The sequence below is a fragment of the Oryzias latipes genome, chromosome 10 (genome assembly GCF_053564925.1).
Source record: "Oryzias latipes strain Hd-rR chromosome 10, Olatipes_Hd-rR_3.1".
In the NCBI taxonomy this organism is placed as follows: Eukaryota; Metazoa; Chordata; class Actinopteri; order Beloniformes; family Adrianichthyidae; genus Oryzias; species Oryzias latipes.
This window is the reverse complement of record NC_136246.1, coordinates 20,604,632-20,676,720: the sequence shown is the minus strand read 5'-3', so window position 1 is coordinate 20,676,720 and position 72,089 is coordinate 20,604,632. Positions and strand designations below refer to the sequence as shown.

The window sequence follows — 72,089 nt, the reverse complement described above, 5'->3', positions numbered from 1 at the left end:
TTCAAGTTGTCTGCAGCACCTGAGGGCCCCCCAGAGGACATGCGACTTGAAGCTCTCACTTCTCACACGATCAGAGTGTCTTGGAAGGTAAAGTTCTAGTGTTCAAATAATCAAAACTATTCAAAGGATAAAATTGATTTGTGGCGATTGCTTTCTCTTGACCAGCCTCCACGAGCGGATCTTATAAACGGGGTTCTGCGGGGTTACAGCGTTAACTACAGAGCGTATGACCCTGTGTGGAAACAGTTTCAAAAGTGGCAGCATGTAAGCGTGCCGCCAACTGTAGAGAGTATCGTCCTTGAGAACCTCAAGCCTTCGACTCAGTATGGCGTGCTGGTGCAGGCCAAGACCAATGCAGGGATGGGACCTGCCTCAAACGCACCCCTCTGCTCCACTCTGGAAGAGGGTAGGAGGGTTACCTGAAGACCCTTACAGCAAGAAATACATTCAATTTTGACAGTAGATAATATTCTCATTTTTTTCTAGTTCCTGAAACGACAACAATCAGTTCATCCTCCCCAAATGTTGTGATACATTGGATTTCTCACACAGATCGCAGACCAGGTATGTGTATGTAAGGATATGAAACCAACATTTTTTCAGTTGATTTTTTGACAAAATAATGTGAAAAAAAAACTTTAAATGACGAGAAATAACTATTTGGCTTTGTGTCATAAAAGTGCAGAAAACTGAGACCACTTCTGCGTCCAATATTTGGAAAGTAACCACAACAACTATCATTCCAGGTAAACTATGGTCATTTCTTATGTTATTAATTCTTAAGACAATGGTGTTTTAGAATAAAAGAACACTTTTACAACAGTGATACTTTTTATTTTATACCTTTTCCACTCACAGAAAAATGTCTGATTATACATATTTGGTGATAATAAAAGGTTTCAATGTTGAAAAGTTAGAAATGTGTCATTTATTAGGGAATCTCTAGCTTTGAGCACCAACATTGTCGGTCTTGCACACATTTTTAACTGACTTTTAGACCAGGCATGTCCAAATGTGGGCCAAAAGGAGCCTGCATTCATATTTTCACTGGTCCAGGGGAAATCAATAGCACTTTTTAAAAACTGAGTGTACGATTTCTCGATTTTGATTGATTGAATGACATGATAAGCTGTTGTAAACTTGTGGCAACAACCTGTAGTTACTTAACCTTGAGAGCCTTAAGGGCGAGAATAAGAAATGAATTTGTTTCTATGACCAAAAACCAAAATGGTTTGTACTTCTGAATTAGATAACTATTTGTGTTCATATTATTTAAATTTAACCCTTGTGCTATCCTATGGGGTCAAGATGACCATTGACATGTTCTCCCTACCATGACAAAGGTGAATAAAGGGGAGGAGGATTTCATATAATCCATGGACACCAGTGAGGATCACAAATCATTGAAGAAAAAAGGTTCAGCGCATCAATATGTGGGGTTTAGATGACCCAACTTCCAATGTCAAAGTGCCTATGATAGCACGAGGGTTAAAAGTTTACAGTAAACATTTAATTTTAATAATATATAATTATAACAATATGTAATATTTTTTCAAGGTTTTTTTCCAGACAGAATTTTCTTCATTTTATTTCTGGTCTTCGAATCAGAAATTCACAGTCATTTAGATGTAATCTGTTTTATGAGAGTAATAAGTATTCCATTGAAAAAACAAAAATTCCATTAATTGTTAATTTATATGTAATGATATACTGGTTGAACGCATTGACGTGCGGTGAGGTTCACGGCTGGTGAGGCTGTGATGTCATCAGTCAGATTTCCAAACATATGAACCCTACAGAGTAGCGTATTCACCATTCGACTGGCAATAGTTAAAGTGTGTTGTTTAAAATTACATTTCTACACTTTTCTTGCGTTTACAAAACATTGTTATTATTGACTTACTTTTACTTAATGAAGTCCCTGCCGCAGCTCCTCCAGAAACACATGGATGACCTGTTTGCAGAAGAGTTCCTTTGCTTTCTTCAGTTTTAAAAGTCTCTGTCTCAATGGAGATCACTGCCGGTGACGTGTCTCCACAAATTCCAGAGTTTAGACGCGTAATTCTCCATTTAGAAAATGATGCTAAACATTATTAAAGAATAACTGAACGGCTGCACTTGACTTGTTACCACTACTTCTGTTATTCTTTAGCTGCGGTGTCACATTCTCTGGAATCACCAGCGCCCTCTGCCTGAAGGCATACGTACTTGCACCTATTTCATTTCTAATGTGCATTTTTAGTGGATGAAAAAGACTAAATGAGTTACAAACTGGCACCAATGTAATCAGACAAATAAGCAAATGAGGACATTAAAAAATAAAGTGTCTTTTTTGATGATAGAAAGACATAATTAGTAAAAGTGCATGTGAAAGCTGCTGCTCAGTCTGGGTGCACGGGAGCCACAGATGCTCAGTGCCTCACCTGCCACTTTCTCGTGTATTTCAACAGGAAATGTAATAAATTTGCAACTATTTTTTTAACCAAAAAAAGTAATCATAGAATAGGCATGTCTAAAAAATAAAATCTAATTTTTTATTTTAGTAAATAAAAATAATATTCATCTTGTTTAATGTATGTATTTTTTAAGCTATATTTTGCATGTGAGGCATAGTCTCGCCTGCCTCCCCTAACTGCACGTCACTGGTTTAAAGAATGCAGCCAAATGGCTGGCCCTCAGACATTTACACCTTACAAATCTGGCTTTCTTTGGAAAAAGTTTGGACACCTCTGTTTTAGACAGTCTGAAATACATAATAATACAAATACAGGTATGAACATAAATACTGTAATGATTTATAAGACTCAAAAATGTATTGCATCTCTGCAGAATGACAATTTTGCACTAAATCTTTGATTTTCTTTTAAGCTCTTCCATCCTCCACAGCTGAGGCTTTTTCATCGTCCAGTTTTTGGGATCAAACCACCTTGACAATAATGTCAGGTACTTTTACGTTTTGTTTTTCTTCACTCTTAGTCAAATGAAAAGCTTTAAAAACAAGATAATAATGATTCACATAATTATTATATTAGTTTTCTGAAAAAACAGTCTGATTTAATGACCCCCCACATGTCATAGTTCACCCAGATCCACCAGTAGTTGAGGTGAAGGAGGTGAAAGACAATACCTTTTCTCTTTCTTGGACTCCTGGTTTGGAAGGTGACAGGCCCATCACTGGCTACTGCTTGGAGTACAAAGCAGCCAACGGTTAGAGACAAATCCAGAGGAACAATGGCATATTTTCTGTAATACATTGTTTGATTTTTGGCAGCTTGATAAAAAATGCATTTTTCCTCTGCAGCTTCTTGGGATTATACGAAGGCTGTTGTAGACTTTGGCCCCAACCAGACAGAAGCCACAATAATTGAGATAAATCCTTCAACCTACAATCTCCGCATGTTTGCAAAGAGCAGCGTGGGCAAGAGCAAAGCCAGCAATGTCCTCACAATCACCACTGGAGAAGCAGGTGCTGCTTTCTGTCTTTTTTACCTGTTATGAGGCAGATGATGGTTTTTCCTTAACATTTCCAGAAAAGTGTGTAAGCCAAAGCATAACAGAATCTTTATCTGCACATAAAAGTGTTTTTTAAGCACCAATCCTCTTCTTTTTTGGTTTCTCTGCAGGTCATCCCTTGGACGCTCTCATAACCTCAACTCAAACTGAGGATTTTGTAAGTTTCAAACTGAGGCAGTTCAAATGTTTTATGCGGATTTATGTAAAATAAACCTAACTTGCAGCAAAATATTTTATATTCTCTCTGGTACATTAAGTTGTGCAGCACAGCAACTAAACCACATGTGCATCGTCTTCAGTTGCCTACTGAGGAGGTTCGTAGTGTTCACCCAGCTGCCATCGTTGTGCCTGTGGTGCTGGTGCTGATCGGTGCCATGGCAACCATTTGGCAGTTGCGCCGTGAGTGTTCCCCACAGCGTTACTTCTTATACACAGATGTGGAAATGTCCTCCTCATTTTTATGATGCTCGCACTCTCTCCCCTCACAGGAATCAGACAGAAGACGGACAGCCTGAACCTGTGAGGGTTTGGTTTAAGTGTTTATACGGAGAACTTCAGTGTGGCTTCACACTGACGTGTTTGCCTCTTGTCTGCAGGTGGCTTACCAATGGAGCGATTCGCTACAGACACGCAGAGCCACTTCAAGAGCTGTGAAACTCCAGGTTTTTCCGATTGACAGACCAGTGAAAAATCGGCAAAACCTTCAAAATGCATTAAATTTCAAGGTTACACTAGAAAAGTCAGAAAAAATATTTTAATGCATTTGTGAAGCAAAGAACAGCTAAAACGGCAAATAAAATAAGCTTTTTTTTACGTGAAGCATTTAGTGTAAAGTTTCAATATACAACAGCATGCTTTCATGTTCATAAATGGAAATCTGTTTGGAAAACTTTCATTTTAATCACCGATTTGTCCTTAAAAGGTTAAAGATTTTCTGAGAAAATATGTGTGGAGTTTGAGCAAATTGATTTGTTTGTTCCTTGGCTTGAAGGTCCCAACACCATACAAAATCAGAAACTTGTAAAACTAATTTTATTTTTTGAAATTTAAAAAAAGCCAAGAAATCTTCCAAAATTCTCTACTGATATCTCAATGCTTTCTTTCTGTAATAGAAATGTACCAATGACATAAAATTGTTAATAATGGCTTTAGAAGTTGCAATATATGAATCAAAATATGAAAGAACATCCTGGAAGTATTCTTAGCTGGCTAATATCTGTTTTAACACCATTTGCCGGTCATAAAAACGACTTTATTAAAAAGACAAGTATGTAAACCACAAAAAATGACTAACCACGTAAACTGTTTTGCACCTTTCACAGAATTATACACTAAGTAGCTATTTTTTAGGCACCTCCAACTGCTTGTTCACACAAGTTTCGAATCAGCCAATCACATGGCAGCAACTCGATGCATTTAGGCATGTAGACGTGGTCAAGATGATCTGCAGTTCAAATCGAGCATAAGAAGGGAGAAGAAAGGTAACTGAAGTGACTCTGAAAGCTGCATGGTTGTTGGTGCCAGACGGGCTGGTCTGAGGATTTCAGAAACTGCTGATCTAGTGGGATTTTCACCCACAACCATTTCTAGGGTTTGCAGAGAATGGTCTGAAACTCACAGCAGCAGAAGACCACACCGGGTGTCCCTCCTGCCAGCTTAGAACAGGAAACTGAGGCTATAATTCACACAGGCTCACCAATAGTGGATTGGAAAAGTCTTGTCTGGTCTGATGAGTCTCCATTTCTGCTGCAACATTCAGATAGTAGGGTCAGAATTTGGCATCAGCAACATGAAAGCATAGATCCATCCTGCCTTGTATCAAAGATTCAGGCTGCTGGTGGTATAATGGTGTGGGGGATATTTTCTTGGCACCCTTAGTACCAATCAAGCATGGTTCCAACACCACAGCCTAACTGAGTTATTGCTGACCAAGTCCATCCCTTTCTGACCACAGTGAACCATCTTCTGATGGCTACTTCCAGCAGGATGTCATAAAGCTGGATTCATCTCAGACTGGTTTTTTGAACATGACAATGAGTTCACTGGACTCAAATGTTCTCCACAGTCACCAGATCTCAACCCAATAGAGAACCTTAGAGATGTGGTGGAACCAGAGATTGGAATCATAGATGTGCAGCCGATAGATATGCAGCAACTGTGTGATGCTGTCATGTCAATGTGGACCAAACTCTCTGAGGAATGTTTCCAGTAACTTGTTGAATCTACGACACAAAGGATCAAGGCAGTTGTGAAGAAAATTAGGAGTATAATGCGGTACTAGTAAGGTGTACCTAATAAAGTGGCCGGTGAGTATATACTCATTTAATGTCAATGATGTCAACATTTTTTTTTAAAAAGAAATCTTTTATATCTATTTATGTAAGAAATTAATTTTTTATTTCACCTACCAAATCAGATTATTTCATGTCAGCAATTGTATTATCAATGAGTTAATCTTAAAACAAAAAATAAAAATAAGGTTATTTTTTTTTGTTTGTTTTTTCTGTCTGGGTGAGCACTGTGGCGATGTTCCTCTGGCTGAGCTGGCTCCTGGAATGAAGAGAGTCCCAAAATACTGTTTCTTCACTGCATAGCCAAGCCTTAAGTTCCATTTAGAATTTATTTTCATAAGCATTTATCGTGCGGGGGGTCATGAATTAAGTGTGTTAATGGAGGGAGGGGGGAGCGTAAAGGGTGGGCTGTGTATTTCTTTTTTTTAATGTATTTATCATTTATTTTTTGTCTGTTTTTGTTCTTAATTGTAAATCCCTTTGAGCTACACAAGCACGAGAAACATTTTTTTCATAAAGTTAGATTTTGATTTGATTATATTTCTTGATTAAAGGCAAAAATAGAACAATGGTTTTACCAAGAAGCTGTTCAGCTGTATGACAAACACATATAAGTTGAGACATTCCCATTTCCACCTCATCCCCGCCACAAACACACACACCTAAATCTGTCACGTTCAGTTTCCACCTCCTCCATCACAAAGACCCTGTGCTTCCACTCTACAGCACAAGAGGGCAGCAGAGTGCTGTCTGTCAGCCAATGTCATCCTCTTCAACCACGCTGATCTTGATCAATGGAGCTGTCCTCTGGGGGACATACTGCAGCCAGATGGATTTCCATCCATCTGTGCTGTAAATCTCTTAATAGTCCTAATTGAAGAAAGGAGAAAGAGAAGGAGATCTGATACCTTGTGGAGCTTTGTGGCAGCCGCCTGTGAAGGAGTCTCCTCACTAATGTTGAATCCAGGCGTCTCAGTGGGGACCGCAAAGCACAGCAGGGATCAGTTTTTATGTGCAAAAGAAAGGCTCACAAATGTGCTAGTGTTGCTAGTTTCCCGCATCTCTCTTTTTACATGCAGAGGCAGGTTGTTGTTCTGGTTCTGATCAGTTGTGACCCAAAAATACCTGACAGAGGAGTATTGTAAGACGACAGCTCCCTCTTTGTAAGTGACAGTTTTTTTGGTTAAACTCGGAGCAATTTGTGTAAATACACAAACATCAAAGTAAGAATTTTGACTAAATTTGAGGGCAGAAATGGTTTTATGCTGAAATTCTGACACATTTTTATGTTCTTTATAATGCAAATTTGCACAAGTTAATTTGGCAAATTTAGTTTCTTTACCATCACTTTTTTACCCATAACTTTTGATCGGTTCTTGCGATACATATAGAAACATTCTTTTCAATCAAGTAATACATAAGTTGTGAAAAATCTGTGACACATGGAAAGTATTAATAAAATTAGACTGCACATTCACAAATAAATAAAAAGAAAATACCAAACATGAAAAGTGGGACAGTTTTAACTAGGAAAAAAACAGTGCTTTTTGGTCAAAGAAATAAGTGTAAAAAAAGAAAACACAGAACAACATGCAAATATTTCCATCAATGGGGAAAAAGATCAAGCAACAACGAAAAATAAAGAAATTTGCACACAAAAAATTAAGTGGTTAAATTTCTGTTTTATAATAATTCTAACCTTTTACAGTGGTATTTCTAAAGGTAAATACATTCTAATTAACTTGTTCAATATATCAGATCATTACACAAATTGGAGAAATAAAATAAGTGTTGGATGTTTTTTATTTGGGACATGGGCAGCCATGGTGCAGAGGTAGAGCGATCAACCTATGAAGATTGGAAGTTCGCAGGTTTGATTCCAGCCCTGCACCCATGTGTCAAAGTGTCAGGAAGGGAGGGCTGGTGATCATAACGGACCCAAAATGCAGAGACGGGAGGCACACGGTCCCAGGGCAAGGGGTTTATTCACAAACAAAAGGCGCTGCTAAGCAGGGAAACTAAAACTCACTGTAGGCTAACCAGGGCAAAAGACGGCCATGGACATGACCATGACAGCCAGGGAAGAGACCTCAATGGACCAGCACAAGAGGAAGGCAGAGACAAGACTTAAATACAGACAGGAGAGACAAGACACAGGTCAACATGATCAGGAGAGATTGGGACCAGGGAGGTGAAACTCAAAAGCATGACCAAACCGGAAACCTTTCAGAATAAAACAGGAAGCAGAACTCAAATCATGACGGTGACACAATGGAAGCAAAAAACTAATAAAAAGAAACCCAAACCATGACACAAAGTGTCCTTAGAAAAGACACTGAAGCCCTCATGGGTCCTGGTGGTTTTAGGTTGGTACCAGTGTTGCCAGAGATTTGGGCCTTTTAAGAAAGTAGTAAAGTACTATTTAAGGTTACTTAATTTAGCCTTTTTGTAGTGTGTTGTTTTTAAGCAACACACTACAAACTTCACTGATTGTTGCTTTTAAAGAATCTCTCAATTCAGTAACCATTCCAGACTAAATGGTAAATGGCGTGTATGTATAGTGCTTTTTCACCTTCTTATGCTACGTTCAAGCTACATACACCCCTCCATGGCAAATGGTGTTTTATATAATTCCAGTAAAAGTGCTGTCATGATTTGGGATGATGTTGCATTGAATTTTCCTGCTAATAAACTTTCTGATTCTGAGCTTGCTGTCTGTCACAAAGTCAAATATCCTGGTCTTATCATCAACTAAAGCTTACAGATGATGATGATATCCACAGACAACGGTGTATTTTATATGATCAGGCAAACACGCTTGCACACAGGTTTTATTTATGCTCGGACAATCTTAAAATTCTTTTATTCAAAACTTACTGCACACCTTTGTATACTGCCCACCTGTGGACAAATTGTAGGGCATCCATCATGAGGAAGCTACAAGTAGCCTATAATGATGCCCTAAGGATTTTATTAAAACAGCCTCTGTGGTGCAGCACAAACAGTTTGTTTGCTGGTGCTAAAGTTAATACTCTCCAAGCTTTATTAAGACATTTTATCTATGGTCTTCTTTATTGTCTTACTGCTTCAAATAATGACATCATTTTAACTCTCACCAATGTAAAAAATAGCACCTTTAGATACCAATCCCCTATTTGGAGGTTTTGGTACGGTTGTCTTTTTTAAACTTTTAAGTTTTTTTTTTTAAGTCAGCAGTTTTAGTATTTTTATTAAGTCTGTGATACCTGGTTATTTTACTGTTATGTCATTGTTTTTACATTTCTATGTCATTGATTTTTATAATTTTATGACATTGTTTTTTTATTTTTATTTATACTTTTCATGTCATTGTTCTTATGCTTGTTTGAGTGTTTTCTTTTTATCCTTAAGTCTTTTATATGTTTTGTGTATTTGTGGCAAATGGACCTTGAGTCTGTAATAAAGCTTATCTTCTTTCAATGAAAAGTCAATGTAAACACGCATAAATGTGCGTTTTGTGTTTTCTGAGCTAAAAACTCTCATATCCGTGCATCGCTAAACAAATTTTTAAGTCTGTTTTAGAGCTCTTTTTACAAAACACATGGCAATTGAACCTGCGCTAAAAATTAAAAACCATGCAAACTTTGACCAAACAGGGATTCAGATTTGGTTGTGATGTAAAATGTAGTGTCTATTTCAAAACATGGAAGTGCCAGCCTTTTGAAAATTGATCTTGAAAGTGAAATTAATAGTTGCATTTTGTGCCAGGCCAAAGATACATGATACCATGTATTTCATAAATCGAAAAAGAGCAGAGAAAAAAAAGACCTGGAGCAAGATTTACACCGCTTCAACATTCCGCACCAAGTCTCTTTCAACTGTGAGCTTGAATTGAATTGCTAGAATTGAGTGGAACAGTCGACTTTGAACACAGTATGCTAAAAGCGGGTTAAAAAAACAGCAGACAATGCGTTCTTAAACGTGCCACACATGCCCGGTGTGGATATACCTTTGTAAAGCGCTTTGGACCTTCCACTCAGTCCCCATGCACACACATATTCCCTTGTCTCGCTGCATAACGGTGGATCAACCAATAACCACCAAGTGCAGTTTGGGGATGAATGGGCAAGGTGGGAACTGAACATGCGAACTTCTGATCAGAAGTTGACCACTCTACCTCTGCACCACAGCTGCCCCAGAATAAAGCCATGTCATGAACATGATGCAGTGCTGCTGTTAAATTATTGGGGCTAAAGTTGACTAAATCCTGAAGGTTTGATATCCATTCTGGAACCACAGATGGCCTTTAAACATGACAAGGAAAAATTAAGACATTACGCCACTTGGCAGAAAAAACTTAACAAGTACATCAGGGATCATGTCTCTTGATCTGGAACGTATTGATCATAAAGACCGGGAAATGAACCACCAGCTAATCACTTGGCAGATGGTTACACTACTTTTTGATCAAACAACTCCAGGCATTAATTCTGAAAGGTGGATACAGGTTTTAGAGCAGCATAGGCTCCCAACCAGGAAAGCACTTTTGAGTAAGGGCTTGCATCTTTTAGCAATATGATGCTGCATATTGCATCAATTACAAAAGTGTGGCTTTGTAGTAGAGGAGTCCAGGTGCTGTGTCGGCCTGCCTGCAGACCAGGCCATTAAACGCACAAACACTACCTTTGAAAGCTTCTGACTTTCAGAGGGGCAGAAGACTCCACAGTTAAACATGTTTGATTTTATAGATGACCAAAATCAGGGAAGGTTCTCCAAAAGCCAGCATCAGGTTTCCTTAAATTTCCAGGATTAGTGACCATTTTTAGTTGATGAGGGCGTTTTCAAAAATGTCCTGACTCCTCTAAGATGTATTATTTTTGTTAAAATTAGATAGGATGTTTGTTATGCGATAAAACGTCTTCCTTTCATGATCAGATGTTTGATCATAAAAGAGAAAAGTATCTATAATATTTGAAAATTTTTGTAAGTTGTTCACATTTGCACTTTGGTTACAAGTTCCAAAGGAAGACCATGTGGTGTGAAGGTTAGTGGTTTGTGGAGGAACCGAATTAAAAAAAACAATAAAAATAGTTTAAAAAAAATATTTTACACCTAAAAAAGGGGGAAAATGAAAGATTGCAGCAAAATAAAGAAGATCTGAAAAAGTGCAACTCAAACCCTGGACAATAAGAGCGATCCGTAAAGAAAAGCACAACTGTGAGTACAAACTATCCAGGTGAGAACAACGCAGAAACTTAAAAAGGCAAACAAAGACAATCTAAATGTAACCTAAATTCATGTGCAGGTGGAAAATAACAAGAAAGAAGTGATCTGAAGGTTTATGTTTAGTGACCCCCCTGAATATGTGAATGAACATATGTGTAAAAAAGGACTTCCGCTTCCTTTTCATCTCAAGTTTCCTAATTAATGTCAGCAACCAAAGCCACATTTTTTTTGTCATTTATTTGCTTGTTTCGGACATGACAAACTACTGCGACACTTCCTGAGAAACAGACTAATCGTCTGCGTTGCTGTAAATATTGCCTGATTGTTAGTTAGCTGTGGTAACCCATCACAAACTTAGACCTGCTGACGCTTAATGTTGCAGTAGAGTGTGTGAGCGTGACCTGTAAACACAGCTACACCACATCCCTTCTATCTGAATGCAACTTCCTCTCATCTCTGGACACGTCTCCTCTTAGGGCCATTGCCATGTCTTGTGCTTTGTGTTCCCTTGGTCTGGGTTTCCTTACACAAACAGCAGTGCTTGTTCCTGTCCTGGTGTTTTCCTCCATCTCCAACTTCTCCATCCTCTTTTTTTTCATTCATCTTCTTCTCTGCTCACGTCCTGCTGATTACACTGCATGGCACTTGCGTAAACATAAGAAAAGAGGCAAGGAAGGTTGTGGGTAGCACTGGCTGAATGACTTTGATGAGGTCCCTTTGATTGGCCACACAGCCAAAAACCAATTATACCCCTCTACTACCCCCACCCTTACCCACTCTGGTTCTCCTGAGAATGACGCTGCCACCGACTGACACAATACGTCAAACTAGAAGTCAATACACAGCAAGATAACTCACAAAGAGAGACAGCTGATCTGCTTGAACTCCTGTCAACAAACAGCATGCATTACTGACCTAACAGATTTGTCACTTCATTCACAGTATTCATAGTTGGTTTTTTCTCCGTCTCCTCTGCGACAAAAGTTCACAAAGTCAGTACCACCCTGTCTTATGTAAGCTGTTCAAAGCTGTGTCAGCTGTTGTAGGGTTCGACGTGAAACTCCAGGTGGGACGCTGCAGATGGAGAAGGGAATATATGGGAATGATAATGGCAATAGTAGTAGTGGGGACAAAGCACTGTAATAAATCATGCACTGTGGTTCCTGCCACATCAAGGCTCCAACATTCAGGAAATAGAGACTTCTAACGGTACACATACACCAAAGGCTGAGCTCCGCAGGAGGGGCTGATCTACAGGCCTTGCTACCCCAGAACGGATGCACGACCCTGGGCCTAAGGAGCAGCCAGATGTTGGCCCCTCTGAAGCGCCTTGTGAAGTTGCAAAGAACAGAGCAGATCAGAGTATTGAGGAGGACTGAAATAAAAGAGACTCAGAGCTGGTGTGGAACAAAAAGAAAGAGTGCTGAGGTATGGCCTGTTTGCTGATGAAAGGGCCCCTAATTGATTCAAGTTTTTAATCGCAGCCCCCTGCACATTGCAGCAGCTCAAAGGGGAACTTTTCATCTTATTAAAGCTTTACCATGCCTTTCAGTGTTGAAATAAAAACAAGATGACAATACACTCCTCAAATAATTACCAAATCTGAAGTGATTAGACGTGTCAAATTATCTTGGAAAACAGTTGCACGGTACTTCATTTTTTACTGGATCTGATGAAGCATTTGTGTGTTTGTGTGCTCTGATTAACCAACCTGAGCCAGATGGAAGCAACGCACATGTCTGAAGGTCAGACATAACGGTTACTATGGAAACATCTCCAGATAGATCAAGCAAACCAACTACAACTGTGTTTTTCATTGCACCTTCAGAGAAAAACACACAGTATGAGCTCAGGTGTGTTTGTGGAAAAAAAGCTTATTTCCAAAAGTTGTATGTTTGGGTTTAAGGTCACATGACTGAGCCAACTTTTTCCACAGAAATTATTAAAAATAAAGTAAATATGAATGGCACTGAAATAATATATTGATTATATTAAAAATGCGTTTACAATTTGTATTTGTAACAGAATGAATCAGGGTCAGTGCACAATACTGAAAGGCGTTTTATTTTTATTTTTGAGTGCTCCCTCCTTCATGTTAATGACAAACATGGAATTTCTAATCATTTTATTCTTGACTTACACAGATTGAATTATTTTGCAGCAGTTTATCTGCATATTTTTTACTGATTTGAACAGGCTGCGCATCTAAATTTAACACATTGTAATGGCATTCATTACATGTTACTACTGAACAGATTTTGAGCTAAATGGCAATTCTGAAAATTCTCATAGGTCCAAGTTTCCATAGAAACACACATGACTTTAGGTTGATGTAGCGAGTTCATCAAAGGCGGGGGGAAAATTGCATTTGGCAGCAATCATTGAGGACAGAAATAGCTATACTGACATGCTTGTTGCAGTTCTTTGCACACCCATAATCCCAAATGCTTCCAGATATTTCCATAAATGTTTGAACATCCAAAACCATATCTTGTGCGATAGATATCACACGTCACCTCTCATTCAGGCGGCATTAAGTGTCAGAGCTTTGAACACAGGCACGGGTCTTAATCTATTTAAATGTGTTGCCTTCACTGCACTAACACCAATGACTTTTGCTTTTTTAGACACCTGCCCAGAGGCGAGTTCTTGCTATAAGAGGCGTCAAATTGGAAGACCTCCATCGTCCTGGCAGCTGAACACAGTGGAAGCCTTGGATCTGTTTAGGGGATTGGACCAGTTGAGTGCTGCCATGGAAGACAAGTGGCTGATGCTGTTGAATGGAAGCAAGAAGGCAGATAGATGGAGGGGAAGAGGAAAGAGTTGGGGGGGGGGGGGGGGGCAGAGAGGGGAAGGTAATCACATCAGAGGATTAGTGACTGTTATTAATGGGAGGATCAGACTTCTTGCTACTCGTACACTCTCACAACCACACAGACTCAAACATTCCACTTTTTTATGATCCTCATCGATCTATCTATCTATCTATCTATCTATCTATCTATCTATCTATCTATCTATCTATCTATCTATCTATCTATCTATCTATCTATCTATCTATCTATCCATCTATCCATCTATCTATCCATCTATCTATCTATCTATCTATCTATCTATCTATCTATCTATCTATCTATCTATCTATCTATCTATCTATCTATCTATCTATCTATCTATCTATCTATCTATCTATCTATCTATCTATCTATCTATCTATCTATCTATCTATCTATCTATCCATCCATCCATCCATCCATCCATCCATCTATCTATCTATCTATCTATCTATCTATCTATCTATCTATCTATCTATCTATCTATCTATCTATCTATCTATCTATCTATCTATCTATCTATCTATCTATCTATCTATCCATCTATCCATCTATCCATCTATCCATCTATCCATCTATCCATCTATCCATCTATCTATCTATCTATCTATCTATCTATCTATCTATCTATCTATCTATCTATCTATCTATCCATCCATCCATCCATCCATCCATCCATCCATCCATCTATCTATCTATCTATCTATCTATCTATCTATCTATCTATCTATCTATCTATCTATCTATCTATCTATCTATCTATCTATCTATCTATCTATCTATCTATCTATCTATCCATCTATCTATCTATCTATCTATCTATCTATCTATCTATCTATCTATCTATCTATCTATCTATCTATCTATCTATCTATCTATCTATCTATCTATCTATCTATCTATCTATCTATCTATCTATCATAAATTACATTGTATCTCCTCTCCACCTGTAATCTGAGCTTGACAGCAATGCATTCTTATTTTCTCATATTCCTGCTACCTACTTTATGAGGGCCAGAAAAATAATGTGTCTGTTTATGTGTGTGTTTTGTGCGCTTGTTCCCGTATGCCACCGTATTGCGAGATGGCCACTCAGTGGTAAACAAACAAGACATTTGTCTAAAGTCTTGCATCACCTCAGGGAAGACTCCATAAAAATGGGTTTTGCCAGGTTAGCACTCGCTGCTATTTTCAGTCTCCCTTTGGCTCACGAGATCTGCAACTTCATAACAAGATTTGTGAGAAAGAATTGACATCTGTCATTTGTGTCAAATGCAATCACAGCCAATTTGATAACACTCTAGTTTTTTTTCTTCATTCCACACCGTAGCCCAGAGTAAAGCCTTGCATTTTACTTACTGTTACAGATAAGATTAATTTGTTATGTAGAGCATAAAAGTTTAACAGAACTGACCGGACCTATACCCAAATTCATTTTCGCTGATCAGAATTCTATGATTGTCTTTAAAGATTATCCATCCATTGTGCTTTACGGTCTGATCAAGAAGCAATTTTTAAAAAGTTTTTCTAAATTTGGCTTTCAACACCAGCTTTAAGCAACAAACAGGTCATTTAGCTTCAGAAAGTTTTTTTTTCCAGAAGTGGTAAACAAGAAGTTTCCTTCCAATATGGACATGTCCTTCTCAGTGCAGACAACTCAACTGGTGTACACAAAATACAGCAATACTGTCATTTGAGATTATGCGAGTTGTTCAAATGATTTGACATAAAACACCCAACATCATGCACACATGCACTGGGAGATGACAGTCACGCTTTTCCCTGAGAAGACCTGGGGACCTGGGCGAAGGAGACACATTTGCAGACTCTTTCATCAGTGGGATTTCGTCTTAGCTTTTCCAAAGACGCCATCATCCCTCCGTGAACTGCAGACACGGCAGCACCGCAGTTTCATCACCTCAATGCAGTTTCACAGCAGTGGCAAGAAGCCAAAGTCCGCAAGATCTGTCACATCACCCATGAACTCAAGACAAGCGGCAAAATGTTGGAAGAATGTTTGTCTTTGATTGCTCTCTGACAGTCTCACAATAGTGAAAGAAAACAACCAAACTTGTTAGCAAACTTCTTCACAGGTTTTGAACAGACATGTACTTTCTTAAATAATTTTCTCTTGTCTCCAAATAAGTAAACAATTCTAAAAGTACAACTGTCTGCTTGTTTTTACATAGCATCAGCTTTTGAAGTTGGTCTCTATGAACAAAAGGAGCTGAAGGCCCCGTGGGGATACACTTACATATCCACAGACATGTGCATGCCAATCTATCTGTCTGTCAGCTCTGTGCTCATAATCACATCCTATCGCCTCGTGTTCCCAGGCACACAACCTCCCTGTTACGCTTCACTGTAGGGGGGGAAAAAAATGAGAGATCCCCCCCCACCCAAACGCTCTCTAAGATAAGGGATTTGCGTTTTACATGTGTTGTCGTCGCTTCCCTTCGTTATCCCCATGCTTTTGTCTCTGCCTCCTCCTCTAATTAGAATCTTGTCTCTTTCATTCCCCCATTTGCCTTTTTCCACCTGTGAGAGCGAGGAGAAGAGGAGCAGGAAAAGGCAAGGAGAAGAGGAGAAGAAGGAGAGAACGAACAGTGGAAAGATGAAAAACGTGCCACACGGAGCGAGTAGCGGAGCATTGTGGAATGCTGTGTCTGAGGGGAGGATGAAGGCACTTGTCATGTCTCATCATGCCAACAGACGCACACAAACACACGTACACACTCACAACCTGGTGCGCCAGAGACGCATAGTCTCACAGAGACGAGCTTTGAAAAGAAGAAAGTGCAAAGAGAATGAAAAAAGGCAAATGAAGAACAAACAGGAGGAAGCCACCGTGTTGGGTTTTTTCATTTTGACCCATATTTGTCCTGACGCATAAATCAAACAGACGCTGAGGAGGCCAGCGTTTCTGTCACAACGGGGTGTTGGAGGAAAAAAATCTAAGCAGATCCACCTGAATGCACACAGACTACAATTAGAATCTGCAAATGATGACAACACAATACAAGGGGAAAAAAACAAAGGTAAGGCAATAGAAAACAAACAGTTTTCCGAAAAATGTGCTCCCTACAAGCTCAAAGTTAAGTATCTTTTCCTTTTTCCCCTTCTTTCTTCTGGTAAAGTTCAGTACAGTCTGTCCCTGAAACCTCTTTGACTTTATGTGTTTATGTGCAAGGTGAGGACAGGCTGGCACTGCGTCTCGGAGTGTGGTTAGGCCATGTTTACATCAGTCTGGCTCCAGAGCCTGGAACCCGGAGCCATTTGGAGGTGAACATTATCCAAAGGATTGCACACTGCGTCCGAGCACTGGACTGATTACTCTACTGCTCACAGTGTGCATGACCCCTTTTCATGCAACTCTTTTCCCACATTTCTATTAATTTCGGTGGTGCTTTTAGTGTATTATTGCCTCAAGTATCACAGTTGCTCACATCCTCTACTCAACAGGGTCTTCAGACCCAGTAGCATAAGCAGCTTTTGCACAAGGTTTAAACTCTCCCTTATTGAATGTCTATCAGTTAGTACTTGGGATTTGCTCATCTAAAATATGTTTAACATGCGCTAATCTGCTAGAGGCAGCAATGAAGGAAGAGAACTGAATAGCACTGGTTGCGGTACACGACAAACAGTGTGATCGGCCTTTTGTTTTTGATAGCTGATGAATATGTATGTGGCCCTGGGAGTGACTTAGTCTGGGGTGGGTTGGGAGGCTCAGAAGAGGATGTTAAACAATAGACTTACATTTCTGACATGCATCCACCGCAAGGCTGGGATTAAACAGAGCAAAAGAAAAACCAGAAAAAAGGAAGAAGGGAAAAGGATAGAGATGGAGAGGGAAGTAATAAAAAAAAGAGATACGCTGCTTATCTGTTGAAGAAATTGGGGCCTCGGGGAGAAGAGGGAAGGAAGGAGATGAAGAGGGAAGTGATGGTGGCAAAAAGAGAGGAGGGACAAGGGGAGGAGGGGATGGAGGAGCGGTTCGTCAATCCAATGTATTTAATTTCTTCTGCTGTTAGTGAATCATCAAGGGGATGATCCAAGAGTGGATCAAAAGAACAAGCAAGGGAACGTGAAAAAGCAGATTAATGCAGCAGAACAATGAAGCATTCACTCCAAGATGATTACAACTTCTTCTTTATCTTCCTCCATCCCTGTTCTTTTTTCTACATTTTTCACTTCATCACTCAGCTTCAATAAATAGTTTAAAGACTTCTACTTGGCGACATAAAAGTTTATTGTGACTTCTTTTTGAACCTCTTGATATTTGCAAACTTGCTCTTGAGAGAAATTTGCATTATCCTCATGTGTTTTCTGCGTTCTGATGTGTGGTTTTAGCAGCTTCCCATGAGGCTCCAAGAAGACTGCATGTTTAGTCTGAGCTGCCCTTTTTGGCCTGGACTTGACCTGTTTTATGAAAAGCCTACAGATTGGTTGATGACCCGGAAGCATGTCCGTTTTTATTTTGAATCTCAGCGCCTACTGAGGCAGTGTGGATGTTTAAAGTCAGGCCTTAATCTGGAGGGGTACACACAGTGAACAGAGCCATAGCTTTTGTTTCTCTTGTATGGCATCTACATTTCTACAATTTTTTTTTAGTTGTTGGGACAGAGATAGTCTTTTAGTCTCTTTGTTAATTAGAGGACAGTGCACAACATCTCAGAAATGCCATCAATGCAGTTTGAAGCAATCAGATTTGGAGGGGTTGAGGTAAAAACCTCAATTTGATTTGAGGTCTTTGTCTGTAAGGTAGATGGGTTAAAGTCTTTAGAGGTCAAATCATGCAGCATCTCTAAAATATAAATAATGAATGCCTTTGAGAAAGCAATACAGGCACAGCTTCCTCGAGGCCATTTGTCCTATCCATTTAAGATGCATTTACACCAAACACAATTTTGCGCTACAGTCATTGCCGAGTCAATATAGAGGTGTGATCAGAGGTCTTGTGGTGCAATTTGAGTATAGGGTGTGGCAGTGCAGCGCAACAACGGTTGAAAACTATGATGCAAGTTCAAATATCTGAACTTTATCAGCCAAATCAGGGACTCAGCTTTGGCCCGTGACATGTTGATGATGTAATCGGCGGGTGGAATCCAACACCAACATGGAGGAGAAACTAATAGTTCTGGTTCTTGAAAATTATGATATTTTTCTGATTTGCATCGAGACAATAATAAAAAGGTCCTCTAATTTTATTGTTTTCTATTTTTATTTTATTCTATTCCCTCGTCGGATTAATTCGGGACAGCAAATCTTCAAACTGGGTCACAGACAGACGGAAGCACCGCTGAAATTAGCCACCAGTCAGACCCAACTCCTGCAGTAGATGGTGATGATCTCATGCACCCTCATGATTACCGACGCTTTTGTAGAGCTCTTCAAAACAAACAAACCTGATCTCTAAACATCATCCACACCTTTGATGCATTATATGAGATATACAGTCAATGCTTCAATGTAGCATTAAGGGGAAAACTTTGGGCAGAAGCTCCTCCCACACGCACTGGGAGTGTCAAGTTTATGAACACATTTTTTTTTAAAAAGGACATAAATTCGCTTCATAAATCACATTCACAAAGAGAATAATTCCTTTATTTCTATTCTTCCTCCTCTTGCTTCTGTCTCTTTGCATAAACTCCTATTATTCCTATTAGGTTCACAATAAAAGTTGCTCAAACAGTTTTTTCCCAGATGGGGAATTGGTGGTATAATGTTTCCTTACAATATCACCAACTGTGAATTTGCACATTACTTTTCCCCTTTATAAACTAGAATGACCTGAGGCTCAAGAAGTCGAGTGGTGTCCAGCCAAGCTAACGGATGGTTGACTGTCAATATTGACCTTGAGCTCAGTGTCTCTCAGTGGAGATGAAGGATTCTCCCTCCCCTCTTTGAGTCACCTTGACTTGCGTACAGAAAGAAGGGAACAAGTTGTGAACAGAGGTTTGACCCCACCCGCTCACCCTGGTTTGAGTGTTTTCTCATCCTCCTGTTGGTTGAGAACAGGTGAGGGAAAGGTGTGAATCTGTTCCCACATCTGCGAGCCAGCAGCGAGTGATAGATGGGAGTGAGATGTTGTCACTGATGCTTCAATGTGAAGATGCATCTTTAGTCTTTGCCAAAACGGCAAAAAAGCTAATTGCCAGGCTTGCATAAAACTCAAAAATATGAATTTTAAGAATTTATCTGGACACAAACAGACATTGGGGTGGAAGATGGTTCCATGCACTGCCTCAGTGTGCCACAGAGTACCTGACTTTGAGTGTTTGTCAGCAGAAACACCAAACTCTGAAGGAGACAGGCTGCCTCTTGACAGTTATTTGCTAGTTTTGGTCTCTGTCTAACTTTCTGTCTATCGTCTTCCCCCTAAATTACCAGGGCTGAGTGAGGGTAAACACAGCTGCCTAGAGAGAGGTTCACTAAACTTGGCACGTTATTGTGAGAAAAAGATGCATGGAATGCATTTCAATTCAACACAATTTTATTATCAGCTGATTCTGAACCATCAAACCACTAAAATGGTTCCCAAGTGCAGTTGCAACTGTTCAGCTCCTTGAAGGGATGGCTCAAAGACCAAATGTCAACACACTCACTTACATGTATCTATAGTAAAAACCTTGTTTAAGCTTCACAGCAGGGAAAAGCTATTATCAAAATCTGCAAATTTGTTGAGCCACAGTGACCATGGGAAAACATTTTGATGTGTGTTATGACCATCTGTCAGGTTACTTGCTCATTTGGAGAGTAAAGTCTATCCTCATAAATCACTTGCCACTTCCACAATTTTCATTAGTCATCATGTAGTTTTAATGATTTTAACAATTTTAGCACCTTAAGTTTATCAGGAGGGATGTTAGAGTAGAGAATGTAGAAGACAAGGTTATATGGAAGAAAGTGAAAAGCTGAAAGGAAAAGCAGAAGAAGCTTATCAGAAAGGCCAAAATACATCAACTTCTATGGTTTGTACCAGGAAATTCACTTTTTTAAGTTAATGGAGAACCAACCTTTCACACCCAATCCAATCACTAACACTGCAGTGCATGTAAATATATTATGGATTACTGGAATGTAAAATACTGACGTACAAACAAAAGACTTCTTCACCTCATTGTTTTCTTTAGTGTCTATTTAAGTAATGTTAAATTAATTGTTTCTAGATTAAATTGCATTTTTGTTTGGCTAAGTGGTGTATTTCCGTCCAATCATCCATTTTCAGAACCCTCTGTGTCCCTTCTGGGGGCATGAGGCCACTGGAGCCAAGCAAGCCACTGTTGGGCGAAGGCAGGAAACATCCTGAACAGGTCACCAGTCCTTCACAGTGAGTGGTGCATTTTAATTTGATAAATCCTCAATTTTGACATATTAAAACTTGGTTTTTTTTGTCAACAAATGTTTGAAAAATGACATTTAATTGGCAAACATAGACATCAGCTGCTACATGTGTAAAAAAAATAAAAAATTATTATTAAAAAAGAAAAAATTATAAATTATCAGCTGTCAGTACAAATTCTTATTGAGAAGCATCTCAGAGTTTGTCTCCAGCACTTCTTTCATATAACATCTCTGTTTGCCATCCATTTGCACATTTTTGTGTTCCCATACTTTTCATGCATTTGTCACACAGAGAGTCACAAGAAGTCTTATATTACACATCGACAAGAGGTCAAAATTCAGAGAGGGAATAGTATATGCTGGGTCATCTTCTCTGTCAGTGCATTATAGAGAAACCCTGTCATTTTGAAATTGAAAACATCGGTCCCCAGTGATCTTGTGAAAGGATGAGCATAGATGTTCAAGCGTGGGAGTTTGATAGTACATGAAATCATGTCAAGTCCCATGAAGTTATCCAGCCGTGATTGGTTGAGTTAAGATGCCACACGTTTGAACACGAAGGTTTTATAGAGAATCACACACCAGGTGATTTATTCATTAAAAAACTCATCTGCAGGCCAGCTCTTTCACTGTCCTCTGAATGAGACCTACCTTTGGAAAGGAGTGATGACCTGATTTGCCTGAATGTGAAACATCCAATTGCTGTCCCTTTAGGTGTCCCTTTAGGTATTACCACAGCAAGTCATCTGCATCCATTACACCCTCTCCTTTGCATGGTCATGCTCACATTTATCACTCTCAAGTCGTCCATGAACCTCCTCTTTTTTCTTAGCCAATCTCTTTTGCTTTACACACTCTTGGACTCCTTCTTTCTAACATAAATTCTCATTACCTGCTTTTCGAAATCACCAAGTACCTTCCTCTGAAGCTACGTTCGCACCGGCCTCCGCAAAGTACCTTCAAACTACCACTTCTAATGAAAAGTCTATGTAAACTTGCATTAATGCATGCTCTGGGCTTCCAGGTTCAAAACTCTCGTGTTCACGCGCAGTTTCGCATATTTTTAAGACTGTGTTTGGGCTCTACGTACAAATCGCGCAGGCATTGAACACATGTTGAAAGTTAAACCTGTTGAACTTTGATCAATCAGGGCCAGTAATATCACACGATAATATCAAAATCTTGCTCCAGGCTTTTTCTTTCACAGCTCTATTCCAATATATGAAAGACTTGGTGTCATATCATTCCCGCCGGGCACCAACTGCATAAAATGTTCACAGAGTGTTCCCTTCCTCTTTCTATCCACACCATGAAAAAAACAGCTTGGAACTGCTTCCAATCTATAAGCCTCGCTTCCTCTCCATCTTGTCTCTTGAACATACAGGATATCCACTTTTCTTCTTTCTATTGTGTTGGCCAGCACTTTAGATTTTCCTGCCAAAACTCCAACATTCAAAGTTCCTACTTTAAGTCCTCTGCTCCTGCCTTTCCTGATTTCTTTCTGCCTGCAAACACACTTGCTTCCTCTCCTTCAACTTACAATAGTCCAATATCCACAGTGCTTGTGGCGGTTGTTGTTAACCTAGGCCATGACCAAACTAGAATAAAACTTCTGTTCATGATTGCATGATTATTTGGCTTTGGTTTAACATTAAATGTCCTTCATGATGCAAGCTTCTGCATTTATCTGGGCTTGGTGCTTGGCACACAAAAGTGTACAAAGTGTAAAAAAATTTTAGGATTGCCTTCAAATTTAAAAAACTGCGTGAAAAGGTTAAACTCCACACACTGAACTCCTGTTTGATTCTAAAGCTACCACTGAGAATTGTGAAAAATAAAGGCTTACTTCAGTAACGTTTGGCTGTCGAAGAAGGAAATGGCCTGCTTTAAAAATATTGTGGATGTCATTACTGCTTTTTGGTTCCTTGTTGTTAACAATGGTAATGATGACAGAAATGCAAAGTTCAGAGTGCCATTCTGGGCAATGCTTAATGAAAGAGACAAACAAGAACAGCAAAGTTTAACTTGATCCTGAAAATAAACCCAATGAATTGATTAAAATTGATAAATTGATTCAAAAATCTTTCCTAATGTAGCATAACTTTGCACATGTTTTTAACTTTTGATACTTGATGAAATTTTGCTATGAAAATTCCTGAAACCTGTCTATTTTACTGATATAGTATTATGTTTTAAAGCATATGAATGACTTTTATAAGTAACATAATTTGCATATATTTCAGATGCTGCATTTGCCATGTTGATTTCTAAAATAGTTATTTTTGACGTAGTACTTAAGTAATTCATCTTTGGCATGTGCTTTATTGATACCTTATGATTGTTAATTCTGTCTGATAAAACCTAGGAACCGGATATTGATAAATCATGTAATAAAATGGTTATAGTATAACGGGGTGGGATTATATAAGTTCGCTTCCTTCCACTCCCTTTCAAGCAATATTTATTAATTATGTCTAATTATCCTAAGTTTGATTAGTTACTGTATGAATGTATAACTGATGATTATATTTTTTTTGTGTATTATTTCTATTTGATTGCTTGAAATAAACCATTTCAAATCAAAATCAAAAAAAAATTGAGCCATTGTCGCCACTAAAATATCACCACCAGTGGTTGAATAAAATAAAGAAAAGCTAGGAACAAATGTATGGAAGGTAGAAACAAAGGAAAGTTAATTCTAATTAAATGCAAACCAATATAAACCAGCCCTGTCTTCTCCTAACAGTAATCAGGACAGGCTCCAGCTACCCCATGACCCTAAAAGTCATTCAGTGGGTTCAGAAAATGGATGGATGGATGGATGGATGGATGGATGGATGGATGGATGGATGGATGGATGGATGGATGGATGGATGGATAGAAGGATGGAAGGAAGCATGGAATCAAAACCAATACTGGCTCCCATACACGATGACTGTAACTTGTTATTTTGAAAAAGAAAAATTATCATCCATTTACTTACAAGATTTAGTTCAACCATAATGAATGTGCCTTGGAATCCCTAGATTTTGCAAGTTAAAATTCTGGGGAGGGAGACTTTAGTGCTGTAAAAAACAGGCAGGTGGTTTCAAGGAGAACATTTTGCACAGAGGGAAGTCCTGAAACAACTGCAGTCACACTTATGTCATATGTGCATACACACCATAATTACAGAAGTCTTTCATTTTCATCAAAGCCCTCGTTTTGTGTTCAAGTCTTATCACCCCCACCCCCCACCCCCTAACTCAATATCTCTCAACACACCTGGACAAAATATGAGCTTTTTGAACTCCTGACCAAATCACACACATTACACCCAGCACCAAGTCATGAGCTCATGAGTGCGCAGCCTCCCCCACTTTGTGTCATATGTCCACTGACAGGCATATGAACCCACCCCCCCTTTAACCAATACAGCTCTTTTTTCTTCAACCTGGAGTTTCATTGTGACAGGATATCCTGAACATTTTACGTTTCCTTCAGTTGTGCAGCAGATGTGCTCCAGGAGCCGAGAGCTAAAAGGACAGAAAAAGGCAGAAGTGGAAGTCCTCTCAGTCGGCCAATGAAAATGCAGCAATCTACCAGTTCACATTCCAGCGTTTTTTCTTTTCTCTTCATGTTAACTCACGTCTGTTCACTTCCACTCTGCTGCATCCCCAAGGTGACGGCTGGCTTCTGCCACTGTGGCTCTTGCCCACAGGCTGTGGGGCGAATGGACCTGCTGTCCTTGGAGGTTTGTGACCAAAGGCCATCTGTCCCTATTGATTCGGACCAAACCTCACTGGCATGTTTCTTTGATGAGCTCTGTCTGTTTTGGTTAGCATTAGTTGCTCTCCATCTCAATCAAAGTTAGCCCCAGTGCCAGGGAACAGGGAGAGGAACTCTTATGAGAACTCCTGAATGGATTCTTAGGGACACAGCTGGCAAGAGACATTTTTTCTTAACATGCCTCAGGAATCTTAAAAACTCAAATAATTTTATTTGCGTTTCATATTTACCTACCAGAAGACCTTAAGGCCGGACTTTTACACCAAACAGTTGATATAATTTTGTTGACCTTCTCCTCCAAAAAGTCCCAACAAGCTGGAATGCACAGAAAAGCACTAAGAAGCCCCAGAATGTTTGCAACTCTATAAATAACAGTGGTTGTGGGGAATGTGGTCGACCATAATTACAGAGGCCTTGTTAAAGCTGGGGTGTGCACTCTGTCTGTCTGTCTCCTGGTCCCGTTAGCAGTCACGGCTACTCCCATACGTACGCACACACTCATAGACACACGCTTATTCTTGCAGCTGGGATATGGGTCAACGTTGTGTTTTGCTACAACTGTCTGGACTTTTAAAGCTCTTTGTAACTTTGACGGTGCGTTACATAATTGAAATGTTTGAACAAACATGGCTACACAAACCCTTTTCAGCCTGAACTCTCTAAAGTCCGTGTGTCATGTAAAACATTTTTTCTAAACGTTTTCATCCATAATGTTATTGTTTCTGCAACATCATTGTTTGAGGTTGGACACATTGTGATGTTAGGCCCTAGGGGAAGATGTTGGTCTGAGTGGTTTATAAAAGCAGACTTTCCAAAACCTTAGATTTGACTGACATTTTTGCAAAAAAAAAACAAAAACAAAACGCTCTCAGTTAGTGCTGATTGGTGTGGAAAGACTGTTTTTAGTCCATTTGACTGAGTATTTTCATCTCTGCAGAGCGCATTTTCACATGCTAAATCTCCATCTGGCCGCTGTGAAATAAAGTTCACAGCATTGGAGTTGAGATGTAAACACACATTCACACAGTGTTCTCTTTCTCGCTAAGCTGCAGAGACAGACATTTACCAAACTGTGCTGTATGTCACGTATCTGTACCAGCCAAAAGCGCTTTGATACCGTCCGCAAGTGTGTGTATTGTTGGTGCACACAGGCACAACCATGTACGTACATCAGCCAAGACTTTCTTTAAGCAGCTAGAATAACATAGCAAATTGTATAGTCTCCGCCGAATGGTACAATTTGTTCCAAAGCACTTGCTTTGCTCCACAAATCACAGCCAAGGAGCCAACTATAGCTAGCTTAGTCTATTACTGTAGACCGGCCAACTGCCAAGAAGAAACACATCCAAGAGTTGTAATACATTGTTTTTGCACAAGCAGTTTTTCATCCTAGCTCATAAAGTCATCATAAAAGATACATGACAATTACAATAACATGGATATGGGGAAAAGGCGAGTATTTTGGGTGTGAACTGAAGTTTTCTGAAAGCTGGAGCTGCAGCAGGCTGCTGATTCCTGCCCCCATGTTTGTGCCCCCTTGCGGTTTGGCGCTCAGAGCATGTGGATTGGGCAGACTGGATAGAACTGCCAGAGTCTGATGTTTTAATGTTGTTTAGCTGCCCTGTAAAATGTGGATGAAACACTCGGTTTGGTCTGCAGTTGTGTGAAAAATAACACACATCACTCTTCGTCTCTTTCTCTTACGATTCTTGCATTCCAAATGTCTGGGCAAATATGGAAATAGCTGATAAGTGCCAGGTTAGCGCTATTAAGCTTCTTTCATCATTCTGGTAATTTCTTTTCTTTCTCTGAGAAACTGTAAAGAGCAGAAAAGCAGCATTTTATATTAACACGCTGCTACACGATAAAAGTTGACCTGCTGCTGTTACATGTGTCACACTTGAGTATTCACACACACACACACACACCCCCATCGCTCCGTCTTGTGCACTGCTGTGCCTTGTAGCATTAAACATTAAGCAGGAACAAATGAAAGGCACTCCTGAAAGCTCCAACCAATAGGCTTTTACAAGGCTAGTGGCTGCATTTGAATAAAAACTTAGACTAATGTGGTCTAGACAGCAGGAAGTCCAACTTTGAAAGAATACAACAAATGAAGTTAGAGGCTTTCCCCTTTGGTAGTGAATGCAACACAATGTACCACATATATACTCATTTGGTTTATTGTTTGAAGAAATTCAATTGATGTTGGAGAGATGCAATACTCAGATCTTGAGGGGCTTGAAAGAGAGCGCAACTGATGGACTATGAAGATAAATGACTGAAGCACAGAGAGCTTGTTTAGGTTTTGATGAACCGTGATGTATCATCACTGCCTTCTAAGACTTCGGATCAACTCAGTTATCACAAAGGAGGGCAGTGATCAATTTCACCAGGGAAATGTGGATTGCTATGAAATTCCTCACTGGTTTGGGTTTAAAAAGTTCTGGTTTTTTTATCTGGGGGAGTAAATCCACAGTAACCCAAAGCTACCTCTGCTTCAGTGTGTCTGTCCATCGGTTTCTGCTTGCTGTCCTCTAGGTGTCGCAAGAGATATGTATGGGCCAAATAAAGCTGACTTATGGGGAGTGTGTGCTAGAAGTGTGCGTCCACGTGTGAGCCTGTTCCTGCGTGGAAAAAAAAGAGAGAAGCTGCAGCCTCAACGGAGCACTGACAGCCTTAATCCAGTTGCCGTGGTGATATCCTCTCCCAGGTGCATCAGTCACATTCACACTTTATTTCAGACACGCGCACCTCCACTCTCCCCACATGCCTCGACACCCACAGCTGGGTGTTTGCTCCTCTCCCTCCTGTAGCTCAGACAACCGTCATTAACGCGCAGTTTCCCCGCGCTGCGTGCGCTTGGAGTTGGCTCCTGCGCGCCCCACTTCGCGAATCCCGCTTCTCGCAGGTGTCCAACCCAATCCCACCCCCCACCCACCTCGTACTCACTAATGAGAGTGAAAATGAGAACAATGGGGAGAGGGGCGCGGGGCCCGCCAGCTCATCTGGGCTCCGTTGATCTTGTTAATTGCGTCCGTGGACGCGCTCGGCTCCCTTTGAAGTGTGTCTGAAGAGCCCGCTTCAGAGACTGACAATTACCGCACATCATGTAATTGCTGCAAGACAGGCGGCCATATGAGAAAATTCATGTTACTGTATGGGTGCGTCGGGGTGCGCGAGTCCACATTTTGGTGATGCGTTTGTGCGCATTGTGTGACAGAGAAAGATGCCTTTCCAAGGTCAAACCACAACACCTACAGAAAAAAAAATCATGACAGCCTCGATTTTACACACATTTAGCAAAATGATTAACTACTTTGATTAAATCAATTTGCACGGATCAAAAGAAACGCATCTTTGGAATTCAATTAATCTGCACTTTTCTCATAAAGCCTCGTGGCCATGGTAAATTTAAGAGGATGTTTGGCCCCTGTTTTACTTTTTCAAATTCTGCTTATATGTTATGAGGTCAGTAGAGCTTTGTGTCTCCTCCTGCCTCTTCAAAGGCAATGGAAAGTCTCTTTTGTGGGTTTTATTCCTCACATTTATGAGGTAAAACTCACAGCACTGCTGCTTCTGTCACCCTAACATGTTCCTACAAACCATCCAGCCAATGTTTAGGCTGCTTCCAGCACTGAATCTTCTACAGGGCTTTGCCTTGCATTTAGAAAGTTCAAGATGGCTCATAATAGATCAAGGTGTCAGATTTAAAGCAGACTTACCAATCATGATGGCAGTATTAGACAGTGTGTGTGAGCGAAGAGAAGTAGATGGATTGCTTTCCTCTCTTTCACAATCAAACCAAGGCCAAATAAAATGCTTTCTGCTGACTTTTTCTGTCTGCACTCACACTTATCTGGATTTTATAACAGTTGTCTGTTCGCCACATCGTCCCTTTGCCCTTATCTGACTAGATAAGACAAGCACAGACAGAGAGAGAAAGGGATTAAACTCAATACCTGGAGTAAAGTGTTTTTTTTAAATCTATCAACACATCAATTTATGTATCTGTCTGCATCAATCTTTTTAATCAATACTATCTGGTAAATTCATTTTCAAACTGTGAACCCATCCAGCTTCAAGCACCAAAAACTCACACATACACCCCCCCCCCTCCCATATCCCTCCCACCCCCCATAAAATCTGATAATGTAGCTTTAGCATGCCACTACACTTTGAGGGAGATACAGATACAGCGAGGCAACCCTACGCTCCCACTCCCACGTTCCAACACAACTGCTACAGATTAAATGCACCACTCAGGGCTAAATGAAAGATAAATACCATGACACAAGCTGCTGTGCACAAACTTACACACAAAATGACACGGCTGATGATAAAACCATATGAGCATCTTTTTGTCACATGGGGGAAAAAGAGGATAGTGGCAGGAGGCGTTACTCTCAATCTGATATTTACAGAGTAGTTCAGAAGAATGGGATAACACCAGTTCAATTAAGAGAACAGAACTTTTTATTTTTAAATTCAAATTGTTAGTGGACTCACTTTTACAAAATTAAAGCGGAACTTTGGGAAAAGCCGCACAAAGCCGATATTATGAGTTTTTTTGTCATGCTTTGTCAATCAGGCATCAAAGCTTCTTTATATGCTAACACTTTCTTACCCAAAGAACTTCCGCTGTACTCCACATTACACACACATGTGGCTTTGCAGTCTGCACATGGGAACTTGACTGCACACAAGGGAGATGTGCATTGTGGTCAGCTGAATCAGAATCCCAGATCTCTTTTTGGAAGAATGCACACCATGTGCTCCGGACCAAAGAAGAGAAGGAGCAATCTCACTATTACCAGAAGGGGACTTTAATTCAGACTTTCGGTTGTAAGGGGTTGTGTCCATTGCAGTTATTAGTTATTAAAAGTGTCCATCCTTTACACCAATTGTCCTTGATGGCAGCACTGACGCAGAAAAGTACATTGTGACTAGTGCAAAGTCTTTTAATGTATTCTTTTGCCAGCGTTAGAGCTGTTGACAGTGTGTCTACATTAGCTGTAATCTCTATAAATCATGACAGATCAGCTTTTTTATGAGCAATTTTACTTGAAGGTCACTGAGAGTGTTTCCACCAAACAGTTTAAAGGAAACTTACAGAGGAAATGTCTAGAAAGAGCTGTTCTTATTTACATATTATAAACATTAGAATTTTTGATGGAATAGTAGAAATGTTTGTATTAAGAGTTAATCATCACTTATTTCAAAGCCTTTGGTGCGCACGCAAACGTGTGTTTTAATAGGTCATGTACACAATGAGCTCATTGCAAACCTGTCTCGGCAAAAAAGGGATTTAACTATTTATTAACTTCTTTCTAAAGAAGTCCAGCCAGTTTTCCACACAAGGCCTCCTAAAACTGGTCAGTGTGGAAGGAAGTATGAGTTACATTTTCAACTCATGAAATGTTTATTTGATGGGAAATCAACATAAGAAACTGCACTTCAAAAAGGACAAATCAAAGTGACAAAAGAGAAACTGAGAATATACAACCTAGTTGCAACACATTTTGCTGTTCTGCAGGCTGACAAAGTAGGGTAGAATATAAACGTGCACACACCCACACGTGAACACACCTAGAATGAAGGCAAAGGGAAAAAAAGGCTTTCACTGAGGCAGCCTGCCAAAAGAGTGGGAGAGAGAGACAGACACAGACAGAGTGAGAGAGCAGGAAAGGCCTTACATAGCCACAGGAAGAGCAGCGTCAGGACAGGAAGCGCCTTGTTTGGGCATGGAGGTTTCCTGACCGGCTGGAACACTGACATTTCCTATGCTGGTTGGTTTTCTGGAGAGCAGGATCGCATGAAGGCTCCATGAAGGTTTCTGGGGTGACGGTTACAGGCCTCCAGCTGGGAAGGGCCCGGCTTGATTTCTGCTTTCAGCTTTAACACTCTTGCTGTATTCACTTTGCTCTGTGCACAGTCTGCACTTAGTGGCTTATGGGTGTACAAAACACTTGACGGGCCAGCAGTAACTCCAGGTACTAATGACAGTTTACCAGACAGAAACACACTGCTATTCAAACAAGCTGGCTTTTTTCCTAGTTTGTTTATGTGTTCTAATGATTTATTTTGAATAATTTTAGATCTACTTTTTTTTAAATAAATTATTGTGCAAAATACAATTTTTTGTCCTGCATAAAATCTCCAAAAAAGTTGAACTGAATTTGCTGCACTTATTAAAAAATATCCAAATACATACTCCAATGGAAATTGTGTTTTGGGTGTTTTTAACATGTTCTTCTGGCATTTTTTCTCATGATGGAGGAAAACTATGCTTAAAATTGCGTTTTCTGAGAATTTCTTCATTCAAATCAAGAATCGGGATCAGATTTTAAAAATGCAGTTGGTAAAAGCTTGTTGCAGTGACGTAGAAGATACAATCGGCGGGCCACAAGCTCCCTGCTGCTAAGAAACGACTGCAAATCTTCAGAGAAAGCGACACAGGTTTTCTAATTTTGGCAAAAAATGGAGTAATCATAATTAAAAGACTACTGGGAAAGATTTTACAATAAATCAAACAATAATTGGAGTGAGAATTTAAAATAAGTAACAGATATAGCTATAAATACGACAGAGTTTTAGGGCCACAAAAAAAAAAAAGTAAAATTACGAGATTTAAAGTGAAACTGAGCATATAGAGTAGCAGAACAGACCGACCAAGCTTAATTGAACAGGTGAGCTGAATGTTTATTGATAACATTACAAATGTTTGGAAGCTCATTTGTTTGATTTACGATTTATTAATATTTATTGATCGGTGGCTTGCAGGATCTCCACAGCCCGTTGATGAAGACATCGGTGTTCCTGCAGCTGTCCACTTCAATCCTTTCTTCCTCCATGAAACCAATATCTCTAAGTCTGTGTGACGCTTCCGTCTGAGGAGGCACACTTTTTGGCATTTTTAATGTTCTAATGCTAATATAACTCACTATTTTCAATCATCTTTGTTGTTTTATGTTGAAAGGGGATTTTTTATCTGGAGGAGGGGGCGTATGTAGCTGTTTACACATTGGTGTTCAGCGCATGACAGTTTCATGACGTAATGAGACCAATGGACTTCTGGGTATGTGAATGAAAAGGAAAATAAGGCAGTGGTCCTCTACACTCAAACGTATCTCTGAGCTCCTTATTTTAATCATGAAACTTTACCGACACCGAACCCCGAAATGTCGGCTACACGGACAATGATCTGATTTTGAGTCGTCAAGAGGTTCAGAATTTCTTTGTTTTTGAAACCTACTCGGAAATAAAGCTTCACAAAATGCTCCATCTTTCATTTTTAAGCTAGGCTTCGATAAGTAGACAACTGTGGTGTTTTTTCCACATTAATCTATGACTTTTTTCTCGTAAATTTACAAGTTTTTTTCTTGTAAATTTTCAACTCAATATCTCGTAGTTTGACAGTTATGACTCTTTTTATCGTAAATTTACAACTTAAAAGTCGTAATTAAAAAAAAAATGTTTTTAAACTGGCCCTTAAATCCGTTGTGTATAAGAAATATGTGGCCAGAATATTTTTTTGGTTTTTACTCCTCTACTAAATGTCCTTTTATTTTGCAGACTAATTTAAAGCTTTTTTGTAGAATCTAACACATGATTCTATATACCGTTGACTTCTGTTATGTATTTTTGTTAGGTTTGAAATACTAAAAGGTGTTTAAATATATACAGTGCTTTAATACCTTAAGCTACACTCACACTGCCCTCGGCAACATGCTTTTGAGCAATTGCTTCCAATAAAAAGTCTTTGCAAATTTGTGTTTTGGGCTCCCGCGTTCAAAACTCACACGTTCACAGTTTCTGACTCTACGTACAAAACGAGTGGCCATTGAATTCTCTTTGCCAGCTAAACCCGGTCGAACCTTGACCAATCAGGGACTTGAAAACTCACCAAACCCAAAGCGTAGCTGGTTTATCTGGTGAACCCAGACTCGGCGACAAGCCTGAAGATGTCTGAGTTTATTGTAACACTTGTGCTATCCTAGGCACTTTACATTGGGAGTTGGGTCATCTAGACCCACTAGACAGTGCGCTGAAACCTTTTTCTTCAATGATTTGTGATCTTCACTGGTGTCCATGGATTACATGAAATCTTTCCACCTTTATCCACCTTTGTCATGGTAGGGAGAACACGTCAATGTAAGGGTGGGATCTTCTAAGATAGCTCGAGGGTTAAAAATAAATATAAACTAAGGCCACTCTCCTGTAATGATGGTAATCCATATCTGCCATTGCAAGGACGTTAGCAATGAACTGAACCGTTTCCTTTTTGTGTCGAATTCGCGAGATTTGGACCACATCGAGCCTCTTCCAACTGTAGGTGGCGGACATGCTCTGGTAAACAGCAAAAAAGGAAAAGAAGCCCCTTCCTGCTTGTCCAGTATGAACACCATGAAAATTAACCTTCTTGAACGAGCATCAAATGCCTAGTGCAGGGGTCGGCAACCCATGGCTCCGGAGCCACATGTGGCTCTTTCATCCATCTGTTGTGGCTCCCTGTGACTTTGGAAAATAATGAGTATTTTATAATAATTATATTTTATTTTAGTTTGTTCATTTTTCATGGCATTTCAAAGGCGCTGATGGCTCCGTACGAAGCGCGAGCCACGTAAAAAACAGCTTCGTAATGAGCTCGTATTTATCGGGCGAGACCTGCAGAGCTGATAGCAGGGAATATCATTAGTATCATTATTATCAGTCTTATAATTAAAGAAATAGCTTATAGAAAAGTTTTCTGTGAAAGTAAACGATAAAAGATCAACAACTTGAACCATGTAAAACTGCTAAGATAAATGCATTTGCTGTGTAATTTTAAGGTTTTAAACCTCCAGGGAACCATAGTTAAGCAATATTCACAACTTGGGATAACTGTGATCCAGCCCTAGATGAACCAGTTTGTCCTGAATGTCATAAACAAAGCTTTATTAAATCAAAGGAAGTGCAAACCTCGCTTGCTTCACTTCAACACCTATGTTGATTGTGACACTATTATAGAAAGTTTTGGCAAAACTGACATTTGCGGCCATCAAAAAAAAAAAAAAAAAACCTACAGGGCATGACACACTTGTCCAGAAATATTTTTACAATTGAAAAAGTATTTCTGTTTACTGATGAGACAAGGCAAAAATTCTTTCATTTATTCATTTTCTAAACCTGCCATTTCCTGTGCAGGGTCGTGGGGTGTTGAAGAACCCAGCTATTGTAGGAAAAAGGCGGGGAACACCCTGAACAGTTCCCCACTCCATAGCCACAGAAGAACTTCACAAAAAGAACAATTTAACCAACAGTCAAACACGGTGGTGGTAGTGTGACGTTCTGGTGCTGCTTGCAGTTTTCAAATTTTGCACAGTTTGCCTTGGCTCTTTAACACCGGAACTGTTTATGAAATTGACACAATTCCAGGGAATTCTGAAGCAGAGAGAAACAGCGTAGCACAGATACTGTATACTTTGAAGTGCTTAAGCAATCAACTTAAATCACTTGATACTGTTGCAGAGAAAAGCTGCTTTGCTCTGTTACGCTACACTTTACATTAATTAAGGTCCTGTACACTTTATGTTAGTAATATGTTGCATATCTGTGCAAAGTCGATGTGCAAAACCGCTTTTTTCCACGCCAGAATCAGCTGATTCTCATTGATTGTGTGAATGGTTGAAAAGTTACGGTATAGCAAAGAGCGTATGTTGTTTAGGTGAAACATGCTGCCTGTCTGGTGTTAAAGGGTTAATTTGTTGAAATCATAAACTTTACATTTCACCAGAATATGTGAAGAAATGTTACTGGTTCATGACGTTTACTGTCCAGCGGGAAACACACAATCAAGTCTTGGAAATCCATTAATTAGTCAACCTTAAAATGACTCAGAAAAGAAAAGAACTGTTTAGGAGTCAGATTTCTGGTTAAGTAGCCAAGAACTGTTTTCAGGTAATAATGTTATTTCTTTACATCATACCTGCTTATTTCTGTTTGCTTGGTGACTATAGCCTTACTTCTGTTAAACTCTTTTTGACTCCACACTGAAATAACACACCTAATTCTTTTGGGTGAAAGGGTGCAAGGAGGTCATTGGGCCCTTTAGGTGGTTACCTTCTCGTCAGTGTGGGGTTCTTTAAGTTCCAGTGTGTTCCAGCATCCTAGAACCAGCCACTTCTGTTTGCACACACACATCCCCAACTCTTTTAACCCTTGTGCTATCTTAGATGACCCCACCCTTACATTGACGTGTTATTCCTACCATGACAAAGGTGGATAAAGGTGGAAAGATTTCATGTAATCCATGGACACCAGTGAAGATCACAAATCATTGAAGAAAAAAGGTTCAGAGCACTGTCTAGTGGGTCTAGATGACCCAACTCCCAACGTTAAAGTGCCTAGGATAGCACAAGGGTTACCACAAGCTGAGCAAGCAACAAGCAATGAAACATTGACAACTAGTTGATCCTACACAAAGTTGTGATGAATGCAAGTCTGCAAGGACAAAGAATCAAAACACTCCCTAGCCAAAACGTAGGAAGTGAAAGTTTGTAAAGCTTGTTTATAGAAAAAATGGCATAAACAAAAATAAAAGAATCAGATAGATATACCAATAGCTATTTGTAGTACTGTTTTTTTAAGTGCAAATTTACTTAAGTAAAATGAAAAAGCATTGTTTGGGAAGTCATCTCAGGAGAACATTTTTGTCCCAATAAATAACTGAAGTAAATTTAACTATGTAAGCTGTAATTTATACCTGGTCAAAAAGCATCTTAGGAAAAAAAAGAAATAAATGAAGGTTCCCGTAAAGTCTCATTAACCAGTTATACAGACTGGTTGACTGCAGTTGTTGCTTACAGGATGGCATCAAGAGTTTTGTTTATTCACACAAGGGTTTTGACTTTTCCACAAGGGACTAGACTCATTTGGAGAGATTTTGTTTTAATAAACAAAAATGTCATTGAATGTTCTTTGGTCTTTCACAGGTCTTCTTTGCATATTATTCAAACTGTCCTGTCTCATTTTGCTCTTTGAAAAACAGTTACAATAGTGCCAAAACTCAAACACAGACATTACAGTCAGCGGCTGAAACCATGTTGAGCACTCACGGATCACTGCTTATTGATGGACCATCTGTGCATTTGTCTTAACAATAATCTTCAACGGGACAAGACTAACAAAATGACACATGGACAGATTTCCTGGTAAACAGCAAGTGACTGAGCCAGCTATAAATCTGTAAAGTGAAGTGTTAAGTCCTGAATTTTGTCTGTTCTATCTTATTCACCCAGACACACACACACACACGCACGCACACACACACACACACACACAGGGGAAAAGCAGCAGACAGGGAAAGAGGATGGACGGTAGACAGGAACAGTGTGATAAAATCCGAGACACAAACATTCACAAAACAGCATAATACCACAAGGCACTGGTACAAATCATCCACACCTCAACACATCCTGGTTTCATGTCTTTCTGGGTGATTACCTCATAATATATGGCAAAGAGTCACTGCAGCTCCTCTGCTTCACAGCAACACTGGCCTGTGTGGAGTGCTGAAGGTGCCAGGGGAAATGTGTGAATGTGGATGTGTGCAATGGATTCAATCCTCATGAGCACAACTAGAGAAAAGCGAGAGAAAGGTGTAAAAAACAAGATGTAAGGAAGACGAGTTTCTTTCATTTTAATCTTTAAGCCTAAATATCAGAAATAAAGTTTGTTACAGTTAAGGTCGGAAAGACGAAGACAAACATGGATCCATTGGATCTACAATGTCTCCGAATGGAGCAGAGCAGGGAGCTTGCGGCCTGCCTTAGTAGCCTCTTTGTGACAACTACAAACTTTTTTAAGTGGCGCTTTTTTGTCTCCTCTTGAATCACAACAGTTTGAATAAAGAAATACTCAGAAATGCAAATGTAATCTTTATTTTCTTCAAATATGTCCTCCATCATGAGAAAACTACCACAAGGACATGTGAAAAACACCAAAAAACGCCATTTTCATCTGAGTGGGTTATTAAAAGCTGACAGACACAAGCGGTAAACAGTCTCTAATGACATTACAACTTCTTTATATCTTACTGCGTTACAGAAATAGAGGCCGCCTTTCTCATCCTGGCAGCGGCTTTTAGCCCACTGGTTTAGATAAAATAACACAAGAGTGTAAGGGTCATTAGTCACAATGAAGGACTCTATTAAGCAGCAGTGCACTGAGCTAAATTCACAAGCACACAAACACATGCTCTCACACCCTGAGGTGCAGACAGAGCACAGGGAAGCATGTGTATGTTTGTGTGCATAAATGGGTCAAAAGTGTGTCTCTTTTTGTGCCACTTTAACTTAACTTCAGGGGCATTTCCGAGATTTAAAAGAAACAAGCCATGCTCTCTCTCTCAGCTTCATGTTAGAAGATGAAATTGGGAGGAAAAAGCATAAAAACACAGCTACTGAAGGGATAATTCTCAGAGAGAGTGCCTGTTTTGTATTAATAAAAAAACTATAAAAGCTTTGAAAGCATTCTGACTTCATAAACTGATTGTTTGTGCGTTTTAACTAAATCACAATACAGCAGGTGCAGGAACGTCCCGCTTTCAGCAGGCTCTCAGTTGAGTGTACAATGCAGGAAACTTTTCTATCACCTTGTCACAGCACTCGAGCCCTGAGCCAAAAATTTCCCAAGTTATGGCTGTGGCCAAGGCTCGTGACTTCACTTTGGCAGTAATAACCTGTCAAATGTTTCACATTAGGAAATGTTAAAGCCTACATACACACTTGACAAAGCTGACAGATGCTGACAAGCCACTGCTTGCCGTCACAGGCCCTAAATGAGGAGCTAACGGTGGGGATGTGACAGAGATGTGGCTGTGTTTGGCTTGCCATGGCACACACTGCTTACTGGTAACTAGCTGTTGGGGTGGGGGGTGGGGGGCAGACAAGTGACAGGCATAATGAAAAAAGAGGACAGTTGATTATTTTTATTTAAATAAAGACATATTTTAAAGATTTAAACTACCTGGAATGCATTTATTTTAAATGTTTTGACAAAAGTGGCTTAGTTTGAGTACAGTTGTATGAAACTGTATGGCAGCATGTGTGCAGCTGTGATCTTCTGACAAATCTCTCTAATAAGCATTTCAAAATCTGCTATTTTTGATAGCAAAATAATATTTCTCACCAGTTCTCCAATAATTACACGCAAGCAATGTAATTATCCCAAATCAGATTCACTGACCTAAAATCAATCCAGAAAATCTTTATCCAAAAATTCAACCAGTTTGACTCAGAGATAAATTCCTGGGTACTGAACAGTGCAGGTAAAGTTTTCCACATTCATTGTATTTCTTCAAGATAATCAAGTGTAAATTAAACATGTTTACACACAAACAAGTAAATAAGAATTTGTGGCAAATCCATTAACATCTAGTTTCATAAAGTTGCTATTTTTCCACATCAAAATAATACAAACAGAACATGTGTGGTCTAGTGTGGTGGCACTTGGTTGTTTTTACATTTTGGGTAAATACAAATTCAATCCAAACGGTATTTTCCAATATCAATATAATCCATTTTTTTTCATTTTTAAATAATTTTATAATGCTTTCGGTCTATTCAATTTCCTACTTGCCTTAGACAGATCAATCTGGTTGAATCATAGAAATATAAATAAATTCCTTGATTAAGTTAATTAATAGATACACACACATGCACAATAGATATGCATATTGTATCAAAACTTGTGTTTATTCCTCTGGGTTTTTGCTGCTTTCATATATAAAAATAATCCTTGCCACGCACATGATGAACAGTCTCTGTCTTTATTAGAAAATCCCAGGTAGGTTGATATAATGAACATTTAAAAAAAGGGACCAAACATTCTCATTACATTTTTTAAAAATCTGGAACTATAGAAGCAATTGGATTGTTGTTTTTTATCCTTTTTGTTTAACTAAAAAAATGTTATTCAGACGTTGTTGGTCGTTGCTTCACATTTTTTCCGTTTTTTCCATTTGTTGGACAGTTTGTATAATTTTTTTTTCTTGTTAGGACATTAAGAAACAATTGTCGTTATGTGTCTTGATTTAAAATCTTGGAGTTTTCTCATGCCGGTGGACAACAGAAGCTCCCATCAGCCTTCTCAACCTGCTGCTCCTGGCTGCACAATGATGACATCAGGCGGTGTGAAAGCAGCCATTAGTTCCACCTCATCACTGAGGGACAAATATAGCTACACAAGGCTTTCATCAGACAGAGAAGAAGACAGCTGAAGTGAGGGGGTAGAGAAGGAAACCCAGCCAGATGATGATACACACTCACCTCCTTCTCCTCCATCATTGGTTTCCACTTCTCGCGCTCCTGCAATCTCATCAGTAATGAGTCGTTCAACACACTGAACGCCTAGAAATGTCGCCTATATGGTCAGATTCAGATTAATACTAATGTATTTTTAAAGGCACTTAGGGCCATAATTTGTTTGTCAGATGTGGAAAAGGCTTGTGCTTTCTTTGCAGACAGACTGTCATTGCTTGTGCTGCTTAATGAAAACTGCAATTGTCAAAACACAAGGATTTTTCCTTTTGTTCTGTTCCAAATAAAAAGGTCTGTTTCCTGAAAAAAAAAAGAAAAAAAAGAAGAAGAAGTCATGCCTGCCACAGATTACATTATTTCTTGTGGACTCATCCACAGGTTTTTTAGAACAAATGAGTTAGGGATTATTTCTTTGGCTTTTTGTGGTCTAACTACTCTGTCCATGATTAAATTCTTGTTAGCGTCGATGTTTGCTGTGTGCATCTGAGGGTGTGTGTGTTACATATCAGCACAGGTGGCTGTGATGTAGGAGAAGACACCTGGCTGCCTTTTGAATGACAGGTGGTGAAGTCACTGCAGGGCACATCTGCAGGGTGGAGGGAGGGACAGAGGTTTTCTTTTTTTGGTTTCTCCATCTCCTACCCTTTGATATTTTAGAGTGTGGCTGTGGACGCTCTGATGTGATCATGGAGAGGTTTTTGCCTCCACTTCTTTATGGTAATCTAGAGAGAATATCAAATCTGAAATGGAGAAATGCCCCAAATGTCTAGAAAACGTGAATAAAAGCGTGTGTGCCGTTTGGTTGTGATGAGCCACTAAGACACATCCTCCTATAGCTCTCACCTTTAATCTGGGCGGCTGGTGGTTTTTCTGAAGTCGTAAACTGCAGCCTCGAAATCCACCCTCACTCCTTTGATCTAAGGAAAGAAAGTCAGAAAATTGTTGGTTTTTGAGAAAAAGAGTCAAGAAACTTTATCTGCATGGTAAGTCACACTGATTCACAATCTAAATACCTTAATTGTTATTTTTGTTTGAATGGTTGCGGCTCAGGCATTAAGGTTCTGCGTAGTGCTGACACAAACATCTAACGTGTGTTTACACATCACACAGCTCACATCTCTCTGATGAAATAACTGAAAAATCTAAGAAGCGTCATCGCATCTATTTCTTCAGCTTCACAAACTCCTTTCAGGGTTTGCATATTATTTTCTGACTCACCGATAGAAAGGAAAACAACTCAAGCCCACTCACTAGCCTAGACACATGAAGACTTACAAGGGTCTGTTTGCATTTCAGAGCCGCCCAGGTGCTTTTTGTAAAGCTGTAGAGTACTTGATGCTGAGTTGAAGAGGTGTCATATTTGGAGGTATTTAAGCATGCACTGTTTTGTTTCCTGTTCAAAGCCATGTACTTCAAAATAAAGCGTGGCTTATTAAGTAGCTGAACTTACCAGGACACCTGTAGATTTTCGAGGAAGTTATATGTCAAAAATCTGTTATGTGTGCTGAAAATCTTTTCAAAGGTGCCTGTGATTTGCTCCTGTGTGTTGTGAGTTTTGAAAAGGTAAACCAAAGAAATGGAAGACGCATTTGTGACAAGCTGTGATGCGCCTGCGTGGCTTTTGCATCAGAAAATATCTGGAGGCTGCAGACTATAGTTTGTTCGGATCTAGCTTAAAGTTTTTTTGTTTTTTTTTAACTCGACTCCTGTTTCAATCTGAGATATGCCGAGCACGACTTCTGAACACGTGTGGAAATGCTGCAATCTACTTGAAATGTTCTTGAATGAAGAATGGAAGTCGAGCAGTTTATATGTAACCCATTTATCCCCAAAAGTGCAACAGGTGTTTGGTGCAAGAGCCAGAAAAGCAGAAAGAACCTGATGATTGTCCCTATTCTCCTGTTTGGCAAGATAAAAAAAACTCATCCCAGGGAGGCCGTGTGAGGCACTGAACAAGACATCAATGGAGCATATTCAAAAGACACTTGAGAGCAGTCCTACTGTCACATTCCTGTGATAAAGTCTAGAATTCCAGTCTTCCAGCATGCATGTTTCCATGGAGGCAATCCTCCAGTGTTGTTGCTCCTGTGGATAATCTGCATGTCTTCATAAAAGATTGGGAGAGGACCAACAGGGCTTAAACCGGGTTTTGGGTCAACCTACCAAGCAGTGGGTCCTCCCCCGTGAACTGGGAGATGTCAAAGGGTGAGGGCATAGAGAATGGATGGCTGGCGGCCCCAGAGTCCCTCGTTCCTGCTCTCTAACTTGCTCACATTAAAGAGATCTCTAATCACTGCAGGGACTTGGCCAATGATGTGCTTATCAAACGGCATATTTCAAAAAGGCATCTTAAAAGGCCCGAGGGCGAAGAGGCAATAAGAGCACATTTGTATGTGGATGAAAGGAAAAAAGTGTAGACAGACCTTGCATCAGAATACAGCAGGGGAAGATCATTAGCATCTCCAGCAAAATATGCACTACGAGAGAGGGAGAGAGAGGTACAGTCGATGTGGAGGAGAGAGGTGGGAAGGGGATGGTGAGATTTGTAAGAAAGAATAGCTCTTTTTGCAATTTTTTTTATTTATTTTTTTTACACAGCCCCCAAAAAGAATACATGAACAAATAGATTTTTGAACAAAGGCTGAGCTGTTAAAGAGGAAGTCCACCAGGGGGGTGTGGTGACTCCACTGTGGGTTGCAACACAGCGAAAGCTCGGTGCATCTGCTCCCATAGGTCCTCTTCCACACCTCCTTTAACAGGACATACCAACTGGGTGAGCTTTGATGGACACGGAAAAGCCTCAAATTAATGAAACCTTCGATAATGTGTCTCAGGGGTGTAACGATTGATTGACTTAATCAATGAATCAATTTATATTCCTTCAATCCAACCAGATCGATCTGTCTAAGGGAAGTTGTCAATCAAATAATTTTATGAACTTTATAAAACTAAATGTGAATGGATTTGCCATTAATTCGTGTTTGCTTGTAGACATATTTATTTAAACCTGATTATCTTACAAGAAATAAAAGGAATCTGGAAAGCTTCACCTGCTCTGTTCAGAACCAGGTAATTACAGTATCTCTGAGTCGCACTGGTTGAATTTTTGGTTAACCCTTGTGCTATCTTAGATGACCCCACCCTTACATTGACGTGTTATTCCTACCATGACAAAGGTGGATAAAGGCAGAAAGATTTCATGTAATCCATGGACACCAGTGAAGATCACAAATCATTGAAGAAAAAAGGTTCTGAGCACTGTCTAGTGGGTCTATATGACCCAACTCCCAATGTTAAAGTGCCTAGGATAGCACAAGGGTTAAAGATGTCCTGGATCCATTTTAAATAATTGAATCAGATCAGATCACATAACTAAAAAAGAAACCAACATCGACTATGAATCATGTGGTCAAATATAAATTATGATACGAAGGGAATTGTTGTTAAATTGAATCGTTACACCCTTTATGATCGTGATTGTGGACAGTGACAAAGTATACAGCCTCATGTGCAAAACACATTTCTGAACTTAAAAAATAATGCTGAGTGAAGCACAATATGTGCTTTTTATTGTAATACTTTTTTTTTTCTAAAATTGCCACAACAGGGGAATGTTTTGATGCTAAATCTGCTGAGACTCTTTGCTTGCTGCCACAAATATACCATAAACAATGACAGGACATGACGGATTCTTTTGGTTTCAAGCCGCATGAGGAATCTAGAGATTTTCCCTAAAAAAAGGGGAAAACAGTGCACATCTGAGTGAGGAACATCATATTTTAAACATCAAGATGATTTATCTAACCTCAGTGCTGATTTGTGTTTGTGTGATGCAAGCACTATATCTTGTGTCTGCATTTCAAATATTTATAAAAGAGCAGCAGTGGTGTAGGTGGCATACAAGAAAATTATACCTTACCCTTTTTTTTTTCCATCTTTAGCTGCATTATCTAAGGTGCGCTTTTCAGCAGTGCCAGCAGGTCTGCTTCACAGGATCTCTAAGCAAGGAACACAAGAACAAAGACAAACAATACTATGCATTTCATTGAGGTATTGTATTCACAGATGCAACTATGCTGGGTTATAATAGAGTGTGTCTATGGGCAATCATAAATACTGCAACCAGATGGCTGCATACACACATACTCATCCTCAGCAACTCATCAGACCCGCTTTGGAAATTTGGGATCTGGAGACCAATTACCTTAATTATTCTTCCTTTCTCTTCCATCACTCTCATCCACATGCTGTCTGAGTTTTATTTTAGCTGTGTTTGCATTGTTGGGTGTTTTGGTTTGAGCGTTTCACAACACAAAATTGCACCAAATTCAGAGAAGAGGGTTTATGTCTACAGCGGTCGAAAAAAAAGAGGGTCTGCTTCATTTTTGTGCTCAATCAGAGCAAGAAACTCCTGAACAAAAGTAAAGGGAAGAGACTCTGGGAAACTGTTTAAATCCATCAGTTCAACACTTAAGCGCTACAGCTCGATCATCGAGAAGTGACAGCATCGGCATCTCAACTATTTGTGTAAAAGAAGGCAGGTGTTGTGCATTTCCCCTAAAATAATTCCTATTATTTTTTGCCGTGTCACTGCAGAAAAATTACTCTAATTGTTTTAATTTATCAGTTAAAGGATGAAATCCAAACTGAAATGAGAAATCATGAAATATCTTCAAAAGCATATTTGATTTGATTCTAATCGCATGTGCTTACAGGCATGGGAATAATAATAATAATTGGAAAAAAGAGATTAGAAGCAAGAGAAGAGACTGAAACCGTCTCCATCAAATCGAGTTGTCCACACTCCCTTTGAATTTCAAAATAGGTTTCTGTGATGCGACACTTTGATATTAACGCACTTAAAAAACATGATAATGGAATGCATGAAAATTATGCTTTTTGTAATGGGCCTGAAGTAAAAGAAGAAAAACAGTTCACCATGTGTATGTATTGATTTTTTTATTTATATTTTTATTTCTGGGAGGATATCTTGTACACCAAATATCCCATTGGCAGTTAAGCGCATTCAATGTGTTTAGAAGCCAGAAACAGTTACTTGTCTTAACAAACACAAATACAAAATAAAGATAACCACAAAATAATGGACTGCATGTATATAACATACAAAAGAATTCCATGCCTACTCAGTAGGTAACTTCAACATTCCAGCTTTTGAAGATGTGGATATTTACACTTTTTTTGTTTTTTACAAAAATAGACTTTATAGATTTTTCTCCTTTTTTTGCTTACATTCTGTGAAAATGAAGCGGTGCCCACACAGCTTGTCCCTTCTCCTCCCGCTGTACGTCTTACATTCTGTAACAAAAATATTCCCTCAACCCTTAAGGCGAGATGCAGCGCATCCTCTGTCGCGCTCAGCCGAGCCACAACATCAGCAAGGCTTCACAAAAGGCACCAAATAACGCAAGCGTTTGTCTCAGTTAGTTCATTTTTTTCCCTTATTTTTTTGTTTTTTTTTTGTCATTGATCTGTTTTTTCTCCATAAGTGATATGTCACCTGTGAGAAAGAGATGGTACCTGTGGAGGATATTTACAAACAGAAACAAACATCACTCTTACTCATGCTTGAATACTTAAGTGCTTCTTTTTTCTTAAAAACAATGTCAAATCACAGCATCATCACTACGTAATAGAGAAAGTATGTAGAAAATATGGCCCTGTTCACTTCAAATAATACATTTCAAATATGCAAATAACTGTCACATCAGTGGTACCAAAGAAAAATGAAAACAAAACATGGCACATGTACAATTATACATATATGATAGCTTATGTGTATCATTCAATGTCTTTTGTATGAGTGCCTGCGAGGGTGGAGGTGCTTCAGCACCAACAGCAGTCTCTATTGTGTACCTAACAGCACAGACCCGCCAGTGCCGTTTTCCCTCTATTTCTAGAGTCCTTAACGTTTTTGAAGTGCTGCATCTGTTTTTAACAGAGAATATCCCTTTTCATTTTGTGCTGTCTTTGCCCTGTCCTTGACTTAAGTCTTTGTTTCTCTCTCACTGCAAAGTGAGCAGAAAAGTGCTTTTTGGAGGAGGAAACATAGTCCTTGTCCATGCTGATGTCTTTCCCCTCAAAAAAACCGGGATGAAAGGAGAAGTGTGCGGGGACTCTGAAAAGTTCCTCTCTCTGCTGTTACTTAGCAGATCTCGATTGTCCTCGGGGAAAGGGTGGTCTGCATGTCTGAAAGTGGGGTTGGGACCGGTGAGCTGTAGATGGTGGATGCAACCGAGGAAGGAAAGGAAGAGCCGACTTGCGACTGATAGGTGTTTGACATGGAGGCTGAAGGGTAGGTGGTAGCAACGGAAGGAGATGGGTAGGAAGTGTGAACAGGGGAGGAGTAGCAGGAGGCGACTGGAGATGGATAGGAAGACACCGGGGATGGATAAGAGGTGATTGGCGAGGGGTAGCTGGAGGCAGGTGAGGCAGCTGATGCTGGCGCTGCTGTCACAGCCACGGCTGCTGCTTTTTCTGCCTTCTTGTCCTTCTGCCGTAGGTGGATCTTTGTGTGCCTTTTCCTCTCGTCGCTGCGGGCAAACTTGCGCCCGCAGATCTCGCAGGCGAATGGCTTCTCTCCGGTGTGAGTGCGGATGTGTGTTGTCAGGTGGTCGCTGCGGCTGAAGTTCCGCATGCAGATGCGACACTGGAAGGGCTTCTGACCTGTGTGGATGCGGATGTGACGTGTCAGCTCATCAGACCGGGAAAAGCGCCTGTCGCAGGTCTCCACGGGGCATGCATAGGGCCTTTCATGTGGGGGTGTCTTGCTTGGTCGGGTGGGGTACTTTCGCATACGGCTGGGTTTAATTAGCTGCGACTGATAGACACCTTTTAAGTCCTGGGAACCAGTCTGGGTGGCAAATGCTTTGATGGTGGACAGAGGAGTGAGGGAGGGTTGATTGGACTGATTCTGGAAGGGCTTCTGGTCTGGAGGCACTAGGCTGATCTCTCCCTGCTGCTGGGGGAAGAGGTAATCGGGGATCATGGGGACGGGGAAGCTGCCGCAGGTCTTCCCATTGGGGTATGCTGGGGGCGGGTACTGCACTCCTCCAGCTGAGGCGGGAAAGCTCTGGCTCTGGTCCGGGAAGATATCAGAGTTGGGACTAGAATATGTTGGAGCGGCCGAGTAGATTGGGTTGGGCTCACTGTGGTGAATTGAGGAGCTGAGGCTGGAGCCCTGAGTTGAAGAGGAGGTAGAACAGGAGGAAGTGGAGGAGGATGGAGTGGACGAGGAGGAAGATGAGGTGGTCTGCGAGGCAGTTGAGACAGAGCTGGAACTGGGGGGGATGTTTCCCATCAGACCACTGAACAGACCCAAGATGGGCTCTGCCCACAGGCTGTTGCTGCAGCTGGTGGCAGGTTCAAATGTGAAACGGCCAGTGTAAGAAATGGGGGGCAGCCTTTGGGTGGGATAAGTCTGCTCCACATTTGGCTTTTCACAGTTGAAGGGAATATCAGGTAACGTATCTGCAAGGAGCACATAGAAAGAACAAACATTAATTAAAACTGTCAATATCTGAAAAACAAAGGTGGAGGGGGATTCTGCCAAAACAGCGGACAGCATGTCATCCCCTCCTCCGTTACAGATCAACCGAACGATAGTAACTCTCTGATGTGACAGTTTCAGCTCCCAGACATCTGCATCTCCACAAGCTGCTGCGTGAGCTTTCTAGGGTCCGATTTTCAGCCTGCCTGCACTTTCTCGATCTTTCTTTCATTTTTTGCCTGTTTTCCACAAGCACACATGCAAACACACACAGAGCCCATCAGAGCTAGAGGCAATTGATTACTGAAACTGCAGCTCAGCTAGTTTTTGGATTGCAATTTAAATTGAGCAGGAGTGTCTGGTAGAAAAAGACAACTGAGCTGCATTTAAGCAATTTAAATTAATCAGGTAAAGAAAAATCATGAATTTTCTTGAATATTCATTAATATATTTTCTTACAATATGCATTCCTTTTGTCAATGAAAGTCCAAGGGTTTCATTGTAGATACAAAGACTTTAATAGTAACCATTGCTCTTATTATTTTTGTTTCTTCTTGCTACAGATCATTATGCAGGGAAACACTTTTAAAGTTAGTTATTTGACTCCTTGTTGCACAGCAGATGAGATGTAAACTTTAGCTTTGTATGAACCACACAGCAGGAAGACCAAAAAAGTTGTGCTCTTACCTCCAGTAAGGTGGTCGTACGGCTCTCCGGGTTCACCGGAGCCAAAGCCTGCACCTTCGGGTGCGGAGGCGGTGAGAAAGGGGGTCCCCCCAGAGCTGAGCATCATCACCTCTTCCAGCTTGGGGTAGTTATCCAAGGGGGAGTGAGGGAAGCTCAGAGGCTCTGAGATCTGCAGGGCTGGCAGGATCATCTCGGTCTTGGTTGCAGCCATCCTCTGCTGGTGCTGAAGCTGCGCTGGTGCTGGGCGGCTGGCAGTGTGCTAGCAGAGTAGTGCCTCGCAGGTGGAGGAGATCTCTTCTTTCAGCTCAGAAACCGCTGAACACTTCTTCTCCACTCCGTGGAAAACCAGTTCTCCAGTGGCCCTGTTGTTTTCCTTTTCCTCTCAGGTGAGAAAAATAAAAAAAAAATCCACTTGTCTTCTTAGAAAAATGCAGATTTCTCCTTAAAACTCATTCCAATCAAAACTAATCAATAGATTAATCTCGATTAATTTACTTCTCCAATCAGGTTTTGACCGTCTTGGACAGAGGATGTTATGAACTGAGTTTTGACTTGCAGTGTGATATTTCTTCAGTTGTGTGTTTGCTTGCCTCTCTCTGCTCTAACAGTTGCTCTTGTGGGCTCTCAGAGCTCTCTCTTCGCTGCGAGGTTTCCCTGCTCCTTATATACCCTCTTGCGTGACGTAGATATCCATATTTGGAGCAGAGGAAGCCCATATTTAGGCAGTGCAGCGGAGGACACATGACGGCCCGGGGGGAAATAGAGAAGAGAGGATTTATATGAAGCGCTCACGGTAACGCGAGGGAAAACAGCCACCGTCCCGAATCAATGCGTCTTCGTGGCGCAGCGGCTCCGCCGGACAGCGCCATCATTCTTGCACTCTCCCGGTCGCCTCGTAGATTAGATTTGGATTTCCCATCTGTGTAGCAGGCTGCGCCGGTGCCGGAAAGCCGTGCCTTATAAGGACTTACATGACTACATAAGGACTGATTCCGGTGGTTTACCATTTCCCTGCCCTTATTTGGAACATCCTGAGGCAGCGCCGATCGCTGTTTGGCAGTGAATGAAGCTGAGTGCAAATCATGTCCAGCGATCACAATAACTAATGCAGACAACAGTCTTTTTGTGGGAAACATATGCTCAACTGCAGACTAACGGCTGTATGCTGCTTTTGTGGAGAAAATATACATTTAATCTAAAAGACTTAAGAAGTAAACCCCTTCTTAATAAGATAATTCTTTCATTATTGGAAAGTTTAAGATTTAAAAATCCTCATTTATGCGTTTGGACTTAGTTAATTAGCCACCCTTTATACAAGTGAATTGAACTGCAGTTTGGAAGGCTGAAAACTAAAGCATAATGTGTGAACTCATCTTTTGATTGTGCAAACTCTGCAGGGTGTGGAGGCAAACTTCTTCCAAATTAACTTTCCGTCTGCCTCGTGTCATTGATTAATGCGCGCAAATAGCTGACGGGGTGCCGGGCGATCGGTCTAATTGAGGGGTGTCCCCCGCTCAATATTAGCGGAATCTCTCTGCCACTCAGCGGCCTAATGGGCCGCATTAGGAACGCAGCGCGCAGCTGCCAGGACGCCTGCGGGATACCGATGCGCCCCCCTCCCCGGGCTGCTACAGTTTCAGCTTGCACACCAGCACTCCTCGGTGGAGGCTGACGAGAAATCAATGTGTTTCCCTTTTGTTGCTGACTGGATCTATAGGCGAGCGACTTCATTGGGAATAATCGAGGAGACTACGAGGAGTCCCTGGAAAGTGATGGTATGTGTTTGAATTAGTCCCTCGTTTCTAATAGTCTTGTTTGCTGACCCTTTAGACAAGTGTCTGTGCATAATGGCAGATTTTGAGTCTACAGGGTGGGAAAGGTGCACACACATCTCACAAATAATTATTTCAACCAGTATTATTAACAGACAGTTTAGTTTTACTGGACTGCACACCCCTCACAGGCCTTCTGTTACGGGTGTAATCGACTTAATCAATGAATGAAACCTACGATCAAACCAGATCGGTCTGAGACAAGTTGTTAATCCAATCGACCTGTTATTGTTTCAAAATAAAACAAATTGATTATAATCAACCATCGGCCCATTTTCTTAACCCGCTTCATTCCTGTCAGTGTCACAGCAGGGCGGCCAGACCTGGTTACTGTTGGGTGAGAGTGGGGTGCAACTAGACAGGTTGCAAGCCTGTTACAGGGCCACACACTCCCGTCAGAACACACTCAATCATAGTGGAAATTCTGAGTAAAGAATTAACTTATGTTTTTGGACTGTGGGGGGAAGCAGGGTAAATCGACCAAGTGTCATCACAGGAGACAACACACATGTGATGACAGTAAAACACAGATCAAGCCGTCTTTACAGTCCATTGTGTGGAAACACTTTGAATTTAGCAGAGACATGTGACCGTAGAATGTTCTAATAATGTTCCCTTTGGATTATTTTGATTTGGAAAAACAACAACTTTATGAAGCTAAAATTTAAATGGATTTGCCATTTATTCTTGTTTACTTGTTTTTTGTGCACGCATTTAATGTACTCTTGAGTATCTTGCAAGAAATACAACGAATCTTGAAAACTTCACCTGCACTTTTCAGTACCAGGTATTTATTTCTGAGTCAAACTGGTTGAATTTTTGGCTAAAGATATCCTAGATTGATTATAGATCAGTGAATCGGATCGTTCAAAATGAAACAATATCGACTATGAATTGCATCGTCAACCACAAAATATGATATGAATCGAATCGTTGGTAAAATGAATTGCTACACCCCTGCACATTATATTTGCCTCCAGCCAATAGTTTTAAAAGCCTGACAGCAAAGTGATGTCGTATATTGTATACCGAAGTAGAGGCTTCTCCACAAAACCCCACATAGCCCTGGGGCAAAGGAAGCAGCTTTCTTATTGAAAGGTTATTCATATAGTAACCATACGTTTTTATATGGTCACATTTGCTAAATCTTTGACAAGATTCTGTCAACTATAAACTTTTTTATTTTATTTTATTAAAGAAGATTGAACTTCAGTGATAATACTTTTTAAATGAGGGGGTTGGGGGGATGTGATGATGAGGAGTTAATAAAAAATGGCTGTGTCTTTGGGGTGAGTTGATGAACAAAATCTAAACTCCTGTCTGCATCCGCTTCTGTTGCCATGCATCAGTTTCCAGGTTTGATCACATTTCTGGCAAAGCAAAGAAGAAAAAGTCGCAGGCACAGATGAGAAAACTCATCATTTGATGACAATGTAATAAAATCAGGTTAGGGAAAACTCAGAAAAGTAATAAAGTAATGAAGATGATAAACAGTTCACAGTTTGGGCCTCCCCTCCTCTTTGATGCATGGAGAGGGTGGAAGCCAGAAGCAGTAAGAGCAGGAGGAGAATTAGTCTGTGAGTGTATGCATATTGTTATGATTTTTGTGCATTGTTGTGTGCATGTGTGTGTTTGAACCAGCGAGTCTCCCATTGCTTCCTACTCAAAACCAGCCAGAGAAGTCCTTGTCTAATAAAGCTCCAATGCAAAAAAAAGGCTTTTCCATTACCTATGCAGTCGCCATGCCTCTTTCCAACACTCCCTGAATAAGTATTTGTAAATGTTTAATTATATCTAATATAAAAAAGAGGAATTAGACTAACTAAGCAAACAGAAATGAAGAGAAAATAGAAAAAACAGGAAGGAGCTGCAACAAGATGGGAAGAGAGGACAGAAATAAAGTGGTGTAGATGTCGAAGATTCGGTTCAGAAAAAGACCAGAGGAAGGTGGGAAGGAAGGCTGAAAGTCATAGAAAATGGATTGACGGAAAGAGAATCCTCACACCCACGTAAAGTATGTGGGAGCTGGAGCTTTGTGTCTGCATTTGTCAGCAGGTAATATGCCAAGCAGTCAGTCAGACAGACAGGAGGGACATGCAGCCAAGCGCTCCTGCTCCTCCTTCAACACCTCCACACCTGCCCATACAGAGCAGTGGTGAATCCCTCCCCATTAGCATACAGGTGCACTCAGCTTGGTGAGCTCCCATGATGGGCGGAGCTAGATGTAAGAGTGACAGTTACACATGCCTGGCTGTTACATAATGTAGCAGGGGCAAAGTGAAGGAAGAATGATGAAAATACCACCAATAAAAAGCTCCAGCTGTATATAGATTATGACAAGAATTAAATTTGGCAGACACTTGTCAGGGCCTGGATTTGTAACTGCGAGAGCTGATAATTACATGGGAAAGACTGACATTGAGTATTTGCGCAGCGTTATATAGTGACATGATATGAAGCTGTTTGCTAAATGTCACTTTCTCCCACTTTTTAAAATGATGCCAGCAGGAGTGTGCGACCTGACCTTTTGCATGAAGTGTGAGAAGCGTCTGGGAACAGATGAACAGGCAGAAGAGGGATGAAATGTTTCTGAAACTTAAATGAAACAACTTGTTCTCACTCCTCAATCTTCACATATGACAACCCGGTTAAGATGTTGCTATACTAAGTGTTGAAAGGCTCTTTAAACTATCAAAATAAAATGTGTTTTGAAGGGACAGTTCTTAAAGAGATGCCCGTTTTATCCCCTAATCTGTGTTTTTACCAAACCCCTAGAGTGTAAAATAAAATTGAAAAATCTTAAAATAAGATTTTAAGCAGTTCATTCACTTAGTCTATACAAAATATACAACATTTATTTCAGCCTTTCTGTGTTAACTGAAATTCTGTTTTAATTTTTTACATACATACTGTATGCATATATAGTACAATATGTAGTGAAATGTATTGCATGACTGTCCAACAGAGTACAGGCCTAAGAGCAGAGAGTATTTTTAAAAAAAAGAAAATAATTGCCTTTCTTTCCACTCTTTTTCCATGTAGTGGCAGAACTGATAAGCATGTTTTTGTTTTTTGATGCAGCAGCACTCACACTCAGCTGATCCCCACATTCAGAACATTCTCTGTTTGCTTTGCATAAATGCAAACCACCTTTTTCTTCCTACTGAGACTGGTTTGGACCAAAGAAAACTGGAGCCAGCTCAGTTCACCTGGTAACCACTGGGTGGCTGGTCACCTTTCAGCAAAATTCATAATAGTCCAACTTCCCCACAAAGGTCCTGTGAGGGTCTTCCCCACAAAGAAGTGACCCTGTAACAGGGTCAATTCACTAAACTTCATTTTAATTGGCTGGGAAGGCAAAACTCCATATTACACATGAACAAACATTGGTGAAAACTGGTGTACTAGTGAAACTACACTGAGGCTGATGTGCTTGGCCTTAGGTAATTAACGCTATGATGGGGCTAGGGGGGATTACAGAGGAGAGGCATCTACTCTAGTGTCTCCTTTGTTTCCCTTTACAGAGCCATCGAATTGCAGGCCTGTAGGGGTTCCACCTGGAGGGCCGAACCCTTCACCACTCAGACTGATAAAGCCACTAGGATGAGCGACAAAATGCTTCAAGGAAGATTCAAGTCTAGTTGGCACGACTCAACTTCAAGATGACATTACCTGGATGAACGAAACCCTTCATTGACTCTTATTAATGAAAGAGAAAAGCAACACTTGAACAACACAACAAGTTATTTAAAAGCATATTAGACCAACTCCAAGCGAAAGCTGAGAGCCAGGGTTCTACCAAGTCCCGACATGGAGTTTAGCAGTCAGAATGGAGGAAAACTTCCCTTCAGACATGAATAGGAATTCATGTCTGAAGGGAAGTTTTCCTCCATTCTGACTGCTAAACTGTGTGGCATCTCCGTTTCATCATCATACTTTTTGGCTCAGTTTACAGAAATCAAAGACAGTCTATGACAGCACAATGTAAAAAGATTACAGCACACCACCTGTTTCTGTTCTGAGACAACCCCCCCCCCCCCCCCCCATGCCTCTTGGCACAGGAATCTAACAATGCTTCTGTGGTATGCAGGCCAAGTGAATGCTGCATGTTATTGAAAATTAAAAAGTCCAGCAACGTTTAAAAGCGTACGCTCTTTTAAGTGCCCCCCATCCAGGGTGACCGGGACTGGATATATATCAAATTACAAAAAAAATAGAAGCATTGTGTAGCTGCTCTTTCCACTAGCCACTTTGATACAGCAGTCAAATCAAAACTTACCCCACACTGCCCCCCGCCCCCACCTTTTTTTCTTTTCCTGAGGATATGACTCACAAAGTCCCTGGTTTGTTTGTTTGATGGTTGTGACAAAAGATCTGACCCATGACCTTTCAGCCCCCGATGAGTCACTGGTACAGTGCTTCATGCTGAGAGACGGGGCTTCCCCGCTCCATGCAGTCTTAACAATGAAGTGCTGTCACAAAACACTTTTTTTGGAAGTGCACAGGTGATCTGACCATTTTGGCAGACCCTGTGTATGTATTTGTGTGTGTGTGTGTGTGCGCACAACTGTATCAGAAGAGACTGTTTAACATCATTATTTACACTTGTAGTACAGACGACTTTCCCTTTGACCAGCAGACAAAATTAAAGGGCCTCTACCATGCAAGATCAATTTTTTGAGCTTTAAAGTGTATTATAATGTTCATTTCTCATTAAAAGAGGGCCCAAAATGGTATTTTGATCTGTTCATGCATTTCTGAGTATTCCTCTAAAAACCTGCGCTCTGAGCACCAGCCCATCCCAATCCACAAAAACGAGTGGGTTCTCACATTGTGACGTCACAAAGTGATCAACAGCCCCTTCCAGGAAGAGTCTACGCCGCCAGCACCGCTCCCAGGCTAACACACACACACACACACTTTCTCAGCAGAGCTGGCACTGATCTGCAAAACACTTTCTTGTTATATGCAGAATATGTACATCTATCTTTGCAAAAGTTTGGGTGTTGTTTGTTTTTTGTGGGCGAGATGCAGACACCCTGCAGACGCCGACTCTAGGTTGACGTGATGGAATGGACGGTGTCCACTATGAGCAAAAACCGGTGCCTCTGGGATTGAGTCATCTTACTTCCAGGTTGGAAAAAATATTAACAAATAATTGTTCTTTTGTCTGCCAAAGGTAATAATATATTATCATTTATATGGATATTTGAATATGGATATTTCTTACTATAAAGTCTTCAGAAAAAGGTTCAGCGCACTGTCTAGTGGGTCTAGATGACCCAACTCCCAATGTTATAGTGCTTAGGATAGCACAAGGGTTAAAAGTGGATAATGGACAGAGAGCATATTCACGTTGCTAGAATTTGAGCACCTTTTTTGCGTGCAAAAGTTGTAATATTTACTTAATATTTGGCTAAAGAATTTGTGAAAAATTGTAAATGTTTGCTAATTCAAAGCTGAATGCATTGGAGACCTTGGTTGTGGAAAAACCAAAACTGCTGGTGTTTGATTTATCACTGCATTTTAGACAATTACGCGAGGAATGAGTAGCATATACAAACATAGCAGCTGCTCATCATCTGCTGATGTCTTCTCATGGGCAAAGAGGCAGAGAGATGTGGCCTCAGCTTTCAGACTGAAAGGCAACAGTTTTTTTTTTTTTACCTTCACCAGTTTCTTTCAGGCATGATTCACGCACGTTTTAACTTTGCAAAGATTGAAAACATTCAGGCTAACAGAGGTGTTTTTATTCCACGGCGGTCCACTCATATTTGTCAGGAGTTCAAACTTTTGCCAGAGTCCACAGTCGCATGGACCCTGCCAGTCCACATCTGTTTATATGGAGGGGCAGCGTGGGTTTATTATTGCGTCAGTCACGCCATCACCCTGCGCAGTTTGGGGCCTTTGACGTTTACTGAGCGGATGGCAAGAAGAGGGGGCAGAGTTTGTTTTTAATCTGTTCCTTTCTGATCCAGGAGCTAAAAATACAAAACCGCTGAGATTTTTTGTAAACATGCACTAAAATCCTCCTGTCTCTCTAGGAATGACCTTCCAGACATGGTGTTTCTTGAATAGGTAAGGTCCACACACATTTTCCTACCGTACATTTACTCAATGGTGTTCAGTTCATTAACTGCCAAGAAAAGGGGTACTTACAGCCCCATTTTGATCATCTTTTGATCTACTGTAAAAGTGTTCCCAGTGGTTTTTTGATTATGATTATTTAATATTCAGCAAGGCAATTTAAAGCTTAATTTTCTTATTTCCTACATAATCAGGAAAATGCTATAAGAACAAGTTAAAAACACCAAAAGTACGATTTTCTTTGGTGTGGGTCTTTGAGTTGTTTGTAAAAACTCAAAGGGAAAATAAAACTAAGGAAACTTAGATTTGTCTAATCTGCTCAGGTAAGATGCTATCTGTTTTGTTGTGGCTGATCAGTAGTAAAGGGGAGGAATAAAAAGTTGGAGAGATAAATGGTTAAAATGAGACGCTGAAGTGCAGAAGAGCTAGAAAGCAACAGAGTTAAAAAGGAAGTGTTTGTTGCCTGTTGACAGACCGGCCTGAGGGCAGGTACGACTGGTTGACTCAGGTAAACCCCTCTCTCCCCACACTCCAAAGCCTCCCCTCTACCCCCAGCTGGAGACTGTCGATGCGGGATCGCCTACAGGGCTTGGGAGACAGGTCTCCATCAGACAAACCCGCTTCCCTTTATAATCATTTAACTCAGAGTGCCGCATGTCAACACTCATGACGGCTGACGAGGAAGGCAGATGGGAGCATCAACAAGAGAAACTGCAGCAGCCGCCGTATGCTTCCAAGGAAAAATAAGCACAAGAACTGGAATGAGGGGAGAATGAATAAATGAACAGCTGTCAGAAGCATTTGCCTTATGGAACAATGGTTGAAGCTTTAGGGGCAAATGTCGCTCAGGGTCACTTCGACTAAAAGTTCAAAAACTGATCTGCTAAACCCCACTGCAGTAAGACAATAAAGCAAATGAGATGTAAATGTGTAATCACATTTTCCCTGACGCTTTTAGTGCAGCTCATATGCCACACATTGACAGGGTTAGAGTTGGCTGTCTTTGTCTTTCTTAATGTAAGGGTTTTAGAAAAGACTTTGTGTGCAGGTTAGTGGCGCAATTGGATAAAGGAGACTAGATTTATACATAATGCGGGCATTTGCCTTAATGGGAGGAACGTGACTGGTGAACGGTGTTTACATTAAAGGAGGGTGAGAGTTCAGCTGAGCTGGGGGAATAGCATTCTGCCTACGCTGCCAGCAGACACCGTGATGAATTTCTATAAAGCACCCAGCAAATAAAAATAAAGACACACAAAGGAGATTGCATGTTGATGGTTGTCGGGCAGTGCTGACAAGCGAAAACCGGCAAAGTAGCTGTTGCAACTTGTAAGATACACAGTTAAGAAAATACAAACAGCAGCACCACACACAAACACACACAAAAAGTCAGCAGCTAAAGTCAATAATCTTAACTAGACAAGAGCTTTTAAAACGTTCATAAGAAGGGGAGATCAAAAACCAAAGGAAAAGCTTGTTACTTCGAGGCCCACCTTTACCCAAATGTTGCGACACACACCAGCACATTCCATCATTTGTCTTGCTGTCCAGACACAAAATGCTCTGAGCTTATTGAGCACAAACACACAATCTTGTCCGCCAGGAACCAGTAAGAGTGCATGTACCCACAAGAGTGCTGACAGCACACACCCTGCATGTACCCTGACAATACGCCGCACCGTTAAAATAAATCTTGCAGAAGGCCACTCGCTGCTGCTTTGCTAACGGTTAAACCGAGGAACCACTCCATAGCAACACCACAGAACTCTTTACGCATAATGATATTTAGATGTGCAATTTATGTTGTGTTAATAGGCTTAGTGTCACAGTTTAGTTGGGATTTTCTCTTTGTATCCACTTAAATAGTCAAAGGAAGAAAATGCGGCGAGTTGGAAAGTCATGAACTTCCGCTTTTTTTTCCGGCTATGGAATTGTGACAGTGTGTGTTCTCATTACGGGAGCACCCAGATCCCTCTGTGGGTCTCACTCTCGAAGTTTCTGTCTTTCACCCCATCTATCTGTGAATTCCCAGACAGCTTTTTTTTTATTCTGCAGTTCAAACCCAAGCGCTGCAGCATTGTCACACACCACACTGGTTGCCATGGAGAAATAGTCCTCCTGGTCTCCAAGGTACCCAAGTCTATTGTCTTTGGCTTCTTTATTTAGATGAAAACATGATTTGTTGGAAGGGATCTACTTGTTTTTTGCTGCTTTTCTTTGCTGCCTTTTCTTTCGTCTTCATCCTTCTCACAAGCATCAACGTAGCGTCGCATGATGCGTATTGTTTCATCTCTCTCCTTTCCAGGAGTTTGACTATGCGCATGTGTGCGTCAAGCTTGTCTGATGTTTTGTAGCAATTAATTTCAGTGTGTCTGCATGTCAGCGCCCCAGGAGGGGGGCTGTATAAAAGTTTTCCCCACTGCCACAGCTCTCGCCAGGGCTTATAATTGCCTTCTATTACCAGGGCTGGGTGTCACAGCGCCTGCCTGTCTGTCACCAGGAGACTCTCAACTAACGACAGATGATTAGGCAAAGGAGTTTGAGTTTTCTCACCGGTGCTCTTTTGGGCTGAAGAGATACAGCAAAATACACTGTGTATGTTTTTTTTTATTATTTGACCATGGATTTATACATAATTTAGCTGCTTTAGTTTTGACAATTGTGTTTTTCTACTTCACGAAGAGGTTGTGTGAACCTGTGAGAGCTGTAAGGTGATCCACTTGACAAGGGACAACAAAAGAAACTGAAGTGAGTGCAGCTCGGTTCAACCAAAGCAGCTGTGAGAGCTTACACTCGCAGTAAGCGAGCTCCAACCTTTGACCCTGTTTATTTGCATGTTTCCAGCGCCGCGCACAGCTGTCATCGAGCGCCTGTTTCATTAGTCGCTGGCAGCACAGCTGAAAGCCATACAGGAAGTGACATCACATCCGTTGCTCCGAAGTAGCATAGGGCTGAGTCGGAGAAACTGCATAGTGAAAGGAAGAAAAGACACAGCGGCAGAGCCGCGCGGCTGATGGGTGGAAAGAGGAAGTTGTCTGTGTTTTGTTCTCACTCAATGGCTGTGGCTCAGACATCCCACACTCTGTGGTCTTGTTTAATGCCAGCCAGACAAATAAAACGACCCAGTTGAAGCCATCCATCTTTCCAGTGTCACGTTGGCTTCATGTCCAGTTTAACTGAGAAATGTCAAATGTTTTGTAAATCCATTTTAAAATCAACTTTAAAATCTGGAGTGACTTCATGACTCTGTGCTTATGTTTGTAAAGCTACACATAATAGCTACTTGTTGCTTATATGCTCCTATTTTACACACACATGGTCTAGCACCAATAACCAAAGCTTTATATTAGTTTTTATTTTATTTTATTCATTGCACAGGAAATGTTATGACACTGTCAAGATCAGCTACATTTAATCCACAGATGCTTAAAAATGACCAGAATTTATATATATAAAAAAGGTATTTATGTCAAGATATTGTTCTTGTCCTTCAGGTTATTTACTGTTTGGCAATTTAGTGGAATTTGACTAGTGATTCTATTTCTTGCCAGCTGCTGTAAAAGGCTGTATTAGTGAATCAATTTAAAATGTTTTTTTTTGTATAAAACACGACTTCAAGTTGTTGGTTTAGCCATCAGAAGATCTCAGCATAACAACTACCAGTAAACTTTCAGTGGTGATTGAGACAGCGTGTCTTTATGGGGTTATAACACTGCTAACACGGTAAAGCCTGTTTCAGGGCTCATCATGGCTGTATGATGAAAGGAGAGATAACAATAAGCAGAATACTTTACTTGCCATCCAATTTTTGGAGGATACCAACACTTTCTGTTTTTATCCAACTTTGCTGTTATGTTTTCTCTTGTCTATATTTCATGACTTAATGCCACTGAAGGAAAATGATAAGAGATTATTTTAAAATAAAATGTCGCAAACATTTCACCTCTGAGATTTTAACATATTTAAACATGGTTTTATATCAAGCTATCAATCTGTATTTTTAGAAGAATGACAGTGATAATATGCTAATGTATGAATAGTTTTGACCACATTTATTTGTAAGTGTTTGTGGTTTAAAGGATGCAGATTGTAAACCTGTTGTTTTTCCAACAGTGTTTTTTTTTCTAATGGAGGAAGAGCTCATGCAAACGTGGTGGGAGAGGTTTCGGAAACTGTGACTGTGCTTTGTCAGCGCATGGGTGCAAAGCAAGGTGAGCAACTGTTATGTGCCTTTTGTGGCACAAGCGTGCGGCGGCTTGTTCTTCAGTCTTTGTACTAAATAGAGTGGGCGCAGGTAAACATGCTAAGACAAGCCAACTCTGAAGACGGACCGCCTTGTTGACATCTTTCACGTCAGTGTTCCTACTTCTCATTATCTGTCATCATTCCTCTTTTTGACTTTGGTGTGTAAAAGAATTTTTGCTACTGCTGAATGCCAGAGGCTCAAAAATCACCCCAAAAATAGGAAACTTTTAATCTGATCATAAATAAACATCTTAAGTAATCAAAGTTGACCTTTTGATCATCAGAAACAAGAAAACAGGTTAACCTCCCACTCAGTCGCAGAGTCACGAAAAGGACTTTACATTTTCTTCCTCAACCCAATTTGACAGCTCCACCTCCAGAAGAAGCATCACACTTGGAGCTAAATTTGTAAACATCCATTAGCCAGTGATGACGATTGCAATGATGATGGCATCCTGAAAGGCCTCGGCCAGAGCCACAAATAGACACAGCTCCAACTGAATGCAATCTTTATTTGTCATTTTCAGAGTGAAGAAAAAGTGAAAATGAGTCATAACAAACAGGCTGACATGCTGAGGCAGCAGACCGAGTTGACACTGATTCGCTGGCAAAAGTGAGTTTGTAGGGTTCATTAGAAAACTCTCCCAGTGTGTGCTGAGGTAGGAAACTCAAAGGAGATGACGAGCTCAGATTGGGACCAAAAAAAAAAACCCACTTTTAAACAAAAGTGACTTGGACACACACACACACACACCCATGTATCTGTGAAATGAAAGAGCCAAGGGGGAAAAGAGGAAGCGGGTGGGTTATAGGGGAGGAGGAGGGGAAGACTGTGGGATAGAGGCAGTAGGGAAGCGAGAGGAGGCCTGGAGTGAATCCAGGGGAACTCCAGACTGCTGTTACCCAACATGCTCTGCTTCAGCAGAGGCTGGGAGACTGACTGCCTCCGCTGGCTGGAAAGCAGGGAGGGGGTAGCAAACACACACAGCCCATATTCACGTACCCTCTTTAAAACACACAGCACCGTGGCTGTGTCGCCATAGTAACACACTGACCCTAGCCTTTAAGTCCCAAGCCTGATCTCCTGCCGAGCTCTGAGCGTTGGGGTGGAGTAAATCTGCCTATTTATAGCAGGCCCTCTGGCTCAGATTTACAAGTGACAACATGAGATAATATCCGTTCCCCAAAATCCCACCACATCGACTTCACCTCACATCCACGTCCTCAACATGAGCAAAGAGACAGGAATGGTGTTAGCGAGGGATAAAGGGGAGATAAATGAGAGAGAGTGGGCTCAAGGGAGGAAATGAGATGTTATGGGCTCATATTTTCTCTTAAACGATGTGATTCTGCAGTTCCTGACAGTAAATGTGTACATGTATATATAAGTGAGACCAGGCTTTGACCACGGTTGTGTTATTGGCTTCAGCTGCCAGTCAGATGGAGTGAGCAGAGGCACTCGCAGGCAGCAGCAGCAGCGTTCAATCTTGGCCCGAGTAAAAAAAAAAAAAACACTCAGCCTAACTGCAGTCCAAATACAGAGGTTTGTTTCCAGCCCCCATCATGTCAGCTAAGTGTGCAGCCAGCGCACAGTGGAGGGTTCAGTCTAGGCCTCACAATACCAAGGACACACAATACTCTCGCTCCAGAAAAAATGACTGATATTGATACTGCGTCTCCTTTCCAGATAAATTCCTGAACATGATCCAACTTGTTAAGCCGTGTCAACCAGTGTGTCCTCTCACTTGATTTAGTCTCAAACTCTCTCGCTTTTTTTAACTTTTACATATTTAGCTAGAATTTGTGTAATTTTCCTCTGCATTTTCCATTCATTTTGCAACATTTTTTCACTTCTTTATTTACAGCGAAAGGCTGTGTGCAGTTCCTTTTTCTTTGTCCCTAAGTCATGAGATGCAGATGTAGTCAAATCAACTGGTTGTATTCTATTTTCACAGTTATGTGTGTCACCAAAGGAGAGCAGTTTGTGAGGAAACAGACATCTGTGAACTAGCCTCCAAGAGTGGAGAGACTTCACATTTTTCTGACACCATAACTGATAAGTAAAAGGTTGACCTGTCCCAATGGTGCTGGATCTGGATCAGGTGTAAATCTGTCTGATCTCAGTTCACTCTTGAGATCATTACTGTGTCTCACCCTCTGAATCTCTTGACTTGGTTAGCTTGTTGTTAATTGGCTTAGGCTGTTTCCTTTGTGGCCGACTGCGTCATGAACTTAGACCTCACCCCAGACATAAGCATGTTAACATGGATGCGTATAAATAGCTATGAGTAGCTAAATTGAACCTCTACAAGAGTAGAAAAAAGTATTTTGGGCACCTCTGATCTTGTTATTGGTGTTAAATTTAGCTCCTGTGGTGATCAGTGTGAAGTGGAAACAGTGACAGGGACCTGTTTTGCCACAACATACTTCCTGTTCTGCGCTGAGTAGTGAGAAAACCGCAAGCTAGAGACGTAACACTCGGAAAAAAAGAAAAAGAGAGCACCAAAGAGGTGAGGAAACTCAGCAATGAGGAAGTTGTGGCTTCATTTGAAAAAGGAAAATTGTTGACTAAATTATAAGTGGATACTGTAAGAAAACTGCAAAGGTTCCATTGCGTGGACTTTCCCCTTAATGATAACAATATAGACAGTAATGATAAACAACATGCCGATACAAAGACAGCTCATATTATCATTGGAAAAATAGTTATTTCACTCACACAGACCATTTTTGTTCATTTTTTTCAACTCGTGCTGTTTAGATAAATCTCATTCTTCATTGACTATTGTCTGCATTGACCTCTACTGATCTTAGAGCACACAGCAGATTACACAGCAGCCATCCACAATGACAACAAAGGACTATGTTCAGTGGAGACAAAAGTGGTGCGGTGCTTTAAAAGCCTGTGAATTAAGAGACACATTTCTAAAGCCAATTTAATTACATAAACAGTTTATCCCCATGAATGAATTTATAAGACTGTGTAAATGCTGCCCACATTGTACGTATCATTTTGAGTTGTTGCATTATATTTATAGCCATGACCGCATGCCGGTGGTGGTGGAGGAAAGTGCAAAATGAGTGTAAACGGGAAATTTTCTTTTGTTGTTTATTTGTGTCAGTTACCCTAAAATACACAGATGAAGGTGGGCTCATTGTTGTTTGCGTGGGAGTCGGAACACTGTAAGACCGAGAAGATGTGTGTGTGTGTTTTCATGCTGAATGTTGGAGGGAAAAAAAGTGATTTAAAATGTGAATTTTCATTATCGGCAACACTGAAATCCATGAATCATCTTCATGAATCATCTGCACAGACACACTGCATGATCCATCCATGGAAAACACACATTCATGCACATACTATACAAAGTAAAGGAAGTTGTGTGGTGACCTCCTGGAACTGACAAAAAGTCAGTCAAGAACTTTGAATATTTGAAGAGTATAAATTGTTTCCAGGGATTTTTTTTTCATTTTCATACAAGCCTCTACTCTACTGAGGACCATTTTTCTCAGAAACAGGCATCAAATCATGTAGATCAATACACTTTGGTCAAGACCCCATCAAAACATCCCAGTCATTTGCTGCAGAGACAAAGTTGCCATGGTGACCCCTTTACACCAGGGACATATGTAAGAAATTAGAAAGTGTTTGTGTGTGTGTGTGTATGGGAGATGGGTAAAGAGCGAGCCAGCACACTGCCTTGACCTCCGGAGTCAGTCTTTCTTGTAAATCTTGTTTGGTTCACTGCGACAGAACAGAATAGTTGCTCATTATTCCTGTTGTGTGAGCTCAGCCCAGGGGGTGACAGCCGAGGTAAAAGAGTTTTCTCACAGGCTACAAGTGATTCTCACTAACAAACGCACAAGCACATGAAGAAAGTTAGCAGCGGATAAAAGAGAGGTTCCGGGGTTAGAAGAAACGCAGGTATAGCCACAGAAATAAACACAAGAAAAACCTCATTTGTCCAAGATCTCCTTTGACATCTTGTTATGAGTAATGCTAGAACTGATCCTTGGGATTTTTAAAAGCACTCACAGGTCATGTAGGGACTTTTTCTTTTTACTTTCATTTTGGCTTTAATGTGTCCTTTTATGTTTGTAAAAGCCAGTAAAGTTGAACACTTTTGGATCACAGAAGCTCCTGAACATTGTTGTCCAGACTTTTCTTCTCTTATTTGTGCATTTACATTGTGCCACAGTAGTTGTGTTTTTTTAAACTATACAAACCATCACCTATAAGGAAATAACTATATCCCCACCAAAAACTCAAATTTTTGCTTTCTCCCATCTCACTTTATGAACTTTTTTATTAGCTCCAAATCCAACAAAAAAACGAGGGGACACAACACACTTTTGGAAAGGCATCAAGGAATCAAACTTCTCTAGTTTCCAGTTTGGACCGAAAAAGACAATATAGACATAAAAACGTCAATACTTTCAGTATTAAATACTCAATGAAACATGATCCACTGCAAAAAAACCAAAAAAACAATTAAATTTCTCCTTTTAGTAAAAAAAAAAATATATTGCCCCCTACTGGTCATACCTTTAAAAATAGGTCTAAACTACTATAATTATTTTTTATTAATTAAACCTATGGCTACCCCTTTTAATCAGTCTCTACCTATTATGTTTGCTGTATGTAATTTTCTCAGAAAGATAAAGTTTGATATTTTTGCTGTTTTATGCAACAAACTATAAATGCAAAAATTTAAAAAACTCTCCTTGATTAAATAGTGATCATGCGGAGGGAAAAGATACGAACACTTCTTGCACTGGTATTTATGGCCCCATAACTTTGCCTGTATATGAACATGCTGTGAGGCAGGTCAGGAGCAAGAATGTTCCTGCCTTCATACTTGTTGCCAGCTGATGTCGGTCCTCTAATCCCTCAGATGCGGCCGCAGGGCTGGCATGCTTGTTTGTCCAGGTGATCGCCACCGTAGAGACAGAGGGGCTGACCGGTCTTGGCTCACTTTGTTACACCAGCTGTGCCAACTTTCCTTCAAGTAGATGCTAAACGACGGCGACACGCGGACCACCTTCCTCTGCTGCATACCGAGGGGCACATGTGTTCAGGCCTGGGAAAAGACAAAAGCTCAGAAGCTGCACAGCCATTTGGAAATCAGGTGATCTGAAATCAGATTTGCCGCCCCTCAAATCCAACCACGTCAGTTTGAGGAAAGTTGAAATATCTGACCTGGCGTCAGTGCTGCAGAGCAGAGGGAGGGGGGCTTGTTGCTGGTGGGCTGTAGAGAAAAGAGATTTGCAGAGACAGCCCATAACAGCTCCCTTGGAACCAATGACTCAGATATGCAGATGTGTTTACTTCCCTTCCTCTTCCCACCTCAACCAACACGCGAAAGACAGGAGGAATGAAAGCTCCTCATAATGTCTTAAGTGTTTCATTTATATATTTATATTCCGTCAGGAGAACTCCTTTTTTTTTCTTCTAAAACTTAGACAAGCACTTCAAATGGGCTGTATGCATCCTCCCTCTATTCTTTCATTCCCTTCTGAGGGTTTTCATCTTTTGTCTAATGTGCAGCGCTGCTCTCTGTTAGTTTCTGTCTGACACCATGCCAGCAGAATCATCTGCGAAGGGACTCATGTAGGGAGTAAAAACCATCAACAGCTCCCGCTTTAACAGAGAGGTTGGAGGAAAAGAAATGCACAGAAAAATGAAACAGTAAAAAAAAACGTACTCCAGACAGTTTTGAGAAAACTTGCAGGGAGAGAGAATGCAGATTGTCACCTGACCCCGAGGCAAGGCAGCTCTAAATATAATAAAGAGAAGACAACAGAAGAAGGCGAGGCGACACGACACGGATAATGTGTTTTCTCTGCTGGTGTCGTCTGGCAGATCTAGGATGATTGAGTGCTGTTGCCTGCCTGGGCTGCTTCAGAGAAGATCATCTACCCTCCCTCCCAGCTCTCATGCACTGGCACAGCCTCTTACATGCCGTGATTCCTGCATGCGCGCTTGGATTCTCCTGAAGTGCCAAAAACATCAAGGTGCATTAACTGTCACCATCTTCAGCATCCTTTCACCACTTTTTTTTATTTTCTTGGGGGGCGGCAAGGGAACATTTAATGCTAACTATTTATTTTTGCCGTGTGCTGTTGAGTGTTTTCTCTCGTTGGATGTGTGTCCTAATTATGAAAGGGTTTAGTGAATTAGGCCAAGATGTGTTATAGACTTTCAACTGCATAATCTGTTGAATAAATGTCAGCAGCAAACGCACAGGCAGAAAAATCACACCTCCTTTCCTCACGGTGGGATTTTTAATAAGAGCTCCACAGGAAGTTGCTCTGGTGACAGTAATCTATAGTGGTAACTTAAAGAGTTTGCCTTTTAATGTGTGAGCATTTCTGTTTTCTCCTGTGTTGTGAAATTGTCAGGGGCAGACGGAGACAAACAGGTGCGGCCTGGAGAGGAAGTTGATTGGCCTGATTCCATGATCCATTTTCCCAAGACTTCCACACCCCTGCAGCTGTCCTCCTTAATATGAGAACCATTTGTGCGCACGCACGTGCATGCACGCGCGCTGACCGTGCATGTGAGGGGTCATGACAAATTCACTCCAGCAAAACAAACCCGCAAAAAATAAACTTGTGTTTGTGTATATTTACCTGAAACTTAGAAGACTTTTTAGTAATATTAAAGTTTGAAGTTCTCTGTTTGTGAATGAGATTTTCTGATGTTCAAAGGGAAGTCATATAACAGGCTTTCGGCGCTTTTGGGCTGTGTCGTCGTGGCAGAATGTTTTGAACTGAGCGGTGACAGCCTCTGCCTAACTGAAGAGTCTACCTCAACTCACTTAATTTCTATTAGAAAACACTTCTGCTATCTTTCAAGCTGCTTGTGTCTCTCATCCACCTCTCTCCGAGGCTGCAGATCACTAGAAAAAAATAGGGAAGGGAACATGAATAAAAACTGAATGTGCACTTCTTAAATATGTCTCTTGATGCTCCTGAGATCTTTAAGGCTTCATCACAAAAAAATGCTGGGTTACTTGTAAAAACTGAAGACACCTTGACTTTTCCGAATTGAGTTCATATGACCTGTACAAGAAAACTCACCTTTATAAAGGCTTCTCTTTTTCATTGGTCTGCACATTTTGATCTTGTTTTGTTCTGTCCTCTCTTTGATGTTCAGGTAAGTTTTGTTTTTGATTTTTCGCATGATTAAAAATTAAAAAAAGATTTTTAATCCTTATGTCCTTGATCAGTTACTACTCACAGGAAATGAACAAAAAATTACAGGAGGGTTTTTTTTCCCCCAATTTGATTCACAATATATGTTTTTATTAAAAGAACATTTGCAAAAAAAGTAATCTTTTGGTTACATTTAATGCCACAAAAATGCCAATGGATTCAATGAATTCGGTTATTTTCCTTCATTCCAATGAGACTGATGGGTCTGAGGCAGAATATCAATTAAATGGACTTATACCGTTATATATAAATTCAAAATCAAACAAATGGATTATATTGATATTGGAATGTACCATTCGGATGGAGGTAGATTTATTTTACTATAACGTAAAAATGACCAAGTGCCATCACAGAAGTCAAAACACACTGGTAAAAAAATGATCAACACATAATTAAAGTGAAGTGTCTGGGAAACACGTTGAATTTACATGAATCAAATTTTTAAAACTGGTCGTTAGACCCATAGATTTTTCAGAAATTAAAATAAGATTTCTTGTAGTTTTTTGGTCAGAAAGTTTAGTGATTTTATGAGATTTTCAATCAATTCTAACAAGACACATTTGCGCTGATGGGTCCTCGGACCTGTGAGTCATCAGTTAACAAGGTTTGAAGCAAGTGGGCTGAACCTGGGTCGACAGCAGAAAGCGTTTATCTCCATTAGCTGAAGTGGGACATACATAACTATTGACACCTCAAAGTTTGTCCAAACTGGTTTTCAAAGCTGTAAGACATGCCTGGTAATGTCTTTAATGTATGTAATGTTTGCCTCCAGCAGAAGCTCCACTTCTCTCTTCAGTCGTGGCAACACTGAAATGAATCATTTCTTTTTAATTAGTACATTAATTTATGTGAGGTTTAAGAGGTTGATGGTTTGATCGCACCATCTCAAATCTAGTTTTTTGGGGTCTGAATGACAAAAGAAATGCACTTTATGTTCAGGATGGATTAAAAAATGTAATGCTTTGTGGTTTTTACAGCATAGGGCGCTGATTTATCAACAAAACTGAAAAAGTGGTTATATGAAAATATAGTCTGTCCCACCAAAACAATTGTCGTTAGATTTACTTGATTTTATATTTTTTTATCTATATCAGTTTGAGGAAAAGTGTATCGATGTGGCCTCATGCAACAGATACAAGATCCATCAAAAAAATGTTGCTTCCTGTTTGACATTAGACCAAGAAACATACAAAGATTGTCATATAATTCATATGAAAGTTGAAGGATCACTTGAATTTCTTTCCTAAAGGTCCCCTCATTCACATTTGTGAGTCCCTAAATAACAAATTAGCAGGATGACATTATTGAGACGCAGCATCTGTGGTCTGACCTGCATAGAAAATGAGAAACAGCACCCCTTGTTGGTGGGCAACAAACATGCAGTTACAACAAATAGAAAAACCAGTAACATCAATTTGAAGTTTTACCCTGTGACCTAAATACTGAGGTTAAATCTCAGACTATGGTGAAAATCCCAAACATTTTTATGAATAGCACATTTTATGCATTGCTTTTAATAAAAAACGGAGCAATTAGCCACATTTAACCATTAACATTTATTAAGCGTCATTTGGTTACAATTATTACAAGACTACTTTTTTCCCCATTCTATAGATTTCATCTTGATGTTGGAATCAATGTTTTAAGATTACAGGTTTCATGGAGCTACTTTTTTTTAAATAAATGTGTTAGTCAAGCAATAAAATATTTACAATTTTCACACCAGCCACCCCAGAATCCAAATCTTCTTTAATCTCTTTCAGCTCCAGTTCCTTTGGAATGAGTTCACCTATAGGAGAGAAGCAAGCCAAGCTACCCGTCCATGTTCAAGTGTCTTTGGGCAAGGCACTGAACACCGCATTGGTCCTCGTGGTTATAGGTTGGCGCCAGTGTTTGTCATCAGAGTCGCCATCAGTGTGTGAATTTGTGTGTGGATGGGACTGTGACTGTAAAGCACTTTGGGCCTTCTAAGAAGGTAGTAAAGCGCTATATACACCATTTGAAATCAAAACAAATATTGATTTAACAAAATGTTTGTGTGAATTTGTTTTTATTTTGATTTAAAAATGATCAAATTTCTTGGTATTTTAATTACTATCCATGGACATTATTTGTATATTTTACAATCCCAATTATACTCCTTTATAATTATGTACTTTACATGTTAATTAGCTACTTCAGAGTATTCCCACCCCTAAGACTAATACAAGTGACCCCACACCTTTAGCAGAGCATCCTATAAACTGAAGTCCTTCGTCTTTGCTGATGATAAAAACGCCCCCCCCCCCCCCCTCAGTGAAGGACTGCAAGATGGAGATTTCAACTGTTCTCATCTCTTGTTTTCTCTGCCAATCCAGCTCTAATCCCTAGACATCACATGCTCAACAGATTAATTAGACATCTGATAATAGTGTTCTCCATCAGTGCTGCCTGACTGTGTTTTTGTTTTTCTGTTTCCCTTTTTGTAAGCCTTTAATTTCTGTCCTTACATCATTGGGACTTGCCTAGTGCGTAGATCCAGGGGAAATGAAACGCAGGTTCTCCCTCCTCCAGGGAGAATGGAGCTTTGTCTGTTTTCATCCTGGTGGCAGGAGCCTGTATTCCACCAGGCAGCTCTGTTGGGCTGCACACATACAGAATAAAGAAGCTAAATGGCTCTTTATTTCACACAATCTTACAGAAAATGTTAGAACCTATAAATAAAAGTGGTGGGTGTTTTGTGAGAGCGGCCACTGTTTCATGTTCTTCCATTCAAAGTCTGGCAACCCTCTCTGGACAAGGGTCCTGGTTGGTTGCCTGGGAAACGAGCATATGACTATTCTGAGAGCCCCGGTGGTGATGGAGATAGGAAGCAAAAGTATTAAAGGTAAGTCACTCAAGGCCCCACTGCTCAACTTGATAAAGTGTGATGAATACCAAAAGCTACAACTGAGATCTGCCTGCAGTTCAAGGGAGAATGAAAGAGTCGCTTCTTTATTGAAAGCTGTGAAGAGCTGAAAACAATGGCACAAATATTGAGACCTTTTCAGAGCTTGTTCCACAAACGGAAAGAATCAATATGAATAAAGTAGAATAGATTTTCTTATTGCTGTCCATTTCAACAGATGCTGCTACTTAATTTCTTATTTTTTCCACAAATTCAATTATATTTATCTACGGTAGAAGATGCTTTCCAAGCATTAAACGATGATGCAGTAATTCAAGGCTGGGGCTTCGTGTAATCTTCAGGAGACCGTCAAGCTTGATTAAGGCAGCGCATGTCTGACTGGTGTTTTTGGAGGCTGCACCACCCCCACCCCACCCCCCATCATTTCACTATGCACCTGAGTTTATCACAAAGAAGTCAGCAATATACTTCCACTGCTAAACGTTTGCCGGTGTCATACAACCAAGTACTGGTTGAAACTGAGATCATCTCGTTTAAAGGACACGTACCCAGGGGCAGAACAATAAAAAGCTTTGACCCCCACCCACCCACTTGCCCCCCTATTTCTTTAGATCAATATTGTCATTATTGGCAAAGGTGAAGAACTCGCGAAGGAGGGTCTAAGGGGCAGGGATACCCAGTTTAGTTTAGTCTGTTTATTTAGTCCACTTTAGAATTTTCCTACTAAATTCTATGTATCCATGATCAATTTGATTTTATGTCTACTTTACAATTACTGGTATGAAGCCCATTAAGACGACTGTTTTTGTGATTTCTGGCTATATAAATAAAATTGAATTGAACTCATTAGTACAAGCCTCTTTAAGCATTAGTAATAGCACCTCAATTAAAAGGTGCTGCAGACAATAAGTAAAAGCACCTCCAGTTCCGGTTCCCTGACCGTAACTGAAAGTTCACGTTCTTTCCCTATTTCGGACAAATAATACTTTTTTGTTGTTGTCTAAAACGACTCATTTAATTAGCGACTAACAGCTAAACCTTTAACACCAGGAATGTCTTTGTCAGAACACATTATGGCCATTTTACATTATGTAACTCCCATCATTGTGGATCACAGAGAGAAGCGGCTTCGCTCTGGTAAGCAAGACTTTAAAGCGGCTTTTCACCCATATGCAAAGTATTTATAATATATAAAGTATTTCATACTGATGCAAAGGGACAGAACAAGCTGATTTGCGTTGATCACGTTGAGGGTTGAAAGGTTACTGTAGTTGATGGAATGTAAACACTGGAGCTAAAACTTTGGTGTAAAAGGGTTTTAGACAGTTTTTCAAATCTGAACACTTTTGTCTTTTAAAAATAGAATAGAATGATAACCTTTTATGCCACATTTTTTAGCTCATCTTGCACTGTAAACAGTTTTTCACATTAAAACATTTTAATGAAAGGTCTATTCTGAAAACCTGTGGAATTTTAGCTTCTAACAAATGATCTCTGGGCGCCATCTTGGCCGCAACCAGGTCCCCCTCAAGAACTGCTGCTGTTATTGCTATCAACAGTAGCAATAATGAAACCGTTTGAAATATGAACTCTTGATCTTTTCATTTGTAACGGCCTTCCACTCTGCTGTTCTCCTTTGCCACCCTTCCAAAGTGCGCCCCCCCCCATGTAATATGCTCCAGCTCTGCTATTGTCCATACCTCTTCATGGATCTGGAAGTGTAGCTAATTTTAAACAAAAAATGTGGAAGACTTTTGTTGCAATTACTTCTTCACCCCTGCTAAATCTAAAAGAACTAAGCATGCATTATATGGTCAGACACTGAATCCAGCGTGTTTCCGTAATTTGCCTCTCCCTTCTCTTGTGCATGAGTGGGAAGAGGTCCTAATGTTTAAAAGAGGGACTTGGCTGCAGACGGCGCCTGACATAATCGGTCAGAAGCGGAAAACATACAATTTACCCTAATCCTGATCCTAACCCAAAAGTATTCTATTGTAGAAAAAGCATTTATTAAAGCTAAAAATGGGGAAAAAAAATCATGACTGTTATGACCAGTTAAAATAAAAGTTTTTTTCAAGTGATATGGGGGCCTTTCTGGCTCCGGTCGAGGATTTAATGGCTCCAGATGTCGATGTCTGCAGCCAGGTCCTCTTGAAGTGTTGAGGCAGATGCAGTGGGCTCCATATAGTTTAAAGTTGTAGTATTTATTGGGGGGTAACACAAAAACCATTTAACGGCCTGCATAGCTCCTCCACAGGGAATAATTCAGTCACAAAACTTGAAGCAGGCAGAGGGAAAGAGTATGTGAATAAACTGAGAGTTGAAGGCAAAGACAATGGAAGAAGATGGAGACATGAGTAGAAGGAATCAT

General features: G+C 40.4%; 2 protein-coding genes and 1 long non-coding RNA gene across 7 annotated transcripts in view; 2 read left to right on the top strand and 1 right to left on the bottom strand.

Moving 5' to 3' along the window:
• The window catches only part of LOC101163667 (uncharacterized), a 5,969-nt gene extending 1,170 nt beyond the window's left edge, over positions 1-4,799 (top strand). Inside the window, exons 5-15 of one of the 2 annotated variants that reach the window (XM_011480269.4) lie at positions 17-87; positions 166-406; positions 487-564; positions 681-746; positions 2,869-2,943; positions 3,079-3,207; positions 3,302-3,466; positions 3,624-3,670; positions 3,813-3,912; positions 4,002-4,032; positions 4,110-4,799. In XM_011480269.4, the coding sequence (XP_011478571.1) occupies positions 17-87; positions 166-406; positions 487-564; positions 681-746; positions 2,869-2,943; positions 3,079-3,207; positions 3,302-3,466; positions 3,624-3,670; positions 3,813-3,912; positions 4,002-4,032; positions 4,110-4,167 (1,061 nt within the window). In that variant the 3' untranslated portion in view covers positions 4,168-4,799. Of the gene's footprint in view, positions 1-16; positions 88-165; positions 407-486; positions 565-680; positions 747-2,868; positions 2,944-3,078; positions 3,208-3,301; positions 3,467-3,623; positions 3,671-3,770; positions 3,913-4,001; positions 4,033-4,109 lie in introns of both variants that reach the window. The other variant, XM_004073328.5, reaches the window with a different exon arrangement.
• A 40,619-nt stretch (positions 4,800-45,418) lies between these two features.
• egr1 (early growth response 1) lies at positions 45,419-47,660 on the bottom strand. Its single transcript, NM_001146145.1, has 2 exons — positions 47,450-47,660; positions 45,419-46,743 (listed from the first exon to the last, which is right to left on the bottom strand). Exons 1-2 carry the CDS (start codon positions 47,658-47,660, stop codon positions 45,419-45,421), a joined length of 1,536 nt encoding a protein of 511 aa, NP_001139617.1.
• Positions 47,661-48,129: 469 nt separating this feature from the next.
• Positions 48,130-66,720, top strand: LOC105354913 (uncharacterized). 4 transcript variants are annotated; one of them, XR_013658579.1, is made up of 9 exons: positions 48,130-49,224; positions 52,806-54,415; positions 55,326-55,359; positions 57,424-57,498; positions 57,833-57,963; positions 58,051-58,116; positions 59,482-59,579; positions 60,141-65,628; positions 66,016-66,720. It is a non-coding gene; the product is annotated as an uncharacterized LOC105354913 (long non-coding RNA). The 4 variants fall into 4 exon arrangements; XR_013658581.1 differs by having other exon boundaries at positions 48,131-49,224; positions 64,521-66,720; XR_013658580.1 differs by having other exon boundaries at positions 48,131-49,224; positions 64,509-66,720.
• Positions 66,721-72,089: the final 5,369 nt, after the last annotated feature.

What these genes read in the sequence shown, in the direction of transcription:
- egr1 (NM_001146145.1), bottom strand. Translation starts at nt 47,660, where the DNA reads ATGGCTGCAACCAAGACCGAGATGATCCTGCCAGCCCTGCAGATCTCA. An exon ending in GTACGACCACCTTACTGGAG is followed by an intron (nt 46,744 to 47,449) that starts GTAAGAGCACAA and finishes TGCTCCTTGCAG; the next exon opens with ATACGTTACCTGATATTCCC.